The 72,089-nt window shown below is 36.5% G+C and overlaps 1 protein-coding gene and 1 pseudogene across 2 annotated transcripts; both read right to left on the bottom strand.

Moving 5' to 3' along the window:
- Window positions 1–10,905: 10,905 nt before the first annotated feature.
- On the bottom strand, window positions 10,906–13,833 carry LOC143583270 (protein PIN-LIKES 3-like; annotated as a pseudogene). The gene is made up of 10 exons (XR_013144137.1): window positions 13,471–13,833; window positions 13,307–13,386; window positions 12,999–13,123; window positions 12,796–12,917; window positions 12,545–12,727; window positions 11,906–11,994; window positions 11,713–11,814; window positions 11,578–11,630; window positions 11,321–11,506; window positions 10,906–11,030 (listed from the first exon to the last, which is right to left on the bottom strand). The product of XR_013144137.1 is annotated as a protein PIN-LIKES 3-like (transcript).
- A 41,468-nt stretch (window positions 13,834–55,301) lies between these two features.
- On the bottom strand, window positions 55,302–58,427 carry LOC143583267 (protein PIN-LIKES 3-like). Its single transcript, XM_077065618.1, has 10 exons — window positions 58,065–58,427; window positions 57,841–57,920; window positions 57,644–57,768; window positions 56,894–57,015; window positions 56,654–56,809; window positions 56,489–56,578; window positions 56,301–56,401; window positions 55,854–55,906; window positions 55,602–55,787; window positions 55,302–55,446 (listed from the first exon to the last, which is right to left on the bottom strand). Exons 1-10 carry the CDS (start codon window positions 58,197–58,199, stop codon window positions 55,322–55,324), a joined length of 1,173 nt encoding a protein of 390 aa, XP_076921733.1. The 5' UTR covers window positions 58,200–58,427; the 3' UTR covers window positions 55,302–55,321.
- Between the last annotated feature and the right edge of the window lie 13,662 nt (window positions 58,428–72,089).

Raw genomic sequence — 72,089 nt, 5'->3', positions numbered from 1 at the left:
GATATTATATTATGAGGGGTGTGAATATGTGTGCCTTACACTACTACAAAAACAGGTATTTGCTACAATTTTTTTCTACGATAACAGTCGGTAGCAAATTTTGTACGAATTAGCTACGGATTAGCTACGGAGGAATGTTGCTATAGCTACGGCTATTCCGTAGCAAACAAAAACTCGTAACAAAATTCGTCGCAAAGTTGAGAAAATAAATTTAATAAAAATGTCATCATAAAATTGGTAACAAAATCCGTAGCAAAATCATAAAAATAAATGTTAAATAATTATTTGATAAAATTCGTAGCAAAAATCTCTAGCAAAATCATGAAAAGTTATTTGAAAAACTAGCTTAATAAATCCGTAGCAAAATATATAAAAGTTAGTTTTATAAAATCGGTGGCCAAATTCTTAGCAATATCGAGTATGTAAAAGTTTATAAAACAATTTAACATCATCGGTAGAAAACATCACATAAACCTGGATTCAAAAATTAATGTCAATTTTACCTGTAGCAAAAAAATGATAAAACAAGTATTAAAAATTACTTAAACATAATTAATAAAATATATAACAAAATCAAGAAAGAAATATTAAATATAGTGTCATAAAGTTTGAAAAAAAGTTAATTTTTGATCTATAAAAACTCTATTAATGAATCAAAAAGTTGGACGTAGATGCACATAGTTCGTCAATTTAGTTGGATCTAGGGTGTCACGTGTAAGGTTGGTAGGTTGATGGGTTTTGGGATAATTTGTGATAGATCTAATTATTTTTTATGTATTTATCTCTCATTCTCAGTTAATAAACTTATGTTTACATATTTAGTTCTAGATAAGAACAAACGAATGGATATAAACAAAGAATAGAAAGTTAGAAATAATAAAATAAAAATGTTGAAAGTAAAAAATAAATACATATAGTTTAAAATTTTAAAAGCTAATTGATATATGAAAAATTAAAATTCTATTCTAACCCTTTATAACATAATATGGCCAAATAAAACTGGTATGGTCCATTAATAACTATAATAAGAGGAGCCAGGGCACTAGTGTTGGTAATGTTCATGGGTAGTTTATCATATGGCAAACTCACCCCTAACTATATGGGTAGTTTGCCAAATTACAATTTGTGGCAATGGTTTATCGTATGATTATATGATTGTTGGAGACTTTTGAATAAATTAAAATACCCATTATTAATCAATTTATTATATATATTAGAAAAAATGATTTAGAGTACTTATGGGTAGTTGTTTCTCAGTTACTTTTTGGTTTGTGGGTAGTACTAGGGCTGTTCAAAAAGCTCGTGGCTCGCGGCTCGCTCGAAAATAGCTCGGCTCGAAAAAGCTCGATTCTAAATGAGCTCGACTCGAGTCGACTCGATTTCTAAATGAACCGAGCTCGAGCCAGGGTCAGCTCGGCTCGTGGCTCGGTCTTGGCTCGACTCGTTAGCTCGGCTCGTTTAAATTAAACCCCTAAATTTTAATATCTATATATAATAATATCACACCAAGAAATAAATAAATAAATAAAAATTATACATATATTATGTCACTCGTACCTAAAACCTTATAAAAGAATAACGAAAATAAAACATATAAATTTATAAATTCTGTAGTTTATAAATTTTATATAGTACGTATGCTAAAGTTATATTTTTTGTATTTTATATATCAAATTTGTAAAATATAAAATAAAAAAATAAAAAATAAAAAATTTGAAAACATTAAAGGAGCCCGGCTCGACGAGCTCGAGCTCAGCTTGAGTTTTATACGAGCCGAGCTCGAGCTCGATTTTTCAGCTCGATAAAAAAACGAGCCGAGCTTGAGCCAGCTCGATTAAGTTCGATCTCGAGCTCGAGCACACTCTGGCTCGACTCGTTTACAGCCCAAGTAGGTACTTGAGGGTAGAAATGAAATAACGATGTATGATTGGCTGGTTAATGGGTAGTACCCATGAGTGCCCATTCCCCCTTAAGTATATATATTCAATGTGATCTATTAGATGTTCATTAACATATCAATGCATATCACGACATATTACATGTTCATTCAGACCTAGCATTACTAATCAAACTTGTATACATCATTTTAACTTATTAAAGTGTAATATGACCTTTTAACTACCATTATGCCTCGAGTGAGAGTCATTATTCGGACTTAGATGGCCCATTAAAAACAATATAGCTCAATATCAAATGATTAGATATCTAAAGATACTATACTTTATTGTAGGGAAAAACATTCAGAATTATAACTAAGATTTTAGAACTTATATTGTAAGTAATATTTTTTACATGCTTTTTATCATGTAATTTATGCATAACTTTTATAAAACTTATTTGAAAAATAGAATTTCCCTCTACCATTTCCCGTCTGCTAATTCCCCCTTTTCCCCAAAACTCGATGCTCTCAAACATTTATCCCTCTGTCTGCCGTTCTCGTTTGATCTGTTTTTGTTTAAACCGCTACCGCCGACAAACAACCATCGCTCGACTAAACCAGAAGCTGATTTAGGCACTAATATGGTGCGATTGCTATTAAGGTACCATCGAACCGTACTACGTTTTGTTTCCATGTTTCTTCGTCTTTTATTATTTTATATTTAAGTTAACTACATGGTCGTATGTATGGGAATTAGCATCAATTATAGGTACATATTGGTTGTGTGTATTTGTTGTTGGAGAATCTCACACAATTTAACAATGTGCAATATAAATTATGCTGATGAAAATGATAACTTTTACTAATGCCCATTAAATAACGATACAATCAAAATAAATTATAATAAAACCAACAATAACAAACTAAGTCTATTTAAATTAATACTAAAGGTTTGTTTACTTTTTGGTCAGTAACAATATGGATATGTTTTAGGCTGTTGTTTCATGTTTACATATATGCAAATATTAGGTTTGAAGACTGTAAGGCCCCGTTACCGGTAACCCTACTTTCGTGTTGGATTTACTTATAAACGCAGTTCTAATATCAGAGTTAATTAAAAACATTCGCGGAATATAAAAACTTTAATAAAACATTCCATAACAATTCAAAACTTGTCTTAAACAACCAACTTATATTTCGAAAACTAAGTAATTAAAACATAACACGCCCTGAGTCTTCCGATGCCAGTCTCTTATTCAACGCCACGTGTCCCCTCAAGCGAGCTGCCTCATCCTACTCACCTGCGTACATACTAAAAGTCAGCTACGCTGAGTGAGTTCTAGTTAATCATACATTATACAATACACACAAACTTATATTCTTTCATTCATACTTCATACTTTCATACTTTCTTTTGTACTAACTTGCTTTCATATCTTACGTTATAAAGAGCATTACGCCCTACATTCCTCGAGTATTATTAGGGCTCGGTACCCTCCTTCCTCGAGTATTATTAGGGCTCGGTACCCTCCTTCCTCGAGTATTATTAGGGCTCGGTACCCTCTTTCCTCGAGTATTAGTAGGGTTCGGTTCCCTAGTTCTCGAATATTAGTAGGGTTCGATTCCCTCTTCGTTACCATACAACCATACATCATACCTCGAGTATTATTAGGGCTCGGTACCCTTTTCGTAACCATACAACCATCCTTTCATTCTTTTATTAACTTTATCACGTTCATACACATAAGCATACATATCATACTTACCTTATACATAGCGTTACAACCTGACAGTACGTGCAATATCCGAAGATCGTTCACGTACCATCAAGCAATCATTCAGACATTTCACATTATTCACATAAGGCATACACTTATCTCTTAGGATAAGCGTATTAACAAACATATTGAGTATGCACACAGCCCCGAAAACATAACACATAAATGGGGCTAGAAACTCACCTGAATCCTGTTATGCTCTCCGTTAATCGTTATTCCCTTCTTGAGCTGTGCACGGCTAACTATATAATATTTACATGTATCAATTAACTACCACTACTCATATCATCTTTCTAGTCTTAGCTACTACCCACAACGAACAGGGGTCCGGGGGCAGCGCCCCTGGCAGCAGGGTTCTAGGGGCGGCAGCCCCTAGCAGGGTCCAAGGGGCAGAGCCCCTGGCTGGGGTCGAGCTGCCAGGTCAGCTTGGAAAAATTTTATTTCCATTAATTATCTTAACACATTTTTCATTAGATTTTTAATTTATTTTCTAATTTGCTAACTCCAGCGAACTTATCATTAAGCGAACTTAACAATAAGCGAACTTAACATTAAGCGAACTTATTGTAAGCGAACTTAGTGTTAAGCGAACTTATCTTTTAAGCAAACTTATAATTCAGCGAAGTTAAGCATTCAGCGAACTTAACTCAGGCGAAGTTAGCATTGAACGAACTTATCACCAGGCGAAGTTATGGCTTGGCGAACTTACTCAGCGAACTTATGTACTCGGCGAAGTTCATACAATGGCGAACTTAGCTTGCAGGCGAAGTTGTTCAGCAGTGGTTACTGTTCGCTCTAAAACCCCTTAATCATAATCGTTTAACACGAAATCCAGGAATATGGTATTTAACTAACCCGCGACTATTCCTATAGTCGTTTTTGGTTAAGATTTGACCCGAAAACACGTAAAGTTTGGACCTTTAATTTCAGAAACGTTCAATACAAGATCTACGGTTTATCTTACACGAACCGTACATGTTTATGGGTTTATTAGGTTCGTCCTAGCATCAAGTTCGCTACTTTACGTTTCGTTTAGATCCGATCTATTATCGTTTCAAGTTTCATGGCAAACCGTCTATAAAAACATGAACTTTAAGATCGAAATCTTACCTTTATGTGTTCGGTTTGCGTGGTTATCTCGTATCTAGCTCGTATATTGAAGATCTAATAATGGTTGGCTTGATTTTGGTCTCGGACGTCTCTCTCTCTCTCTCTCGTCCGTATAGGAGGTGGTGTAGGATGTGTGTGTTTTGAGTGTGTAGAGATTTATGAATGATGGAAATGATAGTTAGGCTTTTAGGATGGTTTAAGGGGATATTTATATCCTTTAAAACCCATGGACCTAAGGCCCATTTCCTTTAATCCATCTTAATTAGTCCAAGTCCATGATCTTTTCCTCATTAGACGTTAATTAGTAATATTAAATGCACGACAATTTAACGCAACATTCTCTATTTATTATTAGAATATTTAGGATGTTACAAGAAGACGCACACCAGGTGTTCGATGAAAAGCTTTAACCAAACTGACTTGTTTGACGTGGTGGCAAGCTATTTTATATATCCATTAAACATGTAAGAATAATCTTGAGGCCATTATTCTATAACTAATCCAAAAGCAAATAACATTGAAGAAGTTGATATATTTTCTATTAGACTGTAATCTAGTAACTATTCAATACCAGTATTGAAATGGTATTTGTTTTCCTTTTGTAGTGTGTACTTGGTAGCTTCTATAATGAAAGTTAATTTTATTGATGCTTTAAGTGATATTAGTCCCAAATACTCGACTTTTGATGAAAATTTAATGATGTATGATTGGGGTTTTTGAACATGCATATGCACCATAAATGATTAACTTAGTGTTTTACATGCTTAAGTGAACAGGTTTGTAAGAATTTCTAATTGTTTTGTATGCTGACAAGCTATTAAGATTTAGTCTTTTACTTGCAGGGAAATTTGGGTGTATGATATCCACTTACCTCTTCTTCAAACCTCAAGGTTTGGTTTATGTTATTTTATCCAGTAATTTATTTCCTACATATATGTAGATTGTAGATACAATATGATGTTTTATGTGTATGAGACAAATGTTTATTTGAATGACATAGGTGTTGGTCTAGAAACACACTAGTTGTCAAATGAAAGCAACAACAAATGTGAACCATGTAACATAATTTGAGAAAGCTGTTGTAAAGCCTCCTTTCTGAGTCAATGATTTGAAAGATGTTATTAAATGATGCCCTTTCTGAAGATGACTGAGATAGAGGTTTGATTTTTCTTTCTCTTCAAGTTCGATATGCAAAATTTGTCATGAACATTGTTAAATAAGTCATTCTACAATTATCCGGGCTTGTAAATGTAGTGAATGTTACCTGTGGACTGTGGCCACCATACCAACTGAGATAGAAGTTGTTGCAAGGATATGTGGCATAGACGCACAGCGCACTCACAAAGGTGTGAATATTAACATTTTATGTTGATGTGCAAGGCTGAAGTATTTTGTGATTTTCTAGAAAGGTTTTAGGTTTTTTTTAAATGGCTAATTGTGTCATAAGCTATGCCACTAGAACAAATGCAGCTCATTTGCATTTTGAAAAAGGAGCCTCATATAGTATATTTGACTTTGTATTGTGCCACTAAAACAATTTATACAGTAGCTTATGTTGAGTTATATTTGCTTATAATTTGTTAAAACTTGTAATAACATATTTATGTATTTGGTATTGATGTGTTATTAAAGTGGTGTGAATTTATTATTTACAGGTGCAACGTTTAAAGAAATATACAGTGGAGTGGGAATGAGATAAAACAAAGAATCTGAAAGAAAATGCAAGGTTAAAACAAATGGCATGCTTCAGCATAATTTGTATATTATCGAGTTAGATATGTTTGTAAACAATAAATTTGAATATTATTATATTGCTTTTGGATTATTTAGAACTTTCTTATGTTACATTTTGATGTTGAGTTGGATATTTCATTCTATTTGGTTTGGATATTCATATTTGGTATAATATTTATAAAGTTTAAATATGTTTGCCGGAAAAAAACTGAAAAAAAAGGGTTTATTTAAAAGGTTTTAGAAAAAAACTATCGCTGGCATAATTTGTAGCAAAATTCATAGCAAATTTTCGTAGCCAGACCGTAGCAAAGCTTTATATGAATAGTTTTCCAAATTTGCAGAAAACTCTATAAAATTTCATAGCAAAAATCCGTAGTAAAAAACATAGCTAAAATTGTAGCAAAAATCCGTAGCTAGCAATTCGTAGCAAACATTTTGGTAGCAAATTTTGTAGCCAACGTAACTAAATTAGCAACATCTATTTTTTGTAGCTAAAATCGTAGTTAAATAAAAATCCATAGCTAAAGTCTGTAGCAAAAAAGTTAGCTACAAGACTTGTACCTACGAACCAAATCTGTAGCTAATCCGTAGCAACTTGGGTGTTTGCTACGAATTTGCTACGGATTTGGCCGTATCAAATACCTGTTTTTGTAGTAGTGTTAATCGGAAAACAAAGTACACTTGTTTGGACGGTTCCATAGTTTTTAAATGCATTATTAAATTATTTGGTGGGTTATCAATCTTGTAAGTGTCAGTTCTTAGGAATTGGGTATGACCTTATAACTCACTAGTATTAATAATGATAATTGATGAACCATCAATCGAGGTGAATGTGTTGCATGAGAGTTGGTTTGAGGGCAAGCAAATGATAAGTGCGGGAATGTGATATGTGGTTGAGAGCATGTGTTTATAGTGTGTAATCTCATGTGTTTTATGTGTTTATATGTATCGAACATGAGTACTTTAAGTGGTTTTATGTTTACAGGTGCTCAGAGTTAAAAGAATTAATTTGGAGCACTTAGGGCAAGGAATTGAGTTAAGGGAAAAAAGGAAGCAATCTGGGGAGTTCGGAAGTGATTCGTGCGCATCTAAAGTAAAACAGACACATCGGGGAGTAAAAAATGAGTTACCGAACCCATAATATATGAATTTTGGGTTTCTCGACGAGACGAGTATGAAAATGGAATAAAAAGAACCGTAAGGCAAAGGGCTCAGACGCTACGGGTTATCCGTAGGCTACGGGTCCCAAGCCGCAGCTTACGGCCTGGTATGCAAGGAATTCGATTTTTAAAGGTTTTTGTTCCATATTTAAGTTTGGTTAAACCCTAATTTGAAAATTCTTCACACCCAAGCCACCAAGGACGATTTTGGGGCCATTCTCCACCATCATAACACCTTCCAATAATCATAATCATTAATCTTATCATCCTTGCAACAATCAATGAAGCTATTCAACATCAAGATGCAAGTCTAAACCATTTGTGACCATCTCTTGGAGTAGGGTTGTGTTTGTAAGCAAGACCTTTTGGTATTTGAATCTTTACATTGGAACAAGAGTTGATCAATATTCGGTTGATTAACATTTTATGTTTGTTTCTGCATTCAACAGTTTTTCGTAATTGAATGTTTTGTGATTTTATCAGTTTATTGATTTGTGGTCATCAACTTTTAGGATTAACTTCTTTAAGTCATTGACCCTTTTATCTTTAGCCATTAAATCACTTACATTTACCAAACCCTAAACCGGTAATCAGTTAGGTTATTATTCATTGAAACCAATTGTTCAGATTAAGTTCTATCAATCAGTAAGGTCAAATATCTAGTCTTTTGATTATATGTGTAATCAAACGAGTTTTCCAAATAGGTTTAATCAATTGGTCTAGTCTGCTTCACAACTTGAAACCTGGAGTTTGGTTAATTTTCTCAAATTGTTTACAACCAAGTCATTATTTAATTTGCTTGACATTGTTTGTCCACTGTAGTATAATTAATTAAAAAGCATTAAACTTGATTAGCACTTTCCATTGATTCCTTATGGATTCGACACCTTACTTGCCCTAGCTAGTAAAGGTATTTTATAAATATTGTTGGTTGACCTTTCGACATCGACCACATGTTAAGATGGAGATCCATTTTGTATGGGAAAGACTATGCATCGGTCAGATACACGTGTTGCATGTTCATGCTCCATTCAAGTACATAGACATATTCACCATAGGTGTCCCACATCAGCTATTTCAGAATTTCATATGTAGTTTGTAGGCCTACTCCGCTACCGCTCCAACTGCAAGGAGAATACTTTCAACACATATTGTTGTATTTTGTATATATTTAGATGGGCTATATGCCTAATTGATAGTAAGGCCCAATGTATCATAGTCTCTATTTATAGGGTTCTTGATTGGTATATATAGTAATTAGACATTTTAAGCCATAAACTCTTTACGATTCAAATGATTCTACATTTTACAAAAGTCACATTTTCTTCGTTACCTTTTAGTGACTAATTTTTTATTAGGTTGTTACGTTAATTATTATTATTATTAAGTATTTTTCTATTTTGTTTATATAAGGGGTTAGCGACTATTTTTGTTAGTTGGGGGGTGTCCTTAATAACTTGTTTTGCTATTTATTTTGGTACGTATTATGAATGAAATCATATCAGAAGTTTAAGATATTCATTCTTCTCTAACAAGTCTGTTCAACCCTAGTGATCCAAGCCGCGCTATCGGTACTAATGAAACAACAAGAACAATCAGCCAAACAACAAGAAGATATCTTGAAGGCGTTGCGGGATAGATCGATCCAGGTTAGCGGGGGTGGGTTTAGCTCGAGTTCATCGTCCTCTCTCGGCGATGCAGACTTAAAGGGTACCTGGCCCATGTGAATCGGGAAGGTTGAATTTCCCAAGTTCTCGGGTGAAGATGTAGGGGTTGGCTTTACCGTGCGAACATTTTTCGTGATTGATGCGACTCCTGTGGAGATGAAACTCAAGTGCGCTATTGATCATTTAGAAGGGGACGCGATCCAATGGCACATGGCTTTCTCGCGCACACGTAACGCTACCGTGTTTTATGTCTCGTGGGGGGACTATGTGCAAGCTATTTCGGCCCGTTTTTCTAATTCAATGTTTGAGGATCTCTTGGAGGAGATAGCTTCCCTCAACCAAACAGGTTCGCTTCACAATCTCAACACGGCTTTTGATTCGCTATTGAATAAGGTAACACTTAGTGAAACCCAAACTGTTATTCTCTATCTTAAGGCCCTTAAACCAGAAATTAGGGGGTCTATAAAGATGTTCAAGCCTCAAACCCTACATGAGGCGTATGGTTTGGCGAGAATGCAAAATATCAACAACATGAGCTTGATGAATCGACTTAATCCGGTTAATGCTTCAAAACTTCCCTTGTTACCAAGTCCAGCAACCGTGCCACCGACATCTAAACCCGGTACTCTTAGCTCGAGGCGTTTAACAAATGATGAACTCGAGTTAAAAAGGGCTAAAGGGGAATGTTTCTGGTGTACAGAAAAGTTTTTCCGGGACACAAGTGTAAGAAAAAACAGCTTTACATACTCGAGGTGGAGGATGAAAAACAAGCAACGGAAGATGATGAAGACCATGTTACATGAATCACTTTTTGAGGGAAAAAAGTGGATTAAGGGGGAGTATTGTTGCGTTAATTATTATTATTATTAAGTATTTTTCTATTTTGTTTATGTAAGGGGTTAGTGGCTATTTTTGTTAGTTGGGGGATGTCTATAGTAACTTGGTTTGCTATTTATTTTGGTACGTATTATGAATGAAATCATATCAGAAGTTTAAAATATTATTTCTTCTCTAACAAGTCTCTTCGGCCCTTCCTAACCCTAACATAGGTCTCCTATAACCTTACGACAACCAATTCTTATTGTGGATGGTAAACCATATCCTGCTTTGAAGGGTGGTATCATAATCCCCTACTTTTCTAAATAGGTGCATGTTAAGTTGGAATCAATGATTTTGAATTACGAACTTTGTGAACAGGCTATCCGGATCTTGAATTACGAACTTTGTGACAAGCTTGTGCAAGTTTATGCCATAAAATACTCAATAGCAGCACCACAAAAAATAACGTTCTTGGTTAGATATCTATGAAGTACCTAAATTTTGCAGAAATGGTTGGAACCCCATAATTTATATTCTACAGTTTTTATCTATGTATGGTGGTTAGTTTTTGTACCATTCCATTCAGCAAAAGCCCAAACCCAATTTAACCCGAACCCCTTTTGATCCATCATGTGACCTGACATGACCCGAACCATCCGTTTTGCCAAGCTTACTGAAATGAAAGAACCATAGTACTATATGTTTTGAAAAGTGAAAACCAGTCCCAAAAACCATCATAGTTAAATGAAACAAATTAGTCAAGATACAAGCCACATGAAGAAGGTCGACCATAGGCTAAGCGATATTGATGCCAAACCATAAGCCCACAACATAATCACGGAGCATTCTCTTTCACCAACACCAAATAACTGCATTATTGTACCTGCATATTAACAAGTTTAACAAATTTGTGCAACATTTTAAACACTATACCAATATTGGCACCGGAAGCTATCCGTTTTCTAACCAGGGTCCAACAGGTTGTGCATAGCAATGTGTCGACTCTAAAGGGGCAGGGGTATGTCTTTAGCAGGTTAGGGTTTGCAATTCAGAAAGGGGTGGCGGCGCAGCTTGTTGCCCGCCTACCTGCTATATTGATGTAATATCTATGTTTCTACATATTGGAACCCAATTTTTGACACATCTAAATAAAGAAAATTGAAAGCTTTATACTAGTATTCATGGCTGGTGGAACCGCAAACTGTAGCAAAAGAACAAAAACGTAGAGAGGATCTGCTTCTACAAAGCGAAGATAAACCGTTCCTTTTACAATTAAAATGCCACAAAGTGGCAAGAAAATATAACGAACTGATAAGATTCCAAGCACAGTTGGTAATGAGATAACGGATCCTTTAAGGCCTGCAAGTCATTTAATAATTAGTAACATCAAGAAATTAGAAGTACGGATGTGAATTTATGGTCGAAGCTACCTCTTAACAGGTTTCCGCCAATTATTAATGTCACCATTGGAATCGCTGCGTCCCTTTGACAAAACCGAGAATATGGTTTGTTAGCTTCCTATGTTCCACGAATAGATAATCTAGGAAAGTTGTAAAAGACTACACCCAACTAAAGATGCAGAATCTTAAATCACTCGAAGTGGAGCTGTGGTGCCAATTAGTAGTCTGCGCAATGGTCTGATTGTTCCAATCATGAATCCGATAATCTTTAAAACAAAATTTAAAAAGGAACGTATAGTTATGTGGTCTCGTAAACATTTATATCTTTGCTTTAATTAAGATACATAAGGTGGTTATCGCTGCAGTAGTAGATGGTGCAAACACCGCCATCAAGTTAATATGCCTTGCAAAGTTCCCCAATTGATGTTTCAACCCGTTTAGCATCACCTAAAGCAACCCACATATTAGACTATTAATGTTAAAGGTACAAGCAAGACTCATGGAATTAAATTCTATATTCAAATTCGAATAAAACTTGCAGAAGCTGATTCATACAAGCTTATATGACTTTGGATCTAATCGAGTAAACCGAAATTAAAAAAAAATAATTCAACAAATATTCAAAGTTAGAAAAAAGATCCCTAAACTAATATCCATCATTCCATCTACATTTAATATATAAAAAAAATCACTAAACTAATATTTATCTATATTTAATATATAGAAAAACTTAGATAGAACACAAAAAGCCCAAATATTATATAAGCAAATAAAAGTATTTTATATAACGTAAACTGGGGTTATTTGAATCAGTTTGTGATATTTAAATTCGAGTTCGAATTAGAAATTTGGTTCGGATAAAGAATGGATTCGAATAACCAGAAATTCAAAGTTAAATTACGTTGGAATTTCAGATTATTCGAGTCATATATGAATTATGAACAGCCCAAGTAACCTAAGAGTTGAAGACTTGAAGTTCTGAAGTGAAAATAACCACCTTTATTTTCCCATCGGTGTTAGTGGAAGATGGAGACGAAGGAAGCAAAGCGCGGGTCAAATCCTCTCGAACAGTGACTGTTTCATCGATAGATGTTACATCATTCTTACCAGATTTCAGTGTGTGATCCACAAAAACCCGTACTAGGTTATAAACATATCCCCACAAGTACAAAGCTCCAATCTGATGAATTTGTCATCAGGATTCAATAAAAATAACAATATTATAACTTTTTAAGTAAAGTTACACACAACCAAAGATAGTGAAGCATACGTTATGCTATTCTCATAGCAAACATCAGGATCTCCAAAGGGACTGGCTTTCTCTTTGCATACAGCCGGTAATATTATTAAAAATATGTTTCCCAGGTTTCCTGTCACGCATAACTCATGATCAAAACACAAACTTAATGAGTTCATTTGTATATGCTTTGAGTTTGTAGGGTATGAGTTACCTGCTGCACAGGTGCCAATAATGAGGCCCTTTAAATGTTGAGGTGGTCTAGCAATGAGCAAAAGCAGCCATCCAAGTGCGGATCCGATTATGAAGGTTAGAAGAATATTAACTGGCATAAACCACCTGCAGTTTTAAATTAAGCTTGATTAAAAAGTGACATTGTACTTGTCAAAATATAAACTAGGCCGTTCAAATAGGAGGTCAAGGGTTTAATTCTTGTATAGTATAGTGTAATATTTAGTCGTTAAAAAAATTTAAACTAAGCAGATCAATTACACACACCAGAAGTTAAAAAGAATAGCTTACATTGAGATCATGCTTTTGTAAGTTATGGTGCTAGCCAGATTGCTAGATATTAGTGCTGGATTAAACACGTAGAACACAATCTGTATACAAAAAAAAAATGGAGCTTTGTAAAACCCGTAAAAAAATATATTCGAATCCTTAATCAAATCTGTAATCAAACTTACATTCTTGACTTGCTTCCTTGTACTTTGTCCCAAGATATCAATAGAGTCCAAGGCAAGAAATGAGCCTAGTGCAGTGACAATAAGCACTTTGAGAACAGGCATTGAAGCAGCAGAAAACAGATCAACAAAGCCCATCTTTAAATCAAATTATTTTCAGAACTTTCAAATACAAATGAACTATGATAAAAAGCCAACCTAGTGGTACTTAAAGAACAGTCAACAACGTGATTAACTTTCTTATGTGAACTGACAATCTTGGAAGTATTATTATAAAATACTCTTATGAAAGCAATCTTTTTAATTTTTATTATTATTAAGAAAACAAACACTTCAAAAGTTAAAGCTTATCACAATAACAGGGAGGAAAAGGCTGCCATTTTCTTAATTTATTAAGAGCATACTCATTAAGGTGCGTTTAAGGGTTATTGTTGGGTGTTTTGACACGTCATTAGTTTTTAATAATTACTAACAAGATTTTTGGGACTCATTTTTATAAAAAGTTTTTGGGTAATAATTAGAAAAAATGAGATGGAGGTGGACCCTTTTGCAAGTGGCGGGGTCGAGTGAGGGGTTTTGGGTGTAAAAGTTGATGATGATGTGACAATGTTTTTTTGGTGTTTTCAAAATTTCTTATTGGATAGGTTTTGGTGTTTTTAAAGATTGGTATTTTTGTAACGTGACAGATGACTGCATGTTTTTGGTGTTTTTCAGTGTCCTTATTATGGATCCTCTATCATTTATATGAGAAACAAGAATACTCGGTTGGGTTGTAAAAATCGCCAGAGCTCGGATAAAAAATATATTTACATAATATGTAATGGACGTCTGAAAAAATGTGTGAATGATGTAATTTACACTACTTACACGTATTTCAACATTGATATTTTTTATTTTCAAACGTTCGTTAATTACAAGTTTATTAATAATCGGCCTAAAATATTTTTTACATGCTGATATATGTAATTTACATATGATACATATGAAAAAGATAGCTTTTATTGCTTGAATATATCTAGAAACAAAGTTATTGCAAGAAGTGAAAAAAATCAATACTACTAATTCATTTATAAATCTTAAATTTTTTAACAAAACTGAAAAAAGGTGTAAACTAACATTAATTATAGTCTCTCGTCAATTATGTTTAATTAATCAATCTACTATACCTATAATTAATAAAAAAAAATTCATTTTGATAAATTTATCGTCTCTCTAATTAATAACAAATCATGTATGTAACATTTTATTTATAATTACCGAACTCTTTCTACACGGGATTTGAACGATTTATACCTACATAAATACAGTTTTTCCGTAAACTGCAATTTCTTTTTACACAACTAAAATTTCTTCCTCATTTTCACTAACATAGTTATCTTTATTACATAGATTGTTAGATTTTTAATTTTCACCTACATGGATGTTAGATTTTTTAATGTGCGTCGCTTAAAATAATAGAATAATAGGAGTAATATACAACAAGTAGTTAGTACCGATTGAATTAATAATAACTTTTTACTAATATTAGTATATTACTACGCATCTTCATTTTTATTAAATAATAAACTTCAAGTATATAAACTTTATAAGGGTTTAGATCAAATACAAATGAATTAACATGCTAAACGTGAAAATCAGGTATAATAATTATATATACAAGTAGGGTAATTATGTAATTACTCTATGATAATTAAACTATAATGTAATTACAAAATTATTATATTTGCATATATAATTACTCTACTTGATTCTCACGTTTAGCACGTTAATTTCATTTGTACGTTAACCTTCCCCAACTTTATAATATATTAATTAGAATCGATTTAACCGTATAAAATCTTTTACTATTATAAACAAATTATTGACAATCAAAATTTAATAAAACAAAATGTACAAGTTAAAGGAAAACGGACCTAATTAAAATAAGAATACTCATTGTATCCATTTTAATCATTCTAATTTGGTATGTAATTACTTTTATGTCACAACTTATTTGAGTCATCTATCCTGTCTATCAAAATGTACAAGTTAAAGGAAAACGGACCTAATTAAAATAAGAATACTCATTGTATCCATTTTAAATCATTCTAATTTGGTATGTAATTACTTTTATGTCACAACTTATTTGAGTCATCTATCATGTCACTAGTTATTTTCCAATTATATCATGACTCATGACCTGTTTTCCATGATAGTACAATTTTGTAAACTTTAAAAAAACAAATTATTGTGCAATACGGGTCTTGAACTAAGAATCTTCTGTTTCAAATTAAAGATGTTTACCATGTCCACTTGAGTGGTAATTGTGTTAGAATTTTTTGACTTAACATATATAAATGTGTTTTCTCTATATTTATAAAACCAAAATAATATTTAATTCTTGACCTTTCTATAATTCACAATATACAAATTGTATTAGTATTGAAACGATTTATCTCTTTTTTTCTTAATCTTATTGACCAAAATCAAATAATTGTTATCTTTTAATTAAATTAAATTAGATTTTGACATTTTCTCAATATAAAACCGTTTTCAAATATATTAGAGTTACGACATTTCCATAAATCACAACATACAATCATTTAATGTTTACGGTTTCTAAATTGTAATAAAGTAGTTCCAATTTTGTAAAATTATATGTTCGTAAAAATATAAGATTTACAATTGATTAGAATGACAACATACACACATATATTACGTTCTCTAATTGATAACCAAATTGATACATAATCTATTGATTAAGATCTCTTCTTGTTACAACGTATCCTATATGTATTTAGTAACGAGAAAACATGCGAGAAGATCTAACCAATCCGGGTTTTCCTTTTAGGTAGTATTTAATTTTGTGAAAAGCACGAGTATAATATGGCTTGTTTTAGTCAACTGAACTATTTTATGTGTCTTATAATTTAATAATTATTTTTGGTTGTTTATCTACTAAATTTGAAATTTCAAAAGATCACAAATCATTGGATTAATAATATGTCACACCAACTGTTTTAATTTCAAAAAATCAAAATAATAATAAAAATTTAATAATTAAAGCAAACTAAGATCGTACATCTTCAACTTTATCCCTACACAGTCCTATCGATGTACTCATACACGGTTTATAGTTTATAACATTATATGACTTCATGGATCTGTATAGGATCGTGTGCACCATTGTAGGACGGTGTAAGCTTGTGTATAACGTTGTATAAGAAATGTGTATGATTGCGTAGACCTGTATATATAGGATTATGTATATGTTATATGAGCTTGAGACCGTGGGCTAAACAGGTGATTGATAAGAAAAATATCTAATAAATAAGTAAAATACAAAAAACAATTAACTTATCATACATTGTTAAGAGAAAACCATTATACGATAGCGTTTAAAACAATTTAAAAAGAAACGATACACTAATAAGTTACTATATTAAGTTGTTGCTTTGGCTAGTGTAATACATGGCTTTCAGGAAGAAATAACATATAAACATAAGCTGTACATTTTACATTATAATTACAAAAGGAAAAAAAATAAACACTACTGTCATAAATTACAAATTAGTAAAAAAAATATTTGTATACTACATTTAATGTTGTGGTGGTTAGTTTACCTTCTTTTATCATAAACCCAAAAATACTAGAAATTGAAAATCAAATCTTTGTGGTATTGGTTGGTATAACTTTTGAAAATTTTTATAAAAAAATAAGTTTTATAATTTAAAATTTTCAAAAATCGTTATCTTTAATACAATTTAAAGAGAAGTTTTACAATTTAGTTTTTCTAATACAATTTAAAAATAAGTTTTACAATTTAGTATTGTCGTCCTTGAAATTAGTATGAAATAGTTGTCAGTTATTTTCCTTAATACTTCAATAACTCGATTACGTGGCTGTTTGCGTGAACACTAATGTCGAAAAAGCAACTACATCATAAAAAACTAACGGGGTTGAACTTCGTTAGCAAAAATCTCGGTAGAGGAAACTAGGTTAAAGTTGAGACTGTCCTAATACATTTCTTAAGTTGTACGTACTGGCTAGGTCAAAATTGATTATTAAAATCCAATATCCTTTGTATAACCGTTAAACCTTTATTTCGATCATATGATCATAGTAACCGGTTTCAATAACTTATAATTTTAACAAAATTATTGATCAAAAAGGAAATTTATTATTATTATTATTATTATTATTATTATTATTATATATTTATGGACATTAACAGGTGTAAAATGAGTTTGATTAGTGTCATCAAACTGCAAAACGTGGCTTTTCCATCAGAATCGAGTATTTGAGCAATTGAATGAGTGTGAGATCAGGATATGATCTGTTAGAAAACCATGATAGACCAGCAAATATTGAAAATGTTTGTAGCAGAGTTCCGAATAAACTGGCAGTGGATATCGAATGATATTAAATGCAAAAACTGAGCTCAAGGTTACAGTTGGGGGGACCCTGTAAGTATTATGGTGTTGAACACAACTGATCATCTACATTGTTCAGTTAATCCTATTAATTGCGATATATTTTATCTGTTTATTTTGTCTGCTATTGTTGCTGCTATCACAAATTGTTGGTCAATTTGTGGTTACCGCAAATTGAAAATGCCAAAAACTATTATGTGCAGTACAGTAATATGTTGTTAACTGTAAACATAGCCTGGCCCACCAAAGGACCAAACAAAAGAGAGTAATTAGAAGCAATTGCAAAACTTGGACGAAAACGCAAGTGGTCTTAAAATTTTCGGAAGAAACTTGGTAAATTAGAGGTGGAAAATCAGGAGAAATATAAGCATTTAGTCTTAACAACATTACGGGAGATGGAAAATCAGAGGTTGGAGTTCGGTTGTCAGGAGGAAAAAGATAAGCAGTCACAAAATTATTATTTTTTTAATTCAAATTTCTCATTTAACAACTCAAAACGACTACAATAAAGTGACAGGTAAACGTGCAACAAGCTTTGGATAGTCCAATGTAGTTGATAGTTCATGCACGACCCGTTAAACAATGTTTAGAGTGCATGATAAATAATCAAAACCTACCAAAAACTCAATGTTGATAGTCTGTTATATATGTTCAGATGGCTAATGATTGGATGATGGTCAAAATGGCCAAAAATTGAAAATTCAGTCTTGGTTATAGTCAAACTTTTGGTTAACAGTTGAAGGCCAAGCTGAAGTTAGAGGCAAAAGTTAGAAGCTTGATATCAATTCTTTTAAAAGTCTAAAGCAGCGTATGGAGCAAAGGTGGGAAACTTTGTTGAACATGGTTTGGATGCGATGAATTATAGTGTTCATATTCCCGTGCATTTTAATTTCTATAGGGTTTGTATTGTTTTCATGTATAATAAGTGTAGTAACCATAGGAATAAGGTGTATAGCATGGATAGGAAAATTGCTCCGGCCGAATGTGGCATTTGGGTTTTGTACAAGCCCATTAAAGTTGTAGTGCTTAGGTGTTATCATTTAGACTGTTTGTAGACTAGATGGGTGTTAGGAAAGCTTGAGCTCAAACATATGTATCACTATTGTAAGGCCCAACTTAGATTTTCATTTGAGGACATAACCCAGAAAAATCTCTTAACTCTAATTTAAGTCAGACGGGGTTATAGACTTGTAGTAAGACATATTAGATCATATATAGTCAACTATGTCAGATGTCCCAACAGATCATATTGGGTCTTAAGATTCATCATAGCTCTTAATGGAGCATGATAGACCCTAATATGTGTTATTATGTCTTAAGGGCAGATTGGGTTTCTAGCGGCTAGCGAGTCATATACTCATATTAGTTTCTAATTAGCTACGATGACTCACATGTCTTAGGGACAGCAAAAAAGCTAAACGGGTATATGAGTAAGAGACCTAGTATGAGATTGAAAAAAATACATTTATTTATTTACAAGCATGGGACATTGGGAATGTGGGACGGGTATGAAATTAGAGGACACCTGACCCAGCTATCTAACACCATATACCCGAATTATATGCCTGATTTTTATTAATATTTTTTAATTTTCTTCTAGCCTAATGCGGAAATGTCAGAGCATAAACTGATTGCTCACAGCTCTCAAGGTTTTATCATGCAATATTTAATATGACAATATCTATTAATTAAATTCCAATATTCCAACAAGGTTCAAATAAACAAAATATATTAATCCATAAACAAAACAAATAAGACAAATTCTGATTTATTTCTTGATATCTCTTCTCTAGCTAATAACCCTAAGTTTCTTCAAAAGATCATGATCAGTCAAATCATACGGTGGCCTGCATATGCGTTAAAAATACAAATAATTTGTCAACACGAGGTTGAGTGAGTAAAACATCAGTTATGTGAAATATATAATAAATAAAGAAAAATGCAAACTGTTCGTGTGAGATAAACAGTTGAGCCATAGCACATAAACAAATCAACCAAATAATATAGTGCTAAACCGTTTCCATGCGATCGAGTATTGGTTACCAAAAATGAGTTGTCGGTGAAACCATTGTCATGCGATTGGACGCCGGCCACTGCGACGGTCGTATGGTCATACTACAATGATGGACCTCTCCGAATGCGGTAAAATAAAGCAAGTAAGCAAATAGCAAGTTAGACATAAATTGATATGCACATAAGAATAGCAGTTGCTAATGTGGATAATATATAATAGGTAAATACTGTAAATACGCATATGTCCCCAAAAAGGATTTAAAATGAGTAAAATAAGGGAGTGAAATACTCACCATAATAAATAAGCAAGAGTAAAAGTACGTGATAAGAATGATGGTACAATAGACGTCACACTCATCGAGATGAATCAACAGAATGTCCTAAGTAATAATAATCGAAGAAAATAACTACGGATCAATAAAGGACAATATATTTTAATAATGATATGAGATTGATCGGGTATTTGAGAGTTTTAAAATAATTTATTTTAAAGATTATTTTATAAAGTTATTAAAATATAATTAACTATAACATAATAAATCCTTTTTAATTATAAGCATTATTTTTATTTAAGGTTATAATAAACAATATATAAATTTGGTTATAGAAAGAATACATTTGCATTATTATTAATAAAGATTTCTTTTTTAGTTAATATTGTAAATAAATAATTTATAGATAATAAACCATTTATTTGATTTTAAATAATATATATTTGGTGTATTTGTAAGGCCCTGTTACCAGTGCCTCACATTTGGACGTTGGATTTACTCATTCACATTGTTCTAATCATCAGAGTTAATAAAAACATACGCGAAATATTTCAACTTTCAGGAAACGTTACATATCAATCCATAACTTGTCTTAATAAACATTTTGTCTTTCAAAATAAACATAAACTAATAACATAAACGTCTTGAGTCTTCCAATGCCAGCCTCTTATTCAATGCCACGTGTTCCCCTTAAGCGAGCTGCCTCATCCTACTCACCTGCGTGCATACTAAAAGTTAGCTACACTGAGTGAGTTCTAGTTAATCACATATCATACTATACATACATACTTACATACTTTTATTCATACTTTCATATTTTTATCCTTACTTACTTACCTTCATATCTTACGTTATAAAGAGCATTACGCCCTACATTCCTCGAGTATTATTAGGGCCCGGTTCCCTCTTTCCTCGGGTATCATTAGGGCCCGGTTCCCTTCTTCCTCGAGTATTATTAGGGCCCGGTTCCCTCTTTCCTCGAATATTAGTAGGGTTCGGTTCTCTAGTTCTCGAATATTAGTAGGGTTCGATTCCCTCTTTCCTCGAGTATTATTAGGGCCCGGTTCCCTCTTCGTACCATACAACCATACATTAACATTCTTTTATAAACTTTATAACATTCATACATATAAGCATACATACTTTACCTTCATTATACATAGCATTAAAACTTGCCAACACTTGCAATATCCGAAGATCGTTCACGTATTAACAAGCAATCATTCCTAACCTTCGCATAATCACATAAGGCATACACTTATCACTTAGGATAAATGTATTGACAAATTCCTCGAGTATGCACACAACCCCAAAAACATAACATAGAAATGGGGCTAGAAACTCACCTGAATCCTGTTGCGTTCACCGTTAATAGTTATTTTCCTTCTTTAACTGAGCCCGGCTAACTATTAAATATATATATTTTTGTTAATTAATCGTATAATTACTGAATTCGGTATCTTAGTTAACCAATGTATTTCTCTAAGTTGGGTTTGTTGTCTAATTCTCACATATGGGTCCATTAGGTAGATCAGGCCCTCTGTCCAATGTAGCCTCTGGGCCCAACTGACCAGGCCCAAAGCCAACAGAGAACTATGTTGGCCGTGAACCCATTCTGGCAGAGAATCCAGTCTGACCGAGAACTCGGGTTTGACCAAAATCTCAGGTTTGACCGAGAACCTCGTTTTTGACCGAGAACCCTTGGTCACCGAGAACTCAGTGGCTGAGAACTCTAGTCGCCGAGAACTCTCGTTGACCGAGATCTTCTACTGACCGGGTTCTCGTGTTGACCGAGAACCCTTGTCTGATGCTTTCAGCTCAGATCTTTCTATCTTTAATTCCATTTTAGGCTCTATTAACAGTTAACGGTCCATGATTACACTTTTAATCACCTAAATCCCAACCTCCTTAACCATTTTACGTTTGTTATCACCCCATTTCCAAGACCTAACCCGTTTCTAGCATAAAGCTTGAACCTTTAAGTATAAAAACATCCATTAAGCTAAATCTAGGGTTTTCTTGATGAACGGTTCATGACTATAAGTTTGTTAAGTCCATTCTAATCATCAAGTTTTCAACTTTATGATTTATCTAGACCCGATCTACTCTAGGTTTGAGTTTCATGATTGTTCGTTCATGAAAACGTAACCTTTAAGATCAAGGACATACCTTTATACGGTTATTAGGTCACGGCTAGCTTGTTATGAAATATTAACCTTGCATCTTGCTTGTATATCAAAGATCTACCCGGATTTAGCTTGGTTTGATCTTGGATTCTCTCTCTCCCTCTCTTGCGGTTGTGAGTTGTGGTGTTTGTGTGTGTTCTTAGGGTATGTAGGGAATATTATGGATAAGATGGATGGAAATGAAAAGATTTAGGGTTTAAGGGGGTATTTATACTCCCTTAAGCCCATGGACCTAAGGCCCATCTTTTCTTTCTAGTCCATGATTAATTCTATCTAATTAGCCTACTACCTTTTCATCTTTATTATTTTATTGTCACATATCAAGTCAAGTAAACTCGTTTATTATAAGAAATAGTATGCGATACATCATTATTGAGATTTTTGGGATGTTACAAGTCTTCCCTCCTTAAAGAGGTTTCGTCCCCGAAACCTAACTATCATCTAAACAAATTAGGGTAAAACTTGCACATCTCTTCCTCGACTTCCCAAGTAGCATCCGATCCCTTGCGGTGCTTCCATATCACCTTTACTAAGGGTATAACTTTATGACGAAGTTGCTTCTCCTTGCGGTCAACTATCTCAATCAGTTGCTCAGTATAGTTTAATTTCTCATCAACCTCAATGTCCATCAATGGCACGTGCGACGTGTCATCAGCTAGACACTTCCTCAAATGAGAAACATGGAAGGTTGAATGAATTCCTTCTAACTCTTCAGGAAATTCCAGCTTATAAGCCACTTCACCTACACGATCTATGATCTTAAACGGTCCAATGTATCTCGGACTCAACTTTCCCCTCTTTCTAAAGCGAATGATCCCTTTCCAAGGCGAGACCTTGAGCATCACATTTTCACCAACGTTAAACTCAATCGGTCTTCGTCGCTTATCAGCATACGACTTCTGACGGTCTTGAGTAGCTTTCATTCTTGCTTTAATCTGATCGAACTTCGAAGATGTTTCTTGAACAACCTCTAGACTTCCCATTTCCTTTTGACCAATCTCTCCTCAACATACGAAAGTTCTACATCGTCTACCATAAAGCATCTCAAATGGCGGCATACCGATACTTGAATGATAACTATTGTTATAGGAGAACTCTGCCTGATGCAGATGATCATCCCAACTTCCTCTAAAGTCTAAAACACAAGCACGTAGCATATCCTCAAGGGTTTGGATCGTCCTTTCAGACTGTCCATCTATTTGAGGATGATACGCCGTACTGATGTTCAACCTCGTTCCCATAGCTTCATGGAACTTCTTCCAAAACCTCGAAGTAAACCGGGTATCTCTATCAGACACGATCGATAACGGTACTCCATGCTTAGATACAACCTCTTTAATGAACAAAGTTGCTAACGTTTCTGACGAGATAGCCTCTCGTATAGGCAGAAAGTGAGCACTCTTGGTCAAATGGTCCACAATCACCCAGATGGTATCATGTTACTTAGCTGTACGAGGTAGCTTAGTTATGAAATCCATAGTGATGTGTTCCCATTTCCATTCAGGTATCTCAAGCGATTGCATCTTGCCATAAGGCTTCAGATGTTCGGCCTTGACTTGTAAACAAGTGAAGCACTTAGTAACATAATCTACTACATCATTCTTCATTCCTGGCCACCAGTAGTCCCTTTTCAAATCTTGATACATCTTTGTAGCTCCAGGATGAATCGAGTATCTTGACTTATGAGCTTCATCTAAGATTTGACCTCTAAGATCTCCATGACGTGGGATCCACATACGGTCAAACTTAGTCTTAACACCATGAGTGTTTTCCATCAGCTCGTCCTGCTGGCCGAAAATCCTTTCTTTCTTCACCAACCCTTCATTTACTAACACCTCTGACTGTACTTTGATGATTTCTTCAAAAAGGCTTGAATTCATAATTAGCTGGTATGACTTTACTGTTGCAAGGACTTCCTCATTCTTACGACTTAACACATCGACGACCACATTAGCTTTACCAGGATAGTATTTAATGTCGCAGTCATAATCTTTAATCAACTCCAACCATCTCCTCTGTCTCATGTTTAATTCCCTCTGTTCGAAGAAGTACTTTAGACTCTTATGATCGGTGTAAATGGTACACTTAGTACCATACATATAATGTTTCCATATCTTAAGAGCATGCACTACTGCTGCTAGCTCTAAGTCATGCGTTGGATAAGTACTCTCCTGAACTTTCAATTGTCTAGACGCGTATGCTATCACTTTTCCTCGTTGTATCAACACGCAACCTAACCCACGATACGAAGCATTGGTACAAACAACCAAATCCTCGTCACCATCGGGTAAAGTAAGGATTGGAGCTTGCGTGAGTCTCTTCTTTAATTCCTCAAAAGCTTCTTCTTGGAACTTTCCCCAACTGAATACAACCGACTTTCGGGTCATACCGGTCAACGGTGCGTCTATCTTGGAGAAACCTTCGATGAATTTCCTATAGTAGCCAGCTAACCCTAAGAAGCTTTGTATATCAGTCGGATTCTGTGGAGTCTTCCAGTTCGCTATCGCTTCAATCTTAACTAGATCCACGGTTATCCCTTCAGGATTTATCACGTGACCTAAAAATTGCACTTCTCTTAACCAGAATGCGCATTTTGAAAACTTAGCAGACAACTTCTCTTCCTTCAGAGTCTCCAATACCTCTCTCAGATGCTCGGCATGATCAGACTCACTCTTTGAATAAATCAATATGTCGTCGATGAAAACGATAACTGACTTATCCAACATCGGCCAACACACCCTATTCATCATGTCCATAAATGTTGCGGGAGCATTCGTTAGACCGAATGACATTACGAGAAACTCGTAGTGTCTATATCGCGTATGAAACGTTGTCTTAGGGATGTCTGCCTCTTTTACTTTTAGCTGATGATAGCTCGATCTGAGATCTATTCGTGAGAACCAACTTGAACCTTGCAGTTGGTCAAACAGATCATCGATCCTTGGCAAAGGATATCTATTCTTTACCGTAAGTATGTTCAGCTCGCGATAGTCTATGCACATTCTCATGCTTCCATCCTTCTTCTTCACAAACAAACTGGCGCGCCCCACGGGGAAACACTTGGTCTAATAAAACCCTTGTCGAGGAGTTCTTGCAGTTGGGACATTAATTCTTTCATCTCGGATGACACTAGACGGTAAGGTGCTTTCGCGACGGGTTGGGCTCCTGGTACTAGGTCTACCTAAAATTCTATCTCTGGCTCCGGTGGCAACCCCGGAAGATCCTCTGGGAATACTTCTGGGTAGTCGCGCATGATAGGAACCTCTTTCATTTCTTTCGTCTTAGCCATAGCGTTGACAACATACGCCAGGTAGGCATCGCACCCTTGTCTTAGCAAACCCTCGGCTTTTATCATTGAAATGACATTAAGCCCATAATTTTCCTTATCACCATAAACCGTCACTGCACTACCATCCAAGGACTTTAACCTTATTATCTTACTCTTACACACTATCTGAGCCTCATACTCAGACAACCAGTCCATTCCCAAAACCACATTGAACCCACCTAAGGTCATAACATACAAGGTAACAGGGAACTCATGTCCCTCTAACTCTATCTTACAGTCCTTAACCATTTTCATTATTTTAACCGAGGTGTCACTAGCGGTTTCTACTATAATGGTTTCAGACACTCGACAACATTTCATTTTAGCTAATTTACTAAATGGCGTAGCTACGAAACTTTTGTTCGCACCTGAATCAAATAATACTGAAGCGGAAATACCGTTTACTAGAAACGTACATGTGACGACATCTGGAATCTACTTAGCTTGCTCTTGGGTCAGCATGTAGGCCCTGGTTCTTGGCCTAGCTTTTTCAGTATCCTTCTTCCCACTCCCTCCAGCTTCACCCTCGGTACACTCCCTAGCAAAGTGACCTGTCTTACCACACTTGTAACATGCAGGCTTAGCACTGCGCTCATGAGCATAATGACCTGCCTTTCCATACTTGTAGCAAACATTCGATCCAACTCTACACTCCCAGCATGCATTTTTCCACACTTATGGCATGCATCCGAACCGGTACCCCACATACACTCTCCACCGTGCATCTTACCACAAGTCTTACACGACTTCTTCTCCCACACCTTCTGTTTCTTATCTTTGGATTTCCACAACTGAGTACCGGGCCGTTTAACAGGAGCGACCCACTTCTTATCCTTATTCTCCTCCACCGCAACAACATCATCCGTAGCCAGGTCCTCATAAACCATCTCTGTGAGTTCGACAACAGAGTCAAAAGTAGCAGGTTTATTCGCCCTGACTAGCACGCGAACTTTCTGTGGCAATCCCCTCACATAACACTTAATTCTCTTAGCCTCAGTGTTGACCATATCGGGCACCAACCTAGACATTTGGTTGAACTCGGTGGTGTACTCACGATGTGTCATCGTTCCAGCTTTCAAGTTCAGGAACTTCATCTCCGCCCTCTCAATCTCGGCGTCAGCACAGAATCTCTTCATAACCAATTCTTTTAGATCCTCCCACTTCATCGCTTTGATATCTTCTGGACTCTTCCTCTGCTCAATGGATTCCCACCAATACAGCGCCTCATCACCAAATGATTGAGTGGCATAACCTACAGCTTGGTCGGGACGGCACTCGCTAATACGGATAATCTTGTCCATAGTGGTTATCCATTGGAGAGTAGCGACTGCGTCTCCCAAGCCAGACAACTTCGGCGGGTCACATCCCTTGAAGGACTTATAGTTGCACCCACCTCGGCCCCTCTTCTTGTCATCAACTTTCACATAATTAACCCCACTCGAGGCCTCCCTCTCTTCTTCCTCATCTCTCCTACCATCACCACCCGCCCCTTCAGCAGTTCTTTCACGGCTTCCAACAGACCCTCCCTGAGTTATATTCTTCACAGCAGTGGCTACAGCTTGAACAATAGCTGCTTGAATTGCAGGATCCAGTTGAACCCCTTCGTTGTTGTTCGTGTTTTCTCCAGGTGTGCTTCCTTCATCTCCGGTGTTGGAAGCTGTTTCAGCCGAAGGTCGTTGAATACGACGAGGCCTGCCACGACGCCCAGTGCGGCCCCCAGCTCCCACATTTTCTCCTGTTCCAGCCATCGTATTCTAAAAAGGGAAAACACAAACGTCATCACTCAAGGAACTATTTAGTACAAGGATAGTAAGGCTAACAGGTAATAACAGTGGCTAGTTGTGATTAGCTGATCACTTTACTTTCCGTGTCTTATACACTTCCTCTTATGAGTCTATTTGTGATGGTTTTAATCTAAAACAGTTAATCAATCAAAGATCAAGAAATCTAATCCCTACAATAACATATCCTTTCTTTAGAAATTAACATTCATTATTCAATCGTACACCTTACCTTTACTGAGCTGCTTGAGTAACACATGACATTCTTGAACTGGCATCTTCTTTCTTTTCTTACTAAAATCTCATTCTCTTTTCGAGTCTAAGCATGTAGGATAATTAAATCACTCGAACTTTGCTCTGATACCAACTTGTAAGGCCCCGTTACCGGTGCCTCATATTTGGACGTTGGATTTACTCATTCACATAGTTCTAATCATCAGAGTTAATAAAAACATACGCATAATATTTAAACTTTCAGGAAACGTTACATATCAATCCATAACTTGTCTTAATAAACATTTTTGTCTTTCAAAATAAACATAAACTAATAACATAAACGTCTTGAGTCTTCCGATGCCAGCCTCTTATTCAATGCCACGTGTTCCCCTCAAGCGAGCTGCCTCATCCTACTCACATGCGTGCATACTAAAAGTCAGCTACGCTGAGTGAGTTCTAGTTAATCACATATCATACTATGCATAAATACTTACACACTTTCATTCATACTTTCAAATTTTTATCCTTACTTACTTACCTTCATATCTTACGTTATAAAGAGCATTACGCCCTACATTCCTCGAGTATTATTAGGGCCTGGTTCCCTCTTTCCTTGGGTATTATTAGAGCCTGGTTCCCTCCTTCCTAGAGTATTATTTGGGCCCGGTTCCCTCTTTCCTCGAATATTAGTAGGGTTCGGTTCTCTAGTTCTCGAATATTAGTAGGGTTCGATTCCCTCTTTCCTCGAGTATTATTAGGGCCTGGTTCCCTCTTCGTACCATACAACCATACATTAACCTTCTTTTATAAACTTTATAACATTCATATATATAAGCATACATACTTTACCTTCATTAGACATAGCATTAAAACTTGCCTACACGTGCAATATCCGAATATCGTTCACGTATTAACAAGCAATCATTCCTAACCTTCACATAATCACATAAGGCATACATTTATCACTTATGATAAATGTATTGACAAACACCTCGAGTATGCACACAGCCCCGAAAAAAACATAACATAGAAATGGAACTAGAAACTCACCTGAATCCTGTTGCGTTCACCGTTAATAGTTATTTTCCTTCTTTAACTGAGCCTGGCTAACTGTTAAATATATATTTTTGTTAATTAACCGTATAATTACTGAAGTCGGTATCTTAGTTAACCAACGTATTTTTCTAAGTTGGGTTTGTTGTCTAATTCTCACATATGGGTCCATTAGGTAAATCAGACCCTCTGTCTAATGTAGCCTCTGGGCCCAACTGACCAGGCCCAAAGTCAACAGAGAACTATGTTGGCCGAGGACCCGTTCTGGCAGAGAAATCCAGTTTGATCGAGAACTAGGGTTTGATTAAAATCTCAGGTTTGACCGAGAACCTCGTTTTTGACCGAGAACCCTTGGTCACTGAGAACTCAGTGGCCGAGAACTCTGGTCGCCGAGAACTCTCGTTGACCGAGATCTTCTACTGACCGGGTTCTCGTGTTGACCGAGAACCCTTGTCTGATGCTTTTAGCTCAGATCTTTCTATCTTTAATTCCATTTTAGGCTCTATTAAGGGTTAACGGTCCATGATTACAATTTTAATCACCTAAATCCCAACCTCCTTAACCATTTTATGTTCGTTATCACCCCATTGCCAAGACCTAACCCGTTTTAGCATAAATCTTGAACCTTTACACTGCATTCTCGAGTTTTAAATACAAGGAAAAGAAATGATAAGATTGGATATATGATGAAAGGAAAAGAAATTATATACTTAAAAGGTTTCTCGAGTTAAAATAAAAGAAAAGAAAAGAATGTGTTTATTACATTCTTGAGTTAGATTGGAATGAAAAGATAGGAAAAAAATTTGTAAATTTAAAATTATGTCCTCATAGCAACATGTAAAAGAGAATTAAGATAGGGTAAATTGGTAATATGGTAATAGGATATAAACTTTCCTTCACAATCCGGCCATATTTGGCAGGAACGTTTTGAAGGAAAAAAGTATTAACTTTTCCTTCCATTCTCTTTCATTTCTTTTAATGAAAAAACTCAAGAATGAAAAAAGAAAAATTTTCTTATCTTTTCTTTTCCAATCCCTTAAATAAAAAACTCAAGAATGCAGTGTTAAGCATAAAAACGTCCATTAAGCTAAATCTAGGGTTTTCTCGATGAACCGTTCATGACTATAAGTTTGTTAAGTCCATTCTAATCATCAAGTTTGTAACTTTATGATTTATCTAGACCCGATCTACTCTAGGTTTGAGTTTCATGATTGTTCATTCATAAAAATGTAACCTTTAAGATCAAGGACATACCTTTATATGGTTATTAGGTCATGGCTAGCTTGTTATGAAATATTAACCTTGCATCTTGCTTGTATATCAAAGATCTACCCGGATTTAGTTTGGTTTGATCTTGGATTCTCGCTCTCTCTCTCTCTTGAGGCCGTAAGTTGTGGTGTTTGTGTGTGTTCTTAGGGTATGTAGGGAATATTATGGATAAGATGGATGGAAATGAAAAGATTTAGGGTTTAAGGGGGTATTTATACGCCCTTAAGCCCATATACCTAAGACCCATCTTTTCTTTCTAGTCCATGATTAATTTCATTTAATTAGCCTACTACCTTTCCATCTTTATTATTTTATTGTCTCATAGCAACTCAAGTAAACTCGTTTATTATAAGAAATAGTATGCGAAATATCATTATTGAGATTTTTGGGATGTTACAGTATTTATGAATACTTTTACTTGTTTAAAAATCTTATTATTTAGATCTTTGTGAATTTATTAAAATACTTGAACTATACTTTATCATATTTACTTAGTATTAAATCTATATTTTAATTTAAACTCTTAACCAATTTATATATATATATATATATATATATATATATATATATATATATATATATATATATATATATATAGGACCAGTAAGGTTAATGTAAAAAACAATAGTTTTGTAAGAAACATAAGAATAGATGCACACTATTGATCTAAGATCTAGTGGTTGAAATTGATAATTTTAAAAGTTGTATAGTTTTCTATTTACATTTATAGTGTCCTAGATGGTGTACTTTATTTAAAGTCTTCTCACACTTCTCACACACACACATATATATATATATATATATATATATGAGGGTTATCCTAAAAATAAGTAGTTTCCTAGGAAGATTAAAAATAAATCATAGCCATTGCATCATGTTAATCAATGATTGAGATTTAAAATTACAAAAAATCGACATAGTTTCCTATAATTACTCTTCCATCATTATAACCGAAATAGTCTTCTAAAATTGTTCTTTCACCATAATTTGTAATGCCACATGTCAAAAATCTGTTGGTTCTTACAATTCCTATGAAACTCCTTATTTTTATTTGAACTCTTTTATATATATATAGGGAAGGGATCAAGAGAGAATTCCTCCTTAGAGAGAGAAATAGAGAACTAATAATGAAGTTTTTTTAATTTAGTTAAAAAATAATTTTTTTTTTCTTTCATTCTTCTTATAAGTTGTTATTTCTTCAACACATAAAAATATAAAAATAAAAAAAAAATTAAAAACTCGTTGTAATGCATATATGCAATACATCAAATTTTTATAATGCATGTGTGCAATAGTATTATATTATATACAAAAATAAAAAAAATCGATATAGTGCATATGTGCATTAGTGTTGTATATATTACATATATGCGATAGTGTGTTTTGTATACAATTATTAGTGGTGTATTTGCATATATTCAATAGTGTGTATCATATAATGCACTTGTGCTGTATTATATGTAATAAAACACTATTTTATATATGCAATACACATTAATGCATATATATGCATTACATATATGCATTACATCAACAGTTTTTTAGGAACAATATTATCTTATTATGAGGAAAGAAAAAAATCACAAAATATTAATTTTATAAAAAGTTAAAAATAATTCTTTAGTAGTTCCATGGTTCTCTCTTTAAAAAAAATTCAATCTAGATCTCACCCCTATAAATATATACACATGTATATGGTTAAACCAAGGTTTGGAAATAAAATTAGTTAACGTGTTTGTTTTGATTAAATAATATATTTTTTTTATTTTTATAACATTTATAATATAAGTTTATGATTCAAAAGAGTTTATATAATACAAAAAAAAGTTTAAAATTAATTGCCAAAAAATCGGGCTGCCAAGACTCATACCCACGTCGGCAGCCGTACACTAGAAACATACACATATGCGCAAACTAGCTGATCTATCAGATTAGTTGTTATAAACACCAAACAAAAAAAAATAATAACCAGCAGTCTTGAAGAACCATAACAGACTATGAACCCTAGAATCATCAATCGGCCAATACGTTGATCGTTTGGCCGATTAATATTGGGGTTAAGATTGCAGACAACGAGATGAACTCAACTGTATAAAAAATTACCTTTAACACAAGCAATACGATGCTCAAATACGTCAATATGTAGACGGCCAGAAAAGGAATTAAAATCTGATGTGCAGACAAGGATAATATAATTCACTATGGGGGTATTGTTCATGATGGTTATGAGGTTGTACAGTCCAGTTTGATTGAAATATAGAGATCGTTATGGTGTATATTTAAGAACGAGTTAGGATGGTTCGTTGTAAAAAGTAAATACGAATCAAAAAGATATCAAATTCGTAATTACAGATGTTGGTGAGCTCGTTATAGCAAGATGAATAATATTATCGATCCAATTTCCATGATTGTGACGAGCATTGCGGTGCAAAATACGATCTGGGTATATGGGTTCGTAAATCGGGTATGATATATGGGTTTGGGAGATGGGTAAACGGGTTGGGTAATATAATTACCAGAATTTGCAGTCTAGTACTTAGTGTATAGAGATGGGTTAATTTAGGGGTTAAAATTTAGTTTTGGGTTGAAAATGTGTATATTACAAAGTAGTTTTATATATATTACATTAAAAATTTATAAAAAAATAATAACGATTCGATAAACGCTATATTTATGGATATAATTTTCCGAACATCGAAAAGGGTTGGGTCATGATTAATAAAATAATAAATTAAAACTCGAGTTGTTACAGTACCCGAGAATGCTCTTTCTATTGAAAATTTCATTCTTTGTGTCATATATGTAGAATTGAAAGAATTTTGGTTATGAACCAATTTGGAAAATAAGACTTCTGACACGATAGTAGTTATAACCACTCAGCCAATATACAGAAGGAGTGTTACTTTTATTGATATATTTATCAATTTACCACCTATCGAAAGATATGAGAACATTAAATTGTAACGACGGATGTTTTTCAAGAACTGTGCTTTTCTAAGCTAAACCATGAAAAGATTTTGATAATAATTAGGGGGTTTCTCGACTTTATCATAATGACAACATAAAAATAACATGTTAATCCATTAAATTTTGTGAATATTTTGCTTCATTTGAGCATAGTGTTGCATGACATGCTTCTCATACAACGTTTTGATCACAATTGAAGGAAAAGTTAATGATGACACATATAATTTCAAATTTGATAAAAGTTAGAAGCATTGATAGGCCTAGGTTGGCATGTCGAAAGTGTTTGCAATCTTTTCTAAAATTTTATTATTCGAAGGAAAAATAGTCAATTTGCTAAATCCCGAACTTTTTAATTATTTCCAAAAATGTCATTGGAAATAAATTTGAAACCCGAATCATGTTTAAAATTCTTACTTTCATCCATTTGACATTTTCAAGTCAACACTTTGAACTCGTAACAAATTTGACGATAAGTCTATTTGCATTCTCAAACTTTTAAAAATACTTAGATTTTCCATTTTTGACCCGTAACATATTCTGAACTAAATGTGGTTAACTTGTAACAAACAATCTATTTACCAACTTTTGACCCATAAAAATCAAATTTTAAGTTCCATAAAAAACCTGAAACAATCATTGATAAAAAAAACTAAGAAATTAAATATGATAAACTTTGTTATGTCTGAAAGTAATTGGTATATGCTATCACTACATTTTAGCATATATATAGTTTATCAAACTCACCAAAAAAATATGGATAGATTTAAAGCATATATTTATAATTTATAAATTTATATGACAATTTGCAATAATAATAATAATAATAATAATAATAGATAAATGGATTGAAATTAAAAAATGATCGACTTCTATATTTATAATCTTATAATTAAAAAAAATTACTTTGTAAAATGAAAGCATATTCAACTTTTGTTTTTTTACAACCTTCTACGATATACATAGTACAATATGTTAAATATGTACATGATAACATTTTAAATTATATTTTTTTTTTCAATCTTTGACAAACATGGTTTTTTGTTGATTTTTGAATTTCACCAAGTATTTTGGAATATATAGTAAAATAATATGTTAATATTTATTTTTATAAAAAATGTATACATATAATATAAATAGAGTGCAAAAAGAAAGTAAATAATTATTGATCTATTACATATATCAGGGTTAATTAAGATCTTAATTTTAGAGGGAAAAAAATTATGAGAATTAATCAAAACATGACAAGTGTACACGGTTATTTTACTTTATTAAAATGTAGGTAGAATTTTTTTATCAATATAAACTTTAAATATTTCATATATTTTAAGTAGTTTATGGTAATAATGATTTGTATGCAATTAATTATATTTTAATTCATATCGTGGTTGTTAAACACATAAATTGATATAAATAAATATTATAATAAAGAAAAGAAATATGTTCTAAAAAATCCCAAAGATTATTTACTTTAACCAACTAATAGGTATTTTTGATACCCGACGATTATTAACCAACAAGTTCCATATTGGTATAAGGCCTAGTATGGGGCTAGGTTTTACTATCGTGTTCTTAGTATGTCTTTCCTACATGTCTTAAACCATGTGTAGTCATAATGTCCCACCTCTAGGCATTATGTGTCATGTGAAGCCCAGTCAGAGTTATGGCTTTTTACAAAAAGAAAGTGTAGTCATAATGCCCCACTCCTGGGCATTGTGCGCCAATTGACGCCCAGTCACTTTTTACACCCTTTTATTTTTTAAATAATAATTCATTACGTATGTAAATATAAAATAAAAAAAGTTACATTAAAATAAAAAAAAATACATCAAACTCATAAATAAAAACTACATTACAATAAAAAATACATTAAAATGGAAAAAAAATACAATAATAATAAGACTAAATGTTGTATTTTTCAAAAGTTTTATTTTGCCGAATTGCTTTTAGAGATTGGACTCTCGGGTGGTTTTCAGATAGCTCGTTTGTTAAAACCTCGATGTCGTAGTCCATTTCCTTCCTTTTAAGTACTTCGACGGCGTCCAAAAATTTTATCTATCCCCCAGTCGAGGGATCTCGGCAACATCCGCATAAGGATTCCCGTCTTCATTATCGCATAAGTTGAAGTTTCGAGCATCGGAACTTGGCGTTTCTGGATCAACCGAAGACGATGCTTTAGACCTTTTGTTAGGCCTAAAACTTTCGGTGTCGGTGTCCGTAACGGGGCCCACTTAGGGTGAAACCTCAGGTGGGATTTCCAACAGTTAAAGTAACCGAAGTTCCCCGACTTCTGTTGATACTCTATCAACGCCCTTTCCATGATTTTCGCGTCAGAGACACCGCTACGCCACGTTCGAGTCATCCGAGAGTGAACCGCGTGGTAAGCCGTTCATTTGGTGTTTATATCAGTCCATTTCGACATTACCGAATATTTTTCCCGAGCGAGTCCCGCCAAGTTCGTGGAACAAATCTTTAATTTTGTTCCAAAATTCGCCAGATGCATGAAAGTTCGCTAAAAAAATTTTTGATCTAAGAAATTTAAATAATATATATATATTTTAGAAACTTACCGCACTCGGGATCTTCCGATATCGCGCACCACGCCCGAGAAAATAGTTCACACTCGTCGGGTGTCCACGGTATAGTGGTATTTTTAGTCTGAGGTTCGCCGGCGGGTTTCCTTACATGTTTACTCTCACGTCCACTTCCACGTTGGCTCGAAACGCCGCGAGTATCCGGGAAGGGTTGTGGCTCAGGGTTGATTTGTTTCTCTGGCACCGTCTTGTCGTCGGGTTGGAAACCGGAACCGACCATCATATTCGTGGTTGGGTTTTGGAAACCGGGCACCATATTTGGGTTAGGGGTTCCGGAACTTATATATTGTATGTACGAGACCATTTGCAGGTCGAACGGATACGGGGTTTGAGGGATAGGGTTGGTTGGTGTTATAGAATATATATATTTGAGTGTTTATAGAGAATTAGTAGAAGTGTGTATAAAAATTGAAGTTTGAGTTTTTTTTATAGAAGATTTTGATGAATACTGAATTGATCGATGATCTATTATTCACTAGTACAAGCCTTATATATACACAGTAGGTTACAATGAAAAAGGAAGATATACAAAATCACAACAATCACTCCAATGATTATTCTAGTCAATCGGAAATTTAAACCTTTAAATGAGCATTCTATATTTAAGTGATATACATGTGCTAATACACCCCCTCAGACTAAGCAGAGGGATCTTGGACGCGTAGGCTGTCTTCGAAGGGGGAGAATAAAAGGCGAAGGAGCCCTTTCGTGAATATGTCGGCATACTGAAAATCGGCTGGAATGTGAACAACTCGGATATCCCCGACTTGAACCTTTTCTCTAACAAAGTGAATGTCGAGTTCCACATGTTTGGTGCGTTGATATTGGACGGGATTTTCTGATAGGTAGACAGCGGATATGTTATCACAATAGATAATAGTAGCTTTACGAGTTGGTACATAAAGTTCAAGAAGTTGGTTTCGAAGCCAACTTGTTTCAGCAACCGCGTTTGCCACGCTCCGGTACTCGACTTCGGCACTGGATCGGAAAATTGTGGCTTGGCGTTTTGATGACTAAGACACAAGGTTATCGCCAAGGAAAACATAGTAGCCGGATGTTGAGCCGGCGTGAGTCAGGGCATCCACCCCAATCGGCATTTGAATATGCAGTTAAAGTAGTCGATTTGGATGGTGTGATGTGAAGTGTGTGATGAATAGTGCCCTTGAGGTATTGAAGAACTCGTTTTAGGAACTGAAAATGCGGTTCGCGTGGTGCTTGCATGAAGAGGCATATTTGTTGGACGGCATATGTAAGGTAGGGCCGTGTAAAAGTTAGGTACTGGAGTGCACCCGCAAGCCGTCGATATAAGGTACCGTTGGGTAACAACTTTCCAGTTGTGGCACTTAGTTTAGATAAAGTATTGGCTGGTATTGAGACGGGTTTTGCAGTTGCTCATGTCAGCTCGTTCAAGAATATTTGACGCATAGGTTGATTGTGATAAGAACAACCCATTAGACTGATGTTGGACATTGATGCCAAGAAACTAACGAAGTTGTCCGAGATCAGTCATCGCGAATTCGTTTGATAAAGATGTTATAATCTGTTTGAGCAATTGATCACTTGAGGCTGTTATAATTATATCATCAACATATAGGAGTAGATAAGCCATGTTGTTGCCATTTTTGTACGTGAATAACGAAGTATCAGTGGCTGCACACTTGAACCCGCATTTATGTATATATGATGCAAAACGTTGGTACCATGCTCGTGGGGATTGCTTGAGGCCATAAAGTGATTTCCGTAATTTGCAAACGAGATTAGAATTCGCCTTATCGTTAAAACCCGGCGGTTGAAACATGTAAACGGTCTCTTTTAGATCACCGTGGAGAAAGGCGTTTTTGACATCTAATTGATGAATGTGCCATTCTCGGGAAACTGCCAAGCTTAGAACTGTTCGAATGGTGGTCGGTTTAACCACGGGACTAAAAGTCTCTTCACAGTCAACACCTACTTGTTGACTTTTGTCATTTACCACTAATCGAGCCTTGTACCATTGTAGTGTTCCATTGAAGTTAAATTTGTGACGAAAAAGGCACATGCAACGTATAATATTGACATCTTTGGGTCTCGGAACAAGATCCCATGTGTTGTTATCCATATTTATATTCTTCGGTCATGGAAGCGTACCAGTTTGGATCGGTCATGGCTTTTAATTGAAATGTGGGTAGGGGAGAAATTGTGTTAATCAGCTTGGATGTGAAGGTTAAGTTTGACACGGGGTTTTGTTATGCCATGTTTAGCTCGTGTCATCATGGTGTGTTGATTATGGGTGGATGGGTCAGGGTTACTTTGTACATCATGGGAGGCTATAAAGTGGTGTGGGCTGGTTATTATAGGATGTGAGGGGGTTGGGTTTGGTTGCGAAAGTTGGACAGGGGGCTGGATAGTACGGGTGGGTGAAACGGGAGGTGATGGTTGATTATATGTGGGCTGTGGTTGGTGTAGTGGGCTGAAATTTGGCGAAGTGGGCTGTTGTGGTGTTATTGGATCGTGCAAGGGTGAATTAAGTGGGGAAGTAGATGGCCGATGTTGAAAAATTAGTGGGGAAGGGTCTGGGTCTGAGAGGTTGTATGGTTGGTTGTTTGTGGTTGAAGTTTGGAAAGGGAATTTAGTTTCATCAAAAATCACAGGTCGGGAAAGTATGATTTTTCCCGGTAGAGAGATTTAGACACCGGTAACCACGGTAGTTGGTTGGCTACCCGAGAAACACACAAAGAGTGGACCGTAATTGTAGTTTGTGAGCACGAGTAGCGGTCATATTCGGGTAGCATGCGCATCCGAAAACCCAAAGATGGTCATAAGTCGGTTGTCGTAGGTAAAGGGCATGGGCGGGTGTTTGTTGGTAATGGGTCTTGGAAAGGAGGCTATTATGGAGATAGCAAGCCGTGTGTAAAGCCTCGACTCAAAATTTTCTGAGGCAGGAAGGCATGTGTTAAAGGCTAGCATGATTTCATTTAACCTTTGAATCATACGTTCGGACTTCCTGTTTTGTTGGGATGTGTGTGGAGATGAGAACCGAAATTGAAGACCGCTTGTAGTGGCAAAGGTCTTGAAGTGGTGATTGTCAAATTCACCCCCTAAGTCACATTGGAAAGATTTAATGGGCATGTTGAATTGGGTTTGGATGAAACGGTAAAACTGGGTGAATTTTTCATAAGTTTTAGATTTAATGTTTAACGGGAATGTCCATGTATATTTGGTATAGTCGTCTACAAGTAACATATAATATTTATACCCATTTTTGCTGTTGACCGGTGAGGTCCATAAATCACAATGGATTATGTCAAATGGAAACAATGTAGATGATGTTTAATGAGAAAACGGTAAACGTTTATTATTTAAAAGCTGACAAGAGGTGCAAACCGTACCTTTACCAAGTTTAGTACAAGAAATAAATTACGGGAATTTAAAAATTCAATAACTGGTCCACCAGGGTGACCCAAGCGTTCATGCCAAACGTCTTTCTTTGAAGAAGCGAGAAATACTGAAGACGACACCGGATAGGTAAATGAGTAGAGTTGGCTTAAGCTATTGTGGCGAGATATCATCTTACTACTTGGGTACTCCTTCACAGAAAAGCCTTAAGGGTCAAAATCAACAGATACATTATTATCAATGGAAAATTTACGTACCGAAATTAGAATTTTGATTATGTTGGGGGTATAAAGGACATTTTTTAGGTAAAAGAGTCGGTTTGGGTTTTTAATGTGTGATGGCCCGATCCAAGGATGGGAATACGCTGTCCATTTCCAACAAATAAATGACCATATGAATTTGAAAACAAGTGTCACACCCCGACCAAAGGCGGCGGAACATGCTGAGGTGTAACGATTGCCCATAAGCGCATGACACTATTTAAAGCGACAATATTTAACAAACTCATTTCATTTCACAACATCAAAAATGTCACATAACCAAATATTTATAAGTCAAATACAACAAAATATAGCAAATCAAATATTATTCATTTTTGCTAATATCCTTACGGTATTTGTGTCATTTTCTTCACCGAACTCCATAATCAACCTAGATTGCAAACCTGTAACATTTCATAAAATAAAGTTGTCAACACAAAGGTTGGTGAGCAATTCATAAGTTTGAACAATAGATATATAGTATGAAAAGCCACAAAACTAGTATACAAAACCATAAATAATAGCTATTAACTTGGATAAATTGACAATCGCTAATAGAATTACGTTAGCCCCACCTAGCTACAAGGGATTTCCAAGTAGTCTAGGATTTAATAGAATATCGTTAATTGCATTACGTTAACGACACCTTGCTAAAAGGGGATGCCAAGTAGTCTAGGATTTATAGATTCCACAAACCGAAAGCGATAAACACATAGGCATATAAGCATAGAACACCAAATCGAGCTATTATTCAAGTAAAGTATACAACAACGTTTGTGGTTTAAGACTCAAGTATTGTTGGTACATGTGTGTCAGTAGTTCATAGTCTAGCATTTGTAATCGAGTCTGTAATGCAATTATGTTTTGATTATGTTTATATTTGTAACACGCGAAGTTGTCAACAAGTTCGCTCTGGCGAACTTGTTGAATCAGCGAAGTTATTGACAACTTCGCCTGTGGCGAAGTTGTCGTGTTTATATACTGTTTCAGCCGAAACAGTTTGTGTTGGTCGTTTAGGGTTTCGTTTCAGTTGTTCACTTCGTGTGCTACGTGTCATTGTCTGTAATAGTGACCTCAGGTCACGTGTTCGTTATCAATATAACGTGTTTGGTTTATTGCTTGTGTGTTCGATCTCTACATACTCTACACTCGTATCTACCTACGCAGGGATTCCGCACCTGCGTTGTTAGCGACATCCCGTGTACGATCCGTCCAGGAACCTACAAGTATAAATCATTTGATTTGAATAAGTATGAAATGTCACCCCAAAACAAAAGATAGAAAACGGGGTATGAAGTTACTCACATTCAAGTATAAAACTTGATCGGTAAAAGATGAATAACCGAATGGATGAAGTTTAACGAGCAAGGCCTAAATGACAATATAATCTTGGATTTAGAATGGTTGTCTTGAAGATCTTTAAATAAAATAATTGTTGCAAAAAGTAAACAATTAAAGTTCAAGGTTTAAAATGTAAGTATTTAAGAATTTATAATAACAATCCTTTAAAAATGTAAGTTTGCTCGAAACCGGGTTAAAGTATCTAACCTTAATATTTACTTAACCAATGTTAAGTAATAAGGTGGGAAAAATGCTAAAATGCAAGTTCCTTTGGGACAAGGATACTAAAACGGGTTTTTAACGAGTGTTCGGGTTGTCGATTCGGGTCTTGACAAATGGTCAAACCCAAAGTCAACTTTCCAACATATTAATTGTTATGAGATAACTCATTAAAATATACTAACACTTAACCAAGTATGTAGATCTATTGTTTAGAACTAACAACGCACGTTAAGCAAGTGTTCGGTTTTGTCGGTCCAAACTTTGTGATGAGATCAAGTTGGATCCAACAATTCCAAGTACTTAAGAAAATAATTAAAATCAGTTTGTAAACTATTTTTAAAAAAATATACAAGTCTTGATAGCTAAAAACACACTTGTGTGTCTTAAGCGAGTAAAAGTCGGTATAGTTCGGTTTGGTTCTGTCTCCATCTCACAAATAGTTCATAGATGGTTTCTACATGCCCAAATATCATAGAACTTGTATATTGGTTTATAAATGTAGAAAACTTAAATTTTACAACTAAAAAGTTAACTACAAGTCTTTTAAGCAAAAGTTTCGGTTTAGTTCGGTTTCCATCTCCCAACGAGTTCATAGATGGATTCCATATGCTTAATATCAAAGAACTTGTAAAAATGATTTTTGAAACTCAAATCTTGCAATAAACATGTTTAAACAACTATTTTAACAAAACTAGTAAACAAAAGTTTGGTTTCCGGTTTGGACTAGTTTCGGTTAAACCGAGGTTAGTCTTATACAAACCCACACCATGGAACTTGTAAATAAGATGAACAAACTAAAAGGGTTAGAAGTTAGTCATAAGTGATATGTATAATAAGTTATGTGTGTGTATATATATATCAAGAACATGAAGTCCTCCATGAAGCCTTGCCTTATGACATTCGAAACTTAACCAACCGGAGTCGGTGAAGTAACAAATAAAGGAAACAAGGGGTGTGTATTATATATATGTTGTACCACCATATTCAAGTGTTATTAATATTAGATGAACAAGTTAAAATGAAAGACTATAGTTAGTTGATCTTAAGAAATCAAAATAACAAAATGTTGAAGATGAATACTTGGATTTGAGAGAGATTTTGGAGAAGATGAACAACCAAAATGGTGTATGGAGCCTTGCTTTTATAATGGTAAGAGTATGGTTCATACAAATAGGGTAAAGATGCATGTGATGGTTGAAATGGTCAAACAAGTTTTTGGTAAATGGCAATAATAGTCCCCAAAGTTTGGTTTAAGTCATTTTAAGGAGTTTTAAGGACCAAAAAGAATGTTTTCAAGACCCAACAAGTGTAAAACAATATTGTAACATAAAATCCATCATTTTGATTATATCATAAGCTTTGGTTTACAAAATGGGTCGGTTTACATGATAAACGAATACAAAAACGAATACAAACGAGACCCGAAATTGACGAATGTCACAGTATCCCCTACTTTATGAAATTTCCTCCCGAAATTAAGATGACGATGATGATGCAAACAAGTGTGGATACTTCTCCTTCATTGTGTCTTCTCGTTCCCAAGTGAACTCCGCGCCACGCCGTGATTCCAATCGAACTTTGACTAACCGAATACGACTACGCTTGGTTTTCTTCTCGCTGCGATCCATGATCTTAACGGGTCATTCAACCATGATCATCGAATCATCGACATGTATTTCGTCGAGAGGTATATGGAGATTACCCTCGGCTAAGCACTTCTTAAGATTTGATACATGAAAAGTCGGATGAACACCGGCAAGTTCTTCCGGTAGTTCGGGTCGATAAGCCACCTTCCCAACATGTTCAAGGATTTTAAAAGGACCAACAAAACGAGGAGCTAGTTTACCCTTCTTTCCAAAACGGACTACCCCCTTCCAAGGAGATACTTTTGAAAGGACAATATCGTCAACATTAAATTCGATAGGTTTTCGCCGTATGTCGGCGTAACTCTTTTGACGATTTCTAGCGGCTAGGAGATTCTTACAGATTTGATTAATGACATCGGTGGCTTCTTGGATGATCTCGGGTCCCGTGATTTGAGCTTCACCGATTTCGTTCCAACAAATCGGGGAACGACATTTACGACCGTAAAGAGCTTGAAAAGGAGCCACATCAATGCTAGAGTGGTAGCTATTGTTGTATAAGAACTCAATTAACGGAATATGAGAATCCCAATTCCCACTGAAATCAAGAACACATGCTCGTAGCATATCCTCGAGTGTTTGGATTGTACGTTAAGGTTGACCATCCGTTTGAGGATGATAAGCGGTGCTAAGATCGAGACATGTTCCCAAAGCTTCTTGAAGAGAACGCCAAAAATGAGAGGTAAAACGGGCATCGCGGTTGGAGATGATAGACAATGGCAAACCGTGTCGGCATACGATTTCCCGAACATAGATTTGAGCAAGCTGCTCGACAGAATACTTCTCGCGGATCAGAATGAAATGAGCAGATTTGGTTAATCGATCGATGATCACCCAAATGCTATCGTTGCCTTTTTGGGTTTTGGGTAATTTGGTAATAAAGTCCATAGCAATGTCTTCCCATTTCCAAACGGGAATCGGTGGTTGCTCGAGTAGACCAAAAGGTCTTTGATGTTCGGCTTTGACTTTCGAGCAAGTAAGACATTTAGATACAAACAACGCTACGTCCTTTTTCATACCCGGCCACCAAAAGGTAGCACGAAGATTGAAATACATCTTATCCGCACCGGGATGAACGGAATAATGCGAATTATGGGCTTCGTCGAGAATACAAGTACGAAGGTCATCGCGATCGGGAACCCACAAACGATTGAGAAAATACAAAAGGCCATCGGGTTTGGTTTCGAGTTGAAGTTCGGCTCCACATGACATTTCGTCGTACATATTTCCTTCTTCGACGGAGGTACATTGAGCTTGAAAGATACGAATTTGAAGATCGGTTTGAACAATGACGCTTAGAAGCAGAACGGATTTAACATTAACCTTTCGACTTAGGGCATCGGCGACAACATTCGCTTTACCGGGGTGGTAGCGAATCTCGCAATCGTAATCACTAAGTAATTCGGCCCATCGTCGTTGTCTCATGTTGAGATCTTTTTGGTCAAAAATGTGTTGAAGGATTTTATGATCGGTAAAAACCACACATTTTGTTCCATAAAGGTAATGTCTCCAGATTTTGAGAGCGAAAACGACGTCACCAAGTTCGAGATCGTGATTCGTATAGTTCTTCTCGTTGACCTTAAGTTTCATTGATGCGTATGCGATTACCTGACCTCGTTGCATGAGAACACAACCAAGGCCTTGATGGGAGGCATCGCAAAATACAACAAAATCGTCGTTTCCATCGGGAAGGGTTAGAACGGGAGCATTGCAAAGCATGTCCTTGAGAGTACAAAAGGCTTCCTCTTGCTTCGAACCCCAATCGAAGGGTTGTCCCTTATGGGTGAGAGAGGTAAGAGGCAAAGAGATTTTGGAAAAATTTCGAATGAAACGACGATAATATCCGGCCAAACCGAGGAAGGATCGAATTTCCGTGGGATTCGTTGGAGTTTTTCAATCCTTAACGGCCTCAATTTTAGCGGGATCAACATGAATACCTTTATCGTTTATGATATGTCCCAAAAATTGAACTTCCTCGAGCCAAAATTCACATTTGGAGAATTTGGCATAGAGTTGTTCGTTTCTAAGGAGCTCGAGAATGGAACGCAAATGATGTTCATGTTCGGATTTGGATTTAGAAAAAATAAGGATGTCATCAATAAAGACAATAATGAATTTATCAAGGAATGGTTTGCAAACGCGGTTCATGAGGTCCATAAATACCGCGGGTGCATTTGTTAACCCGAAGGGCATAACCAAAAATTCGAAATGTACATATCGAGTACGGAAAGCAGTTTTTGGAATGTCTTCGTCGTGAACACGCAATTGATGATAACTCGATCGAAGATCAATTTTGGAGAAACAATTTGCGCCTTGAAGTTGGTCGAATAAGCCGTCGATATGTGGCAATAGATAACGATTTTTAATAAGCTTGTTAAGTTCACGATAATCAATGCACATACGAAACGAACCATCCTTATTTTTCACAAAGAGAACGGGAGCGCCCCAAGGAGAAGAGCTTGGACGAATGAAGCCTTTATCGGAAAGTTCTTCGAGTTGGTTTGACAGTTCTTGCATTTCCGACGGGGCTAGACGATAAGGAGCCTTGGCCACGGGCATCGCACCGGGAACAAGATCGATTTGGAATTCAATCGGACGAACGGGAGGAAGACCAGTAACATCATCGGGAAAGACATCAAGGAAATCACGAACAATAGGAATATCTTGAATCTTCCTTTCATTTTTGTCTTTTGTCACCGAGAGAGCTAGAAACGGAACATACTTTTGGCGTAAGTACTTTTGCGATTGAGCACACGACATGAGATTTAGCCTTCGGGGCGTTGCGTTTCCAAAGACCTTAAGAATTTTACCGTTGACGAGCGGGATGCGAATGAATTTATCAAAACAAATGACTTCGGCACGGTGCAAAGATAACCAATCCATGCCTATGATGACATCGAAGCTACCCATTTGCATCGGGATGAGATCAATGGAGAATTTATGCTTAGAAAGAATAAGAGAACAATCGCGGATGACGGAATTGATGGTAATAGAATTTCCATTGGCGATTTCAATAGAGAACGGTCAGGAAAGTTTAGTTCGAGGCATCGCAAGTTTCGACTCAAATTTCAAAGAAATAAAACTTCTATCGGCACCGGTATCAAATAAAATAGAAGCCAAATGATAGTTCACCAAAAACATACCGTTCACAACATCGTTTGCCACTTGAGCTTGATTTGCATTCATCATAAAAGCCCGCCCTTGATTACCATGGTTGACTTGATGTGCTTGTTGTGGAGGTGGAGGTGGAGGTGGTGCTTGGATTGCTTGGATGGGTTGGATGAGTGGTGCATTGAGTTGGGGAATTTGGGGTTGGTAGGTTTGAACTTGGTAAGCTTGGGTTTGGTAGTAAGTTACGGTCACGGTTTGGTTAGCAAAGGTGAGGCGAGGGCAATTGTTGCAGAAATGGTTTGGATCTCCACAATTGTAACAAGCTCGGGGTGGTTGGGATTGGTTTGGTGGGTAGGGTGCATATCGATTTTGGCAATTTTGGGGAAAAGTTCTTGGTTGGTTTGGTTGGTTAGGTTGGTTGGGTTGGGTTCGTAGTGGGGATCGACATGTGGTGTTGAGATGGCCAAGTCGGTTACAAATGGTACATTGGCGACAAGGCGAGTTTGTTGGGTGGTGAAGTTGGCAAGTGTTACATAGCAGGGAGTTCCCAACATAAGGTTTTCGGTTTTGAGGGAGGGTTAGGGTTTGTTGTTGTGATTGAGGTTGGGTGACGGCATAATTTCGGTAGTTGGTTTTGGGTTTCTTTTTGTTGTTGTTGTTGTTGTTAATGGCTTGCGGTGTGGGTTCAACCTTGGTTTGGGGAGCGGGCTTGGGCTTGTCTTTCTCACTTGCTTTCTTGAGGGTTAGGGTACCCGCCTTCACGTGATTTTCCGATAGCCAACCGGCTAATGTGATGGCTTCCTCAAGGTTCGCGGGTTTGCTACTCATGACCAAGTCCCGGATTTTCATCGGTAAACCCCCAATATATTTATCAATTTCACGTTCGGTTGGGGTAACCAAATGGGGAACAAGGATGCTCAACTCATGGAAACGGAGTGAGTAAGCGGCGTTATCACCACTTTCTTGCTTTAGGTTCCAAAATTCTTTCTCAAGCTTTTGGAGCTCGTGTTTGGGACAGAATTTCTTCTTCATAAGCGCCTTGAGCTCGGCCCATGGAAGAGCCATGGCCACATCCGTACCTTGGATGTGCATAACACTACCCCACCATGTTAGGGCGGTTCCCCTAAACATGCTTGAAGCGAAGTTTGTCTTTTTCGCTTCGGGGTATTCGCTGTGTAAAAACACATTCTCCACAGATTCGAACCATTGCAACAAGGTAGTCGCACAGTTGGTTCCAAAGAATTCGGCCGGGTTGGCACTAGTAAATTGTTTAAGCAGGTAGGATGCGGGTTTGGGTTCAATAGGTGCAACAACGGGTGCGGGTTGGTTTGCTTGTATTTGGGTCATAAGTTCAGGAATCACAGCGGCCATTTGCTTGGCGACAAGAGCGGCCATACGTCGGGTGGGGTCCCATCGCGGTTGGCGTCTTAGCGGAGGCATGCTAAAATTTATAAAGAAAATGTGATAAGTTTTGGGTAAAGGAAATGAATACCAAGGTGTATAAAATAAAATAAGATTTCGATTTTTTTGATTTTTGTGAATCCTAGAGTTAGTATGGAGAAGATGTTAGTGTTAGATAAAATATAGAACTTTGTTTATAAATAACAAAACCGTAAACAAAACGTAAATGATTTTGAGATAGTTAAAGCTTGAAAATTTGAGATTTTTGAGATTTTATAGAGTCGGAAAAATCGCGCGTGAAATCACCACGACTTGATATTCCAACACTAAGGAAAAGGTTTTATAAAACACCACGTTGGAGTCTAAACATGTGCACGAGATCACCGCAACTGTTTCATGTTTTAGACTCAAATAACAATGATAACACAATAAATCGAGATACAACGTCATGTCAAAACACTAGCACACGAACCACCGTAGTACTATTGTTTTAACACCGAAAATTAGGATGGCGACCAGAACGCTCGCATTCGACTACTTAAAGAATTGACATGTATAACACGGTTTATGGCCTAGAAAACGAGCATTATAACTCAACCATCCCAGGTAAGTAAATCACCTTCGATCCTTGGAATCTTTTTGTCAAATGGTCATTTTATAATGTCTCGTTTTCTATGATGGCAACAAACCCAATATAAACGCAACCTTTAAAGGATTTGAAACAACGGGATCCAAGTTAATCTTGTAATCCATAAAACACAATGAAAATCTACTTTTTGCGTTGTAAGGTAAGGATACCTTGGAAATACTATGAAAGTGTGTGTATGTGAACATTTTGGATATTGGTGAATTTTAAACAAGTTTATAAATAAACATGCGATATGAACAATTAAATAGAGTAAACACGTATGAACACACGTATAGGACCCTAAGCATAACAATTCTAGGTCGTTACGTCTAACCACATATCTTAATTGTCATGGCTCTGATACCAATCTGTCACACCCCGACCAAAGGCGGCGGAACATGCCGAGGTGTAACGATTGCCCATAAGCGCATGACGCTACTTAAAGCGACAATATTTAACAAACTCATTTCATTTCACAACATCGAAAATGTCACATAACCAAATATTCATAAGTCAAATACAACAAAATATAGCAAATCAAATATTGTTCATTTTTGCTAATATCCTTACGGTATTTGTGTCATTTTCTTCACCGAACTCCATAATCAACCTAGATTGCAAACCTGTAACATTTCATAAAATAAAGTTGTCAACACAAAGGTTGGTGAGCAATTCATAAGTTTGAACAATAGATATATAGTATGAAAAGCCACAAAACTAGTATACAAAACCATAAATAATAGCTATTAACTTGGATAAATTGACAATCGCTAATAGAATTACGTTAGCCCCACCTAGATACAAGGGATTGCCAAGTAGTCTAGGATTTATAGATTCCACCAACCGAAAGCGATAAACACATAGGCATATAAGCATAGAACACCAAATCGAGCAATTATTCAAGTAAAGTATACAACAACGTTTGTGGTTTAAGACTCAAGTATAAATCATTTGATTTGAATAAGTATGAAATGTCACCCCAAAACAAAAGATAGAAAACGGGGTATGAAGTTACTCACGTTCAAGTATAAAACTTGATCGTTAAAAGATGAATAACCGGATGGATGAAGTTTAACGAGCAAGGCCTAAATGACAATATAATCTTGGATTTAGAATGGTTGTCTTGAAGATCTTTAAATAAAATAATTGTTGAAAAAGGTAAACAATTAAAGTTCAAGGTTTAAAATGTAACTATTTAAGAATTTATAATAACAATCCTTTAAAAATGTAAGTTTGCTCGAAACCGGGTTAAAGTATCTAACCTTAATATTTACTTAACCAATGTTAAGTAATAAGGTGGGAAAAATGCTAAAATGCAAGTTCCTTTGGGACAAAGATACTAAAACGGGTTTTTAACGAGTGTTCGGGTTGTCGATTCGGGTCTTGAAAAATGGTCAAACCCAAAGTCAACTTTCCAACATATTAATTGTTATGAGATAACTCATTAAAATATACTAACACTTAACCAAGTATGTAGATCTATTGTTTAGAACTAACAACGCACGTTAAGCAAGTGTTCGGTTTGTCGGTCCAAACTATGTGATGAGATCAAGTTGGATCCAACAATTCCAAGTACTTATGAAAAGAATTAAAATCAGTTTGTAAACTATTTTTAAAGAAATATACAACTCTTGATAGCTAAAAACACACTTGTGTGTCTTAAGCGAGTAAAAGTCGGTATAGTTCGGTTTGGTTCTGTCTCCATCTCACAAATAGTTCATAGATGGTTTCTACATGCCCAAATATCATAGAACTTGTATATTGGTTTATAAATGTAGAAAACTTAAATTTTACAACTAAAAAGTTAACTACAAATCTTTTAAGCAAAAGTTTCGGTTTAGTTCGGTTTCCATCTCCCAACGAGTTCATAGATGGATTCCATATGCTTAATATCAAAGAACTTGTAAAAATGATTTTTGAAACTCAAATCTTGCAATAAACATGTTTAAACAACTATTTTAACAAAACTAGTAAACAAAAGTTCGGTTTCCGTTTTGGACTAGTTTCGGTTAAACCGAGGTTAGTCTTATACAAACCCACACCATGGAACTTGTAAATAAGATGAACAAACTAAAAGGGTTAGAAGTTAGTCATAAGTGATATGTATAATAAGTTATGTGTGTGTGTATATATATATCAAGAACACGAAGTCCACCATGAAGCCTTGCCTTATGACATTCGAAACTTAACCAACCGGAGTCAGTGAAGTAACAAATAAAGGAAACAAGGGGTGTGTATTATATATATGTTGTACCACCATATTCAAGTGTTAGTAATATTAGATGAACAAGTTAAAATGAAAAACTATAGTTAGTTGACCTTAAGAAATCAAAATAACAAAATGTTGAAGGTGAATACTTTGATTTGAGGGAGATTTTGGAGAAGATGAACAACCAAAATGGTGTATGGAGCCTTGCTTTTATAATGGTAAGAGTATGGTTCATACAAATAGGGTAAAGATGCATGTGATGGTTGAAATGGTCAAACAAGTTTTTGGTAAATGGCAATAATAGTCCCTAAAGTTTGGTTTAAGTCATTTTAAGGAGTTTTAAGGACCAAAAAGAATGTTTTCAAGACCCAACAAGTGTAAAACAATATTGTAACATAAAATCCATCATTTTAATTATATCATAAGCTTTGGTTTACAAAATGGGTCGGTTTACATGATAAACGAATACAAAAACGAATACAAACGAGACCCAAAATTGACGAATGTCACAACAAGGGATTTTGAATCAAACCTGGATTACCCGTTAGGTGATCAGTAGCCCCGGAATCCATAGTCCGTTGTTCATCATTGGTTAGTGGGGTCATGGTCATGGCTTGAAAAGCTTGGCCAAGTTGAGTTGGGTCCATTGCATCATAAGCTGCAACATTAACCTGTGGGCCCGCTGAGAATTACCTAAGCCAAGGTTGGATGAAATGGTTTGTTTGCTGCTACTAGGCTATTGGATGCCCATCCACGGCTGAAAGGGGGAGGCCCATGGCAAAGGTGTATTCCATGTTTGGGTAGGATATGGGCTCGGTGGTGGAGTCCAGCCGGCCCATACCATTTGGTGAGGCATCATCATAGAACCAGTTGGTCAATGGTTTGTGTTTACCCGAGAGCTGGTGGGGTTCCATTGGAAACATCCACCCCTGCCACCTCCTCGAGAATGGTTATTGTGACGACCTACGACTTGGGATGAGCTTGGATGTCGATGTTCAGATTGTGGTTCTGACCTCATGTCTGCCATGGCAGCAGATGGTGGGGACATGAGTTCCCTAGCTAGCAATTTGGCGTTGTTGTTCCGAGTGCAGCATGTGGCAGGCTATTTCCTAACTAGGAAGGGTTTGATTGATTATAGATCTGACCGCGTCATATTCAGCGGGAAGACCGTGAACTAGTTGGAGAATTAGCTGTGTATCATTGACGGGACAATCTACATCGGTGATTTGATCGCCTAACGTTTTCAGCTTTTGACAATAAGCTTCGAGTGACGACATGGATTTTAAAGTAAGATTATTGAACTCAAGCTCTAGGGCAGCAGCCCTAGCGCCTTTGTTATTCAGAAAAATTTCTTTCAATCGGTTCCACGCCTGAAAAGAAGATGACTCTGGGACAAGAATACGAACCAAGAGGTCGTCCTTGAACCACTGTAGGACGATAGCATCGATCTTGAACCATTCTTCATACGAGGGGTTTGTTTCAGCTGGTGGGGCGGTTCCATCGATGTGAGACAACACATCGTACCCCTGAGCGTGGAGCCTGAAGAGCTTCACCCATGATGAGTATGACACCTTCTTGCCATCAAGAACCCTAACCTTTCTTTGGATGTGAGTGACGGTGTACGCAGGGTGGAAGGATTATTGTTTGTCAGCCATTGAATTGTGATCAAAGGTCTGAGTAGTGGGTATTGAACTTGAGGAAGAGAAAAAATATGTGGTGGCTAGGGTTTAGTGAATATTATGTGGCTGTGATACCATGCTGAATACTGAATTGATCGATGATCTATTATTCACTAGTACAAGCCTTATATATACACAGTAGGTTACAATGAAAAAGGAAGATATACAAAATCACAGCAATCACTCCAATGATTGTTCTAGTCAATCAGAAATTATTCCTTTAAATGAGCATTCTATATTTAAGTAATATACATGTGCTAATAGATTTGTGTTAAAAACTTAAAATTTAGAAAGAGATTTTTATTATCAAATGATAATATATGTAAATGGTTATATTTTTTGAAAATTGTGCCATTCTTGCGTTATACATAAAACGCTAAAGCAAATTAACACACGAAAACGGTGGGGGAGGGGGGCGGTGTGCCCCCGACGTTTTGGCCCATAACGCCATCACAACACTACCACTACGGGTGTTCTTAGTAGGGTGTATTAGTGCATAGCTCTTAATAGAGTATAATGGTCTTATTATGTCATATTAGGTCTTAATGGGTTAAGCTAGATTGTAGCGATTCATATTTGACCCTAAGGAAATACGTAGTGGGGCTTGAGTTTGGGCGACAAAGGGCGAGAAACTCAACCAACCGAATATGTCATATTAGCAAAATGAATCGTAGAAACAACCCAAACCAACCGAACTACCAATTCCCTCCTTTCGGTCAAACGTATGGTTCGCAACCGAGCCAACCGAACCAACCGAACTTACAACGGAACCCGATGAACCTAAACCAACCGAGCTATCCGTTTCAATTTTCCGACCCGAACGTAAATATGTACGCCAACTATCTCAGCCCCCAAAACTTAATGCCGGCGTTCGGGTGTACACCACCGGAGTCGGAGCCAGTGACGGTGCCGGAGACGCCACCGGCACGGGCCTCCGGTTCAAGCAAAAAGGCGACCCGTAAACACAAAAAGAAACAACCAGGGGAGCCGATGGCGCAATGTGATCCATACAAACATTGGAGCGAGGAGGAGGTGGCCCTCGGAAGGGCTTGGATCGTCATTTTGGAAGATCCCGACGTCGGTAAGTTTTTTAATATTAAGTATTTATTAAAAATGTATTTAGTGATTATTAAATTGTGACAAATAATTTTAATTTGAAGCTTACTTTCAAGCCACCGGGGTGTTTTGGAAGAAAGTCTTTGAAGCTTGGCTCGTGATAACCGATAAACCCGAAGACTACCGGGGAAAAGAAGCGGTTCAAGCCCACTGGAAGGGGCTTAACGCCGACTATCAAAAATTTTCCGGGATAATTAACCGGTTGCAGGGGACCGGCTGGCGTAGCGGGAATAACGATGGAGACATTATAGCTCAAGCCTTGAGCGACTTTCGAGCTCAAGGCCAAACTTTTGACCGGCCCGGGAAACCGTTCAAGTATTTGAATTGTTGGAAAAAACTACACGGTTGCGCGAAATGGAACGGGACACCAACCGTTCCGGTCGCACGACGAGCCGACTCATCCCGGCCTTCAAAAAGGTCGAATACATCTTCGTCGACAAATCCGAGCACGCCAAACACACCCTCCGATGCTCGTAGCTTCTTCCTGGACGACACAGTTAATTTAGCCGACGACGAAGAAGTAGAGGAGTTGCCTCGACCACACAGGAGATCGAGAAAAAATAAGGGGGAAGGTTCGTGGTCAACACGATTCAATACGGGGCCGATGAATTAAACGAGTTGGTCGGTCGTTTGGAAACAAATGCCACGGAAATAGGAAACGACCTTCGAGCATCCAACAAACAACAAGAAAAGCTGAACCAGACGTTGGAATTACGTCAAATGAAATAAGACTACGAATCCCTCAAAGCGGAGGAGTTTCACGAGGAAGCCGCATTATTGTTTCAACGAAGACGTGAAAAAATGCGCGAATATTACGGATATTAGTATGTTTTTTAGTTATTTTTTTGTTTTCGTTAGTTTTTTTTAAACAAAATAAAATTTATATTATATATTTAATAAGAAACATAGATATTACATCAACATAGCAGGTAGGCGGGCAACAAGCTGCGCCGCCACCCCTTTCTGAATTGCAAACCCTAACCTGTTAAAGACATACCCCTGCCCCTTTGGAGTCGACACATTGCTATGCACAACCCGTTGGACCCTGGTTAGGAAACGGATAGCTTCCAGTGCCAAGGAGCCAAAGGTATCAAAAGCCAGAGGGACAAAAACATGTTGGTTCTCTTCGCAGGCTTTAGCATGTTTCTCCACCTTCTTCGTTTAAGCCCTTTCATTGCTTGCCCAGCTACAAACCCATTATCCCTCAAACCAGCTAAAGGAGATACCCCTGTGAGGTCAACACAAGCGTGTTTTCCCCCGGCCCAACCAAAGACGAGCAAATCTGTCGGTCGTAGAGTGGATCTCCCTTCCGTGGGGTCTGTAAGGAAGTTTACGGGGGCTTCCTTTTTAGCTGATATCCCAGCTCGCCTTAAGATGTCCCAAAGAACGTCCCGCACCCAATCATGTCGGTATTTGAACCCAGGCATCTCCTTGCAATGAACCGCATGCTCTCCGAATTTATCCAGACAAGCCTTACGGCAGATCGGACATGTTTCGTCTTCTGGGTACATTGGGACCATCAAACGGTACTTAAGAATGGCCCTATACTCGACCGCAGACATGCTTTGGCCCAAGCCATCAATCGGGATAACGGTCAGAAAATCTTGAGCATGAGGACCTTGTAAGCATTCAATAACCGCCTTCTGTCGGGGGGACAATCCAAAAACTTCTCCCAGGCTCTGAGCGATTTTGCCAAAAAGGGCATTCCCCAAAGTTTTTTGAGGCTTTGGTGGGGCGGTGTCCTTATTAGAGAAACCGCCAATGTCAAAGTCTGGGAGAGCGCCATTTAGGCGTTCCAGGGCCTGCACGTAGTCTGAGTCCAGGTCGACAACTCCGCTATTCCTTAAGATGTGATTCTGCAGCTTCCAAGACTGAGCCCTCGACGCTACAAAAGCGTAAACCCCAACATCATGAGCCAAAAGAAGGCCTAAACCCCCCATGCGCATGTTTTTTTTTTATATTTTTAGTTATGTATTTTTTATAGTAATGTTTTTTTTGTATTTCTTTTTAATTTTAATGCATTTTTATTTAATTATTTAAATAAATTGTTTTTTATTTGTTTAGTTTAATTATAAAAAGAAAATAATAAAAAAAAGATATTGTGTGCCCAATTTATAGCCCCCACCAATATACCCAAAAATAAATTCTCATCCTTTGCTGACTGGGCGACACGTGTCACAATTCACCCCTATTTGTAGCCTCTCCACTACGCATAGCCTAATGAGCAAAAATAGCTCTTGGCTAACAACCATTGAAAAATATATTGACTATTGTCAAGCATAATTTACCAATATAAGCCATACATGTCTTTATGAGTTACGGTGGTTATGTTGGACCATCATTGACCTTATTTGACTCAATTAGTAACCAGTTAGGCAGTTAATAATATTAACCCTCACTGACCAACATTGACCCATTGGTCATCATTGACCAATGACCAATATTGGTCGGTTCAAATACACTCAATCAAACTCGTTCTCATCAGGCCAAATCCGACCCTGTTGACCAATATTGGTCGGTTCAAATACACTCAGTCAGACTCGTTCTCATCGTCTTATGATATGTAGTTCAAATATAACGGTTTAGAGTCTAAATGAAAGAATATTTCAGGACAGAAGCTAGATTGACCAGGCCTCATAGGCTAAATTTCATTACTTCTATCTTTCCAAGGATTGGATTTGTCATTCGAAACCATCATATAAACAATTAAAAAACGAAAAATTATCGACAAAGATTCTGAGATACAAAATCAAACAACTTAAAACACCAATGTTTTGATAACTAAGCCACGAGCCACATGAAAAACGTCGACCAAACGGTAAGTGAAAGCGATGCCAAACCATAGGCCCACAACAGAATCACGGAACACTCGGTCTCACCTGCTCCAAATAGTTGTGTAATTGTACCTGCCATATGAATAATCTCACAAACTAGTGCAAAAATTCAAGAAAATTAGAGTCAAGTCCATTTGAGAGAATATTCAAGTTAGAGTATATTATAACTATCTTAGAGATGACTATGATTAACAAGTAGTAACAAAATCAGCCGCCCCAACACATACCAATGTTTATGGCTGGTGGAAGCGCATATTGTAGTAGAAGAACGAAAAGATAGAGAGGTTCTACATGCACTAAGCTAAAGTAAATTGCTCCTTTGACGATTAAAATTCCAAAACATGGCAAGAAGATAAACCGCACAGCTACTATTCCAACGATAAGTGACGATGAGATGCCAGATCCTTTGAGACCTGAAAATTACATCTATACCTCAAGCAACTGAATACGCTGATTGTCGATTTATGTTTTGTGTTTACCTCTTAAGAGGTTACCGCCCATAATCAATGTCATGGTTGGGATTGCTGCGTCCCTAGTACAACATGATCATCAATAGGATCCATTAGTTCTTTTGTTATGTGGGTCCCATTCTCATCATAGGGATATTTTTTTGGATTCGTAGGTGGTTTAGGATTAATCTAAGTACTTTTAGTCGTTTTTCGAATGTTGTTGTACTTCTAGGCAGTTTGCTACCCATGCAAACAAACTCTTTTTAACTTTTCTTGTGCAGTTTTCCACTTAGGTGACAATCAGAATGCATACACTTGCCACCCAACAAGCTCGCTTATTGGGGTAGCGAACTACCTAGAAGTACACAAACATCTAAAAAACACGCCTAGAAATAATAAACCATGTAGATCTTCTGACTCACAAAATGAATTTTGAAATATTATGAGACCCACAAAAATGAAAATCTGAGACTGTACCCTATTAAAGATGCAGAATCTTGGATCACTCTAAGGGGAGCCGTGGTGCCTATTAGTAGCCTGCGCATTGGCGGGATTGTTCCAATCATGAAGCCCACAATCTTTAAGATTAAACACAAATTGACAAATTGTTATGCTTGACGGATAAATAACTATAGACAGTGGTTTATTAACATTAAGCAGTGTACCGCTCCAGTGGTTGCTGGCGTAAACACAGCTTTCAAGTTAACCTGTCTGGAAAAGTTCCCCAAGTGTTGTTTAATCTTTTCTGTTGTCACCTGATGCACATTATGTTTTCATATTTGAGGTGAGCAATGAGTCTTAGCATCAAAAGCGAAAAAAGATAAATAGACCTTCCATTTCCCATTCATGTTAACAGTAGATGAAGATGATGGAAGCAAACTTTCAGTCAGGACAGAAGCCACAACATTGTTACCCGAATCTTGGGAGTTAACTGAGAATATGCGTACTAGGTTGTAAACGTAAGTCCACAGAAAGAGAGCTCCAATCTGATGAATTTATCATTAAGATTGATGGATATATATACTACCATAGATGGTGAATTTAAAAACTTTCGGAGTAAAAATACATACTGCCATAGATAGTGAAGCATAAGCCATGCCGAACTCATGACAGACATTAGGATCGCCAAAGGGACTGCCTTTCTCTTTGCATACAGCCGGTATTATGATCATTGGCAAGCTTCCCAGGTTTCCTGTCAAGCATGATCATAATCATAATCAAAACCATAATCACAATCCAAAATTCCTTTTATCGATCTAGAGGCGTTTAATGGGAAAATCAAGGCCATGTCGACCAGAGAAGTTGACAAAATGATATCGACTTTTACAACTACTAATAAGCCTGTGTTCAGCAAGTGTCCTCTAGCACTGCAGATTTCTAACCTCACGCACCAAGTTTATATGATGGCTATAGCTTCCTAACGAAATGCAAGCTATGCTAACCTGATTTAATCTAAGATGAAAGTATAATAATATGGTGATTCTTTCTCAAACTTCTTTCAGGCTTACAATATATTTTAATAAATATAAGACAACAATAACTTCCTGCCACGTACTAAAGTGTCCAGTGTCCACTAATACTAATACAAACTGAAATGATAGTGTTTAAACTCTTTCTATAACGTAAATGTTACCTCAACTACTTATTCCTAAGTTACGCCAGTTTTACTCCTTGTCTGGGATTGAACCCAACATCTCTCACCTAAAAGACTTTGACAATTATCATGTGGGCTAGTCCCACAGCCATAGTGTTTAAACTGACATACTCTTCTAAGCATTTCCCTTTAATCCTTTAGGGATTGTACGGTACAAGTAATTTACCTGCTGCACAAGTACCAAGAATGAGGCCCTTTAGATGTTGAGGGGGTCTAGTGATGATCAAAAGCACCCACCCAAGTGCTGATCCAATTATGAATGTCAGAAGAATACTGACAGGCATAAACCACCTGCAATTTTTAACAGTTGATCTTCAAACAATGACTTAATAAGTTTAAACCAACAAAAGGAAGTTAACTTACATAGAAATGACACTTTCAAGAGTGATTGTTCTAGCTAGATTGCTTCCCACAAGTGATGGAGTGAACACAAAGAACACAAGCTGATCACACAGAAAGTATATTAATTATTCAGAAAAAAGTGAATGTTGAAACAAGTCTGCAATATTCTTGAATCAGAAAAATGCAAATTTGTATTTACCATAGTTGCACTTTATTGATTACTTAATGAAAAATCAAGAACTTACCTTATGGACTTGCTTTATTGTACTTTGTCCAAAGATATCAACAGAATCCAAAGCTAGAAAAGAGCCAAGTGCAGTGACGATGAGTACTTTGAGAATAGGCATAGAAGCAGCAGAAAACAGATCTACAAACCCCATCCTTAGAACAAACTGTTGCAAATTCCGGAGAAGAAAACTAACAAATCTTCATGTAGATTATGAAGTTAAGGTTGGTATGCAATATTTAAATCTAACAATAAGTGGAATATTATTCATGTGGGGACAATATTGGGATTCTATCAAGTCACTTAAAAAAGATGCATGTATATGTTCAAGGAATTTCTTACCCAAACTAATGACTATGGTTTAGAGAAATAGTAAACCAAACTGTATGTTGTTGGCCGGACTTGCCAAATTGATAAACGGTTCATTTTATCCTATAACTTTAGTGACACTAAGAATATTCTCATCCAATCCCCCATAAGTATGTAAGGGAAGTTTGCAAATTATAAGGTGGAGTTTTGAGTGGTTGTGAGTGTAAATTATAGGGTAGAGTGAAAAAGGTAGTGGTTATTTGTATGAGGAAACAAAGTTTGCCCCTATTTACTTTTTAATATTTTTTTGAATTGGTTGTGAGTGGAGAATATAGAAAACTATAATGATAAATTTATAAAAAAAATATTATTTAATTGAGCAGGAGAGAGAAATGTAGTTTATTTTAGTGTAATTATAAAAATAAGGATGAGTGATAAGTTGAGAATGCTCTAACTAGTTATCACGTTACACTAATGGGTTGATTTATTAATTTACTATTAGTGCATGTGTAATGGTTTTACTAGAAGAGGAAAAACGTGCAAGTCAAGTTGGATGTTTTGTTTTTCAGAGGTAAAATGCATGCAGTCTGCGGACCACATGTGCAGACAGACATCTGTAGAAGAAGATGTGGACCAAACGTCTGCATTTTACAAGAAGAAGACTGTTTGTTTTTTAACGTCTGTAGATTGCTAAAATAAACTTATGGTGGTGTACGAACTGTGGTAGTGGGTGCTGGTACTGGACGGTGATAGTGGTAGTGGTGGGTGGTGGTGGCGGACGATGGGTGGTGGTGGTAGTGGTAGAAGGCGGTGTGGTTGGTGGAGGTGGTGGTTGTAGGCGGTGTTGGTGGGTGGTGGTGGCGGTGGACAGGGGTAATGGCGGACTGGGGGTGGGTGGTGGTGCTGGACGGTGGTAGTGGCGGACAGTGGATGGGTAGTGCTGGCGAACGGTGGGTGGTGGTGGATAGTGGGTATTAGTAGGGTGTGGTGTTTTAACCCTCTGTAAACCTTAGAAGATCTTAGAAATAGTCGGGCCAAGTCTACACCAACAATAGCTTACGCATACGTTTTTTAGTGAAACGTCTTTCTGAAAACAATATGTAGATTTCAATATACACATGCACTTATACGCGTGATCAGCATATGAACTTGTACACATGCACTTGTAGATTGATTGAAAACACATGATTCTTTAATATCTTACAAAAACAAAACCACCAAAAATACTTTTTTCTCTATTAAATTTCACTTAGCAATTAATATGGGTCAAGTTATTATTATACAAAAAAACAAAAATAAAAAGGATTTGTAACCATACATAAAAACCTTTAAAAAAATAATAAATTACGACTCAAAATTTAATAAAAAAATTTAAAAAAAATAAAAACACAAAAATGTTTCCACCGTCTTTCTCGTTCTAAAAAAAACAATGGTAAGTGAAAAAAGCCGTTGTGTCTTTTTGTTTACTATTGTGTTTTGTGTTTATTTTCGTCATTAATTGTGTCTTTTTTCCTTGACATTGTGTCTTTTTTTTCTTTATATTGTGTTATATTACTCAACATTATGTTATATTTTGTTTGGCGTTGTGTTATATTTTGCGATATATTGTGTCTTTTTAGTTATAATTGTGTATTTTGTTCATTTTCGTTATTGTGTCTTTGATCTCGGCATTGTGTTGTTTCGTCGATTTTTTTTTTATTTTTTATTTAACGGAAATGATGACGGAAACATTTTAGTTTTTTAATTTTTTTCATTTTTCATTTATATTTTAAGTTATGATTTTTTATTATTTTTTAATTTATTTTTAAGAGTGTTTGTACGGTAATAAATTTTTTTCACACTTCTCATTTTTATCTAACTTTGTATTTTAACTTTACTCTAAAGATGGAATGTTCTAACTTTATCGGCAGATAAAAGATGAGAATCAATAATAGTTTTTCACATCAAAAGAAGAATGAAAAAGACGGAGAATCTATCATCGCTTGGTGTCAACTTTCTGACTTATTCTTTGAATAATTATTCTCTCCTTTAATATTTTCTCGTTGTACTACAGATTCAGCAGCTTTTTTCAAATGCGCACCACATAAAAAGAGACCTTAAAGCCCTATCGTTGTTTTTTATATGGATGGGCCGACTCGGATCTGCTCGTTCGATCTAGCCCTCCTCTCATTACAATTCTGATTTCAACATTAGATATAGGCATATAGATACTAGAAGCGAATAAAAAAAATATGTTCCCGAATTGCAACGTGGTCCGAAACCGAACCACTCTAAAAGCTGGTTTGAGAGACGCTGTTTTGAGACCAAACTGAACCGTCGGCTTGTAATCGGCTTGAACTGAACCACACCGTCGATTTGTAATCGGTTTGAGATCTCCATTGTAAAACCGTCTTGGAACTGAACCTTGGGTACTGGACCGACTGGTCTTGGATCGAAACCCGTTAAAATGGAACCGAACCTTTTCAATTTAAAAATAGGGATGAGCATTTGAGAACCAAGTACCGATACTAGTACTCATGCAGTATCAAAACCTCATAATTGGTAGATTAGGTATGGTATTCGGTGCCCGCTTTTCTTGAAATCCGGTAGCTACCAATACCATCTAGAGATAAACATTATTTATAAATGCCAATACTGGTACTGTTATTGGAAAAATAGACCGATTTAATTAATTAACGTGGCATACCAAGTTATGACCGGTAAAAGTTACACCATGGGCAATAAACTAAAATCCACTTAATTGGTTTAAATGATAATTACGAACGATATGCGAAACGAAACATAGTTATATTTTGATCGTTAACAGGTTCATATTATTAATACTCATTATTACTGGTATAATTGTTTATTAAGCTTATTGCAGGTATTAAATGAGAGAAGGATAAATGGACTTGTTGAGACAGATACATGAACCAGTGTAATGATGCATATGCAACTTACCAAGCCACTTGTCGCGGATGCGTGTTTGCCTAGCCACTTATCGTGTTTGCATGTTTGCCTTGCCATTTGTCCAACCAATGCATGCATGTCTACTACTTGGTAAACATACATGCATCTCCATATTCTATATAAATGGATGCATGGAGTTGGAGATTAGAGCTTACATGATTGCACAAAACTCTCTAGAACACCCACAACCACCACCGATAATACGGTCGACCATTATCGTCGCCACTACCACTGGCCTACATCGTCACTGCCATTGGACAATTTTGACTCATCGATGCTCCGCTTAAGCATCGTCGCTGCAGTCAAAGGCCACCACTATCCGTGTTTCGTCAATTCATTTCAGCAGTGTGTGTTCGTTGAACCTTGGTATCTCAATCGAATTAGTTATTAACCGAGGTACATCTTTCTCACAATATCTAGATTATCTAATTGTTGTGTGTGTATCGTATATAATCGTGATCTGTTGGGTTTCATCACTACAACAAAAAGGGTTTTTTGGACCTTTTGTGTGGGACGCTTGTAAAATAGGGTCCTAAAATCTATTTAATAGGACAAATGAACATTTGGGGTCCTTTTACAGTGTATGCCACAGAACTGTTGTCCTAAAAAGTTATTTAATAGAATGGATGATTCTTTGGGGTCGTATTATCATATAACTTAATAAGACACTTAATATCTAAATCCTAATAAAGTAACCTATAAGACATGTAATTGTTGGTGTCTCATTATGTAGTAATGTAATATGACACTTGATCACTGGAGGTCTTATTATAACATAAGTTAATAGGACATTTGTAGTTAAGTCATAAATGTTCAGTGTTATAGGATCCTTTCTGGTCGATGTCATATAAGAATATAACTTAATAGGACATTTTACACCATAGTCTTATCACTTTAACATTTATAAGACGCTTAATCAATGTGGTGTTATTATAATACACCTTAATAGGACATTTGATATTTGAGTCATAAAACATCTGTTTTATAGGACGCTTATTCGCTAGAGTTTTATTATAACATAACTTGACACGACACTTGACACTTGAGTCTTATAACTTTAACCTTTCACTACAAATAAAATGTCATTTAGTGACACACGTTTTTAATGGTATTTAGATTTTGTGCCACTATTTTAGGTTTTAATGACTCTTTGAGCATGCTACGTTTGCACGAGAAACACTTTTACTTTCTATAAAATATATTCGTTTTTCCTAAATAATTAGAATATAGTTTTGTATTTAATTTAACATAATTGACTAATATTAACCCAAAATGATACTATATTAACCACCAATCATCATTCACACCTTTACTAATAAAATAAAATGGCTTCTCACTCTTTTCTTCTCCATCATTTGCCACCAAGTTCCAGATCCTGGAAGGAAAAAAGAGGTAAAATGCATCTCGCCTTTTGTTCCTGACTCTGATTACTCCAACGTCGTCGACTCCGTCATTACAACGTTGCCGTGAGAAGAATTATTTCAGTTATTTGCTTATCAAACTTTATTAAATTTTGCCCTAATTTTGAGTAATTTGCTGACAACTGAAGGTATGGAGTTGGAGTTCCTGATCGTTGTCGTTACGTATCAAACTTATGTTCTTGTGGCAAAGTGGATCACAACAATTGACAAATTTCAAAGGTAAGGTAGTGTTTGGTATGAAGAAATGGAAGATGGAATAAAATAGTTTATTTTAAAGGAATGAAATTAAGCATGTTTGGTTGCTATGAAGTAATGGAATTGATCATTCCTAATGAATGAAATTCTTTCCTTTTTTAAGCATTTTCATTCTTTGATAAAAGGTGTTTTTTTTTCATTCCTTTAAGGAATGGAAAAGTCAACAATTACTACTACTACTACCACCACCACCACCGTCGTATTTTTAATATTATTAATTTGTATAATACAATGTAATATTATTGTTAGGGTACAGAAATTTGACACTGTGGATACGTTATCCTGACATATGTTCTTGGATCAGTTATCTTTAGACAGATCCTGTCCAGGATCAGTGGTCCTCAGTACTTGGTATTATTAACAATTGTTTCTTGTGTGTAGGTTGTTATTTAATAAGTATAACGGCGCCAAGACTTATTCCACCGGATATCTCGCTATTGGATTTATCAAACACGTCGTCAAAGTCGTGGATGAAGATAGTGGGAAGGTGGCGGATTTATAGGACTTCTTGTTATGTCACAAATAATTGAGTACTGAGGATATGTTATTCTTGAAGACGTGTCTGGATCAATTATCCTTCTGAAGAGTTCTAGAGCTATGTCAGGATCATGGATCCTCGGTATTTGGTGTTGTTAACGATTATTTCTTATGTGCAGATCAATATTTGATAGATATAACGGCTCCAAGGACTAAGTCTACCTAAATTTTCGCTACAAGACTCCTTTATGCACATGGTCAAAGATATAGAGTGGCTAGTTGAGGAGTTGCGGATTTTTAGGACCTAGTTGTTGGTTAGTTATTATTTCTTTTCTTTATATACTGAGATTATGATCGATTAGGAGCATTCATTCAACACATGTATTATCACACACACTAGAGAAGAAACAAACATTCTCTCTATTCACTAGCTTACTTTGTAATCTCGATCATTTACTCACAACGATTGTAACACCCTTTTTATCTAATATAAACGACGGTGATAGTTTTCACCGTCCGGGGGTTTTTTGTGCCGGAGATCACGATAATCACATACTCACCGACCAAAGGTTACCTTGTTGATTATTGACAGAAAAGATTCGACCAACGATTACTTAGTTAATCCTTGATCGAAGAGATTCGAGCAAAGATTACCTTGATAAGTTTTGACCGAAGTAAGACTATCTTGGTTAAGGGATTTTCCCTCGTAATCACATCGCTAAGTTCAACAAGATTTCACTTATACATTAGTTATTATCGAGTTAGCACCTTACCTCACATTTACAAATTTGGATACTTGATCCTTAGCAGATTTTTGTCCAAAACAATTATTATTATATTATCAACATTATTATTATTGATTTAAATTTGGTGAATTAAAAACACTTTATAATGTGCATACGTGATTCACGTTTTAACGATTATTTTTATTTGGTTTGGTAATATCACCACAATGCATAGGTCCAAAAACTAGTTATTTTAATATTTGTATTATTATTAATATTAATAATAATATTAATAAAGTGATGAATCATTTCATTCCCATATAGAAACTAAACAAGACAATGGAATGGTAATATCCATTTCATTCCATTGTCCATTCCATTACCTCATTCATTCCATTCCATTCCTCCACTTATTTCATTACTTCATACCAAACAGACCCTAAGAATCATTAATTAATCCCACTTATTGTAGTTACATTTAATTAATTAATTAATTTTTTTATTTTGCACAATGGAGTTCTGGCACTACAACTAAAAGGTCATTTAGTGGCACACATTTTTAATGGCATTTAACTTTTGTGCCATTATGTTATGTTTTAGTGGCACTTTGTGTTTGCCACATTTTCTTGGCACGTCATTTTAGCAGCATTTAGTATTTCTGCCACTAAATATAGGTTTTATTGTATGTCATAATTGTTTGCCACACATATTTAGTGGCATTTAGTATTCGTGTCATTGAAAATTAAGTATGTAACAACACCTTGTGAATGTCATATTTTTTTAGGAAAATTTATAGCAACATATAGCATTTATATCACCTATATTTAAGTTTTAATTTCATTTTGTGTGTTCCATATTTGGTTGACGCATTTGATTTGCTTGTGTAACCATCTAATGACTTACGCATATAATGGTGTATTTTGATAAAATATTCGGATAATTACACCATGTAAATACCCAACTAACCAACGAGTGAAGTAAATCGCAACAGTTTACACAGTGAGTGTGACATTCAAGAGTCAAGAGGCTATTGGGTAAAATACACTTTACTAAAATATCTCAAAATCTTAATAATTCCAACATTCTTACTACGCAATTGTTGGATCTATGTTTTTTTTACAGAAAAAAAAAAGGAAAGAAAGCTTGAATCAACTAAGTGAGAACTTTTGTTTACCTCATTTAGCTTATTAACTATTATAGAACAAAAAGAACCATGACACAACTAAGCTTAAAACTATTTATGGATGAATGGAGCGGGATGATGAAAATTTTTATGGAGGGAAAGTAAAAGAGGGAGATTAGGTTGGGAAGGGAAATTTGGGGCGGGAGTTTAAGTAAACTTTTACTATAACTTTATTTTTATTTATATGAAAAAATTTAGTGTTTAGGGGAAAATTAAAAGAAAAAAAAATGATTTGTCCTTGTGTAAAATGGGTAGAACGGATTTGAACCCTAAATGTCAGACCCCAACTTAAGGAGGAAATGTCGGGGCGTGGACTGATTGCTACAACTCTCAAGGTACTATCATGCAATATTTTAATGACAATATCTATTAATTAAATTCAATTTTCAAATAAATCAAATACCAACAAGTACATAATCCATAAATACAATAATACAAATTTATATTTCCAATGATCTTGATTAAAATATTCTAACTTAAATTATTCACTAAGTCTTCACCAACCTGCATTAAATTTTTACGATAACCTGCATATGCATATAAAATAGAATTTTGTCAACAACACATGTTGAGTGAGTAAAACACCAGTTTAAGACACAACAATAATAGTATATAATAAATAAAGAAAGATGCAAACTCTTCCTGTGAGAATAAACAGTTAAGCCATATCACATAAACAATCAATCAAACCAAAAAGAAAGGGTTCAACCAATCCATATAAATGGACATTGGTTACAAAGTAAGGACTAAACCGTTGCCATAAAAATGGACATCGGTTGCCGAAGTAAGCAAATAACGTTCAAGTAAAGCAAGTAGGCAAATAGCAAGTTAAACATAAACTGATATACACACAAGGATTAACAGTTGCGGTTTTGAATACTAGATAATAGACAAATATATAAGATACGCACATGTCCCCAAAAAGGTTTAAAAATAAGTAAAATAGGGGAGTGAAATACTCACCTTAGCGATTAAGCAAGAGATAATGAATATGTAAGAAAGCTGTAACATCCCGAAATTTCTAAAATAATATTTAATATATTAATTGCGTCGGGTGAAATAATTGAGTTAGTGGATTAAATAATAAATATAAAAGGATAAGTAGGCTAACTAAAGGGAATTAATTATGGACCAAAAAGGAAAGATGGACTTTGAGTCCATGGGCTTAAGGGAGTATAAATACCCCTTAAACCCTAATCCTTTCCATTTTCCATCCATATTTTCCATCTTATCCTCTCCACACCATAAAACACACACTTAAGCCAAACATTCCCTCCATAGCCGCCGGCCACCATCCAAACCCTTAAACCGATCATAGTAGCATTGGATCTTCGATCATACAAGCTAGATAGCAAGCCCAAGATCACGTATCAAGCTAGCCGTAACCTAGAAACATCTAAAGGTATGTTCTTGATCTTAAAGGTTACGTTTTTATGAACGAATAATCATGAAACTCAAACCTAGAGTAGATCGGGTCTAGATACATCATAAAAATGCAAACTTGATGATTAAAATGGATGACTCATGGGTATAAACGGTTCTTAAAGAAAAATCCTATATCTAGCCTAGAACGTTTTAAATCTATAAAGGTCCAAGCTTTATGCCTAAAACGAAGTAGATCTAGATAATGGGTTAGTGACAGGGGTAAACCGTTAGTATGAATAAAAAAGGTAGTTAAAGTTATGGGTATAAACCATAAAACAGTAACAGAGATGGGTAAAAATGATTAAGATAAAAGGTGAGCTGAACACACCTAACCTGGGGGTTCTCGGCCACCTTATGGAGTTCTCGACCAACCCGAGATCTCGGTTGCAAGGAGTTTTCGGCCAAAATGGGTTCTCGGTCAAAACCTGAGTTCTTGGTCAAACCAAGGTTCTCGGCCAGAACAGGTTCTCGGTCAGAACAGGTTCTCGGCCAGGAACAGGGTTCTCTGCTGGGGGTTCTCGGCCACCCAATTTGGCTTGGGCCTGAGCTCAGACAGTGGACAGTTGGGCTAAGCCCATAGCTAATATAAAGCAAACTGGCCCATTAACTTAAGCTTAGCAATTAACCCAACTTAGAAAATTATCTAAAATGTTAGTGGAAAATGTTTAAGACAATTAATGAAAATAAATTTTTCCAACCCCAGCCAGGGGCTCTGCCCCTTGGACCCCGCTAGGGGCTCCCGCCCCTAGAACCCCGCTGCCAGGGGCGCTACCCCCGGACCCCCGTTCGTTGTGGGTTATATAAAGATAGAAATACGATATGAGTAGTAATAGTTATTTGATACATGTAATATTATACAGTTAGCCGTGCACAGCTCAAGAAGGGAATAACTATTAACGGTGAACGTAACCGCATTCAGGTGAGTTTCTAGCCCCACTTCCTTGTTATGTTTTCGGGTCTGTGTGCATACTCGATGTGACAGTTAATACACTTAACTTAAATGGTAAGTGTATGCCATGTATGATATATGTGTTAGATACGATTGATTGCTTGTCGGTACGTGAACGATCTTTGGATATTGCATGTACTGTTAGGTTATAAATAAAGATATGGATATTGTATGAAATGCAGGGATGATTATTTTTCGATACGTGAACGATCTTCGGATATTGCATGTTGTCACACCCGGCCCTGAGTGGCGGAAACAGCCGGGCGCGCGCGAGTGGGGATTGATAATTAAGCACGGGCCATTGCAAACATTTATAGTAAGATTTTCATTGCGCATGAAATGTTTAATACAAATACAATACATTGTTTAAAAATTACATAAAAACATCAAAGTATAAAACTGTTGAAGATTTCCACGCCCTATCCCCTTGCGCGGCGGGAACAACCACGCGCATCGAAGGGATAGAACTAAAATCTTCCAAAAAGCTAGTTTTAGATGTTCAGCGTGAGGTGCTCTAAGTGTGACTCCATGCGCTACCTAGTTATCTCCTGAAAGACACGTAAAAACATTTGAATCAGTATAAACTGAGTGAGTTCACAAGTTTTAGTAACTTGATAAATCGTATTGCATCATAATCTTGATACAAATCATTCTGAAACATAATTCTGATAGCATCATTAAAACACATGCTTGGTAAAACATAGTTCTATCAACATATTCTGATAAAATCGTTCCGCGGGTTACGCGCGAACATTTCTGGGAACTGTGCTCGTCTATGCAAAGTGGCGCTGCCACTACGAGCTAAAATAAGTAATACCGTCCCGCGGGTTACGCGCGAACGTTTCAGGAAAATGTGCTCGTCCATGCAAAGTGGCGCTGCCACTACGAGCTAATCAATAATTCCGTCCCGCGGGTTACGCGCGGACGTTGTGCCGGAAAACAAGGCGCTCGTCCATGCAAAGAGGCGCGACCCCTACGAGCGGGCTCAAACCCATAGTACTGCCCCATGACCATACTAGGCACTCGTCCATGCAAAGAGGTGCGACCCCTACGAGTGGGTGGATCAAACCAGCAGTCCCTACCCTTAGAGTTCCAATGGTAAAGTGATCACTTACTCGAGTTCTAGCGCACATACATCGAAAACCTTAGATAACCGTTCGCATTGCTCATCATGAAATATAATTTAAACACATAATCGCTTGCATAGCTTGTAAGTATACCATGATAAAACATTATTTAAGTACGTGTCCCTCGCCCCGAAAACAGTTTAAAAACAGTGAAAACAGCGAGAATAGGGGCTGTGAGACTCACCTGTGGTTCTTGTTAAGGGATTAATCGAGATTCGGGTTTTCTTGGTGTTGGCCTCGGAATCGAAGGTCTAGAATACGATTAAATAACAAGAAGTATATATATTAAGATCAAGAAATGGGAGAATATAAGGGTTGGAAAGTAGATCTCAAGGTTATATTCTCGGCTTACCTAGTAACAGGATCGGAAATGAAAACAACGGATGCTTGGGAGAGGATTAGTGCAAGTTTGCAGTTCTTTGAAGTGTGTTTTGGGTGATAATTTAGGTTACATATTTATAGGCAAACTCAAGGGAACACAATCCCTTGCTTTAGGGGATTGTAATCTTTTCATATCTAGGGGTAATGATGATAAAGTATGGAAATTATTATTATTTATTTAAAAGTGGAGTAGTGGATAAAAGATTTTGATTTTGATTTGGTCAGGACATGCAGGTCTGTGGTTGGTGGGAGTAGGGTGGCTGACAGTTGACTTTTCATGTTACAGTGTGCTTTTTCAGGTACTTTGTCAGTGTACAGTAAAAAGTGGAAAATCTCTGAAACACGCTACCGTTTCTTTTTGGGCGGGAGTAATCTCCTTACAACTGGAGAATAGACTAAGTGTTCTGCGCGTATTACTTTGTGCGCATAGCTTTCTGCGTGAAGGACATTTCTTTGCTGCGGGTAGGTGCGTGACCTTCTCGCAGTCAGGGACATTGAGTTTCATTTGTAGATTCTCCAGGTGGTCTTGGTATTTCAACATAGTGATCAGTTATGTTGAAGTCAATTCCATCTTGGAGCTTCAGACAAACTAGCTCTCAATGTTCCCGCCATGCGGGGAGGTTAGTTCCCTTCCGCACGCGCATAAACGATTTAGGGTGCACCCGCCTTAGCATCATGCGTGACGGTCAACCCATTAGACAACATAACGTTAAGGTACATGAAAACATAAAGCCAAAACATTCGCGCATGGCGCATATAACATATGCTCACGCTGGTTCTTAACATGGCGCGCTCGCGCAGGGCGCACATAACAAATGCACGCGCTGACTAACATGGCGCGCTCGCGCAGGGCGCACATAACAAATGCACGCGCTGACTAACATGGCGCGCTCGCGCAGGGCGCACATAACAAAATTACCTAATATTTAGGTTGATTACTTGGTTTAAGGGATTGGGAATTTACCGGGTGTCACATTCTCCCCCTGTTAAGCGAATTTCGTCCCGAAATTTAGGAGACGTTGCTGGCAGAAGCCATGCTCTGAAAGAGGTGTGGGTATTTCATGCGCATCTGGTCTTCTCTTTCCCAAGTGAATTCAGGCCCAACGCCTCGAGTTCCATTGAACCTTTACTAACTTGATTCTGCTTCTGCGTAACTTTTGTTCTTTCCAATCGGTTACGGCTATAGGCTCTTCTACGAAGTGCAGTTGTTTGTCGATGTGAACCTCTTCCAACGGTAAAATCAACGTTTCATCAGATAAACACTTTTTGAGGTTGGACACATGAAACGTATTATGAACTCCACTGAGTTCGGCGGGTAAACGGAGTTTATAAGCAACCGGACCGATCCTTTCCTGGATCTCAAATGGTCCGATGAAGCGCGGATTCAACTTTCCTCGCTTGCCGAAACGGGGGACTCCTTTCCATGGAGAGACTTTCAAAAGTACTTTATCCCCTACTTGAAATTCCAATGGTTTCCTTCGCACGTCTGCGTAGCTCTTCTGTCTATCGCGCGCTGTCTTAAGGCGATCCCTAATCTGAAAAATCTTGTCTGTTGTTTCTTGGATCAATTCTGGACCAGTCATTTGCTTGTCACCCACTTCAGCCCAGCACAGTGGGGATCTACACTTGCGCCCATACAAAGCTTCGAACGGCGCAGCCTTGATGCTTGTGTGATAACTGTTGTTGTAAGAAAATTCAACCAATGGGAGATGAGTATCCCAGCTACCACCGAAATCGATTGCGCACGCGCGCAGCATATCTTCCAATGTCTGGATTGTTCGCTCGCTTTGCCCATCCGTTTGAGGATGATAAGCTGTACTCATATCAAGGCGAGTACCTAGAGCTCCTTGTAACGATCTCCAAAACCTTGATGTGAACCGACTATCTCTATCAGAAATGATGGACACTGGGACTCCATGTTTTGAAACTACTTCTCGAATATACAATCGGGCTAACTTTTCCATCTTATCGGTTTCCTTGATCGGCAGGAAGTGCGCTGACTTAGTTAGCCGATCTACAATAACCCAGATCGTGTCATAACCCCCAGGTGTCCTTGGCAGTTTGGTGATGAAGTCCATAGAGATTTGTTCCCACTTCCACATGGGAATTTCTGGCTGCTGAAGTAACCCCGACGGCTTCTGATATTCAGCCTTTACTTTTGAACACGTCAGGCACTTACTGACATACGTCGCGATGGCGCCTTTAAGATTGGGCCACCAATACAGCGCTTTAACATCTTGGTACATCTTGTCTGCGCCAGGATGTACGGAATACCGCGTCTTGTGAGCCTCGTTTAATACTCGCTCACGCAATCCTCCCTTGAGAGGGACCCATATGCGGTTAGCGAAATATAGATTGCCGTTCTTAAGTTCCAAATTCTTAATCATACCCCCAAGGGATTCGTTTTTAGCAAACTCTGGTTTCAAAGCTTCTTGCTGAGCGTCTCGGATGCTGGTAAAGAGATCTGCGCGAATGGTCAGCCTTAGAGCCTTGACTCGTAGTGTTTTTATTCGCTCCTTCCTACTTAGTGCGTCTGCTACCACATTCGCCTTTCCAGGGTGGTACTTAATTTCACAATCATAATCATTCAACAACTCCACCCATCTTCGTTGCCTCATGTTTAAATCCTTTTGATCAAATATATGTTGAAGGCTCTTGTGATCCGTAAAGATTACACACTTTGTACCATAGAGGTAATGGCGCCAAATCTTTAGCGCGAAGACAACCGCTCCAAGTTCCAGATCATGCGTTGTGTAGTTCTTTTCATTGGTCTTGAGTTGGCGCGAGGCATACGCTATGACTTTGTCTCGCTGCATAAGGACACATCCGAGTCCCTGATGTGA

The sequence above is a fragment of the Bidens hawaiensis genome, unplaced genomic scaffold (genome assembly GCF_021521415.1).
Source record: "Bidens hawaiensis isolate Kalapana, Puna unplaced genomic scaffold, B.hawaiensis_p1.1 tig00032213_1, whole genome shotgun sequence".
Taxonomy (NCBI): Eukaryota; Viridiplantae; Streptophyta; class Magnoliopsida; order Asterales; family Asteraceae; genus Bidens; species Bidens hawaiensis.
The sequence above is the reverse complement of the archived record's forward strand: the minus strand, read 5'-3'. Positions and strand labels throughout refer to the sequence as shown.

What these genes read in the sequence shown, in the direction of transcription:
- LOC143583267 (XM_077065618.1), bottom strand. Translation starts at nt 58,199, where the DNA reads ATGGGGTTTGTAGATCTGTTTTCTGCTGCTTCTATGCCTATTCTCAAA. An exon ending in ATGCTTCACTATCTATGGCA is followed by an intron (nt 56,810 to 56,893) that starts GTATGTATTTTT and finishes TAAATTCATCAG; the next exon opens with ATTGGAGCTCTCTTTCTGTG. An exon ending in CGCCAGCAACCACTGGAGCG is followed by an intron (nt 56,402 to 56,488) that starts GTACACTGCTTA and finishes TTAATCTTAAAG; the next exon opens with ATTGTGGGCTTCATGATTGG.